Source organism: Hibiscus syriacus, unplaced genomic scaffold (genome assembly GCF_006381635.1).
Source record: "Hibiscus syriacus cultivar Baekdansim isolate YM2019G1 unplaced genomic scaffold, ASM638163v2 tig00110213_pilon, whole genome shotgun sequence".
NCBI lineage: Eukaryota > Viridiplantae > Streptophyta > Magnoliopsida > Malvales > Malvaceae > Hibiscus > Hibiscus syriacus.
In genome coordinates, this window is record NW_024062630.1 from 1008837 (window position 1) to 1068794 (window position 59958).

Here is a 59958-nt window from a genome sequence, read left to right on the forward strand (position 1 = left end):
GGGAGAATGTAGATTTCATTCCCATGAAAATCTCACATTCCTCCAACCAAACACACTCTAAAAGTTTCGATTAACAAGTTCGATGAAAAATCGCTGAAAGAATTGTCTACGAACTGTACAAATCACAAACATTAAAACGTTATTATTTTCATAAATCATGTTTAATACCGGTCAATAATATAGGAGAATCAAACAATTGATTTAACATATGGTAAAATGATACCAAGTTAACTGGATTAATGTATCACATCAATATTTCATCATTTTCAATAATAACGGTTAATATTAATAATTTTAAAATATTCCATTAATTGTAAAATTATTAATAGAAAAATAAAAATTTATTTAAATATTAATGATTTTTAACAAAATTCGAAATTGATTCACCATACAATCTAGATAAGTGTATTCATCACCGAACTTTAAAATAATTTTTTGAATTATTTTTATATAAAATAATAATAAAAATATAAAGTCATATTAAAATAATAATAATATAATTTTAAATTTATATAAATGAAATAGAAAATAAAATAAAATTTTGTGATAAGTGGTGTAGTTTACTCGTAGACAAAAATGAAATAAGTCGAAGCAAAAGCCCTTGCGATCAAACGAAAATTACAGAAGATTAATCAGTCAACCCCGCAGAGATGTCGAACTTCTTCTCCAAGGCGGAGGTGACGAGCAGTGTCCGCCCTGTCTTCCTCCGGAACGAAGTTGAATGCCACCTTCTTTCCGGTGTCGACGTCGAACCTGAAGATTACCAATTCTCCCCTTTAAAATCGGGTATCCTCATCCTCACCACCCACCGCCTCCTTTGGCTCTCTTCTTCTTCCGCCACCACCCCTACTTCCGCCTCATCCATCCCTCTCGCCGCCATTTCACATATCTTCTCCTCCAAAAAATCTCTCAAGTCTGTGTTCCACTCCCCCAGGATCCGCTTCCAAGTCCTCGTCTCATCCGATGGTCGGGTTTTCGATCCGGGTTCTGGGTCTGGTTCCAGTATAGGTTCGGGATCGAGATCGGTTGTTGTGACGGCAGTGGTTAGAGGGAAGGGAGACTGTGATGGGTTTTTGGTGAAGTTTTGGGACAGTTGGCGGGCGAGAGCTTGGGAGAGTAATGAGACTTCAGGTTCAGGATCTGGTACCGGCTCGGGCTTAGCTTCTGGTTCAGGGGCAGGCACAGGAACCGGTGGGGGGTTGTACTCGACTGACGGGTCCGTGAGAATGGTTGGCGTGGCGGGGATTTTAAGGAAGGAGCAAGAAATGTGGGAGAGCACTGATAAGAGTTTGCAGGATGCTTTTCAGGACTTAAATGCTCTCATGGTAATGTGATTCATTTTTTCAATTATAACGAATTGAAGCAAATTATAGGGACTTTGGTTTTGATGTAAAAATTGTATCATTGCACAGAAATATAAGCCAGATGTAGTGGAAAATTGTTTTATTTATTACATTGAAGTGTCCGGTTTTTATACCATAAAGAAGAAATATAATATATTACTGATTTGGTTTCTGTTATGATTGTTTGCGCAAATGTTTGACATCGGTGAATGCAAGTGGAACGTGTCCTTGAGTGTTTGGAACCACTAGGAATTAGCCATAATATCTTTATCATAAGTTAGGACAATATATTTAAACTTTTGTGTCAATGGCATGCATGAAACGACTGATTAGGTTCAATGTAGTTATGTTTTTTTATTGCAAAGATAGGTTCTGAGCTGTAGTTAATGATTTTTTAGTCTCTTTTTTTTGCTTGTTTTCTTACATTTTGATTGTTCAAGATTTAGAACTCTTGGATTTTCAGAGTAAAGCTAAAGAGATGGTGATGCTAGCAGAAAAAATGAGGCAAAAGCTTTTGTCTGGAACCAGTTCTCAAACAAGTGGAACTAATGACGAGGAGATGGGTTCAAAAGAGGAGATGCAAGATTGGCTGTTGAGTGTTGGTATAATATCCCCAGTTACTAAGGAGTCTGCAGGTGCCCTGTACCATCAACAACTGTCCCGTCAGGTTCTCTTCTTCCTCTCTTTCTTTTTTAACTTTTTTGGGGTTAATTTTAATTGTATTTACTTAATAATTCTATGGAGTTTAGCTTATCATTCTATTTATACATTTGATAGAATGTAGGATTTTTATTTGGCTCTAAAGAAATCCTTAGAAATAAGATGGTTTTGTAGGTGGGGATTTGTTGATTACTGTTTTCCCAGATGTTGTAAAAATTAATTGATTCAAGACTTAGATAACAAAATACTCCTGGAAGATATTTTACTTCTAATTCTTCTTTATGTTTGTATATCCCATGGACCCATGGGTTTTCATTGGGAATATAAAATTAATCTTTCAAAAATTTATTATCAGGTTGGTAAAGAACTTTTCATGTCTCGTAGATTGGCTTTTGGCTTTTACTTGATTTTCTTTTGAGAGCTAGTTTTGAATTAATTTCTTGGCACCTCAGCTGGCAGATTTTGTGAAAACGCCACTGGAGAGAGCAGGTGGAATGATCAACCTCATAGATGCCTATTGTCTCTTCAATCGTGCTCGAGGCACAGGTTTGGTTTGACACTAACTTAATCTCTTTTTTTTATGCATAATTTGGTTACTGTTTAAGTTTGTCTAGTTACATTGTGAACTTGAAATTTCTTAACCTATTTTTTGTTGTTGAAAATATTGTGACCTAAAAAACAAGTGTTATTTGCAACTTCTTTGAAGTTTTCTTTACATTCTATAGATGCTAAATTTTTTATATTTGTTCCAAACAAATGAGACTGAGACTTTGGATATTCTGTGACCAACAATGTTTAATTTTTTTCAAAGATGCAATAAAGAGAATGTCTATCTCCTGATTGTGGCGTTTCTCTTTCACTTGGATTGCGTGATATTCTTAATAACTGTGGGCATTTTCAACTTCGCTACATTGAACCTTTTTTTGGTTAATCTAAATGCTTGTCACACGTAAATCACTTGTGAAATTTTGTTTGGCCTCAGTCTTAATTGTAAAACTTCCCTGTCTAGAACTGGGTATAGCATGTTCTTTTGAGTCCTCTAATATTGATGTTTATTTTGTCATGATTTTTGGTGGCTTTTGCAAGCAAAGAGGGCCTTCAAATTAATGAAATTATTCTGGTGGAAATTGATTTAGATGTTTCTGTCCCTGAACATATTTCATTCCACTCAGAACCAGTTCTCTTTTTACTTTTTTTGTTTTTTCTAGTTCAGTTCAGTTTCCAAAATATGCTTTTAGCATTTTGAAAGCAAAATGAAAATAAGTTACTTCTTTCCATCTCTTTCTGTCCTCAGAATTGATCTCTCCAGATGATATGTTGCAAGCATGTTCTTTGTGGGAGAAGTTTGATGTGTATGTATTCATTTTCTTACGTTTATGCAATGATATTAAGAAATCATACTTGAGTATTTGAAATCTTTGATCGGCTATGCTTTGTAGAACAGTCCAGTGATGCTTAGGAAGTTTGATAGTGGAGTCATGGTCATCCAAAACAAGTCCCATAGTGATGAAGAGGTAATCGATTTCTGTTTCTCTGTCTTGATAAGATTCTATTTCAGTTTTATATAACAGAACTTTCTTACCTTTTTCTGTTAGTCTTCTTTGCCCTATTATGTATCTGAATCTGTAAGGTTTTTCCTAGTTCTTAGATTTCAGAGATGATTTATATCATTAATTTTCAAGGAATCCGAAATAGACACTGATACTTCTATTTTCTATTGCCCATATGCTTTTATTTGCTTGAAGCACTGATAATGATGTGAAATTGGCTAAGGTTTATCAACTATTCCAGAAAAGTGAAAACATGGTTGGCAGTGGATGTATGATCCAGAGTTCACAAATAAACTTCATATTTGCTTATATAGTTATCTTTGATTTTTCTTGTGGTTGTTCCAATCCAATCAAGATGTTTGATCATTATGATTATAAGTCCTGTATTATTTACAGTTGGGTTTTGTCATGGCGTTATATTAATGTTCGGCTGTTCTGTCTTTCGGCAATTGATTACAAATTAAACACATATATGGTTAATTTACTTTGCTGGAAAAAGTTTGAAGTGTATTGTATTCGCCACTTTGACATGTATAATTTAGTTGTAATTTGTCAAGAACCTATCACCCGGAAATTTACTTGTCCTTTCATTTGTAGGTTTTTGCTAGAATCAAAAGCCTTGCGACTAAGCCCGAAGCACTTCGAAATGGCATAAGTCCAACTGATGCTGCGATGACATTAGGTATTGCTCCAGCCATGGCAAAGGAGCATCTGCTAACTGCAGAGAGCAAAGGTACAACTCTGCTTCATTTTCTCTTTAAATATTTCTAAATATCCAACATTAATAATTACCGTTGTATATTGGCAGGTTTTCTATGCAGAGATATAAGCCCCGATGGCTTTCGGTTTTATATTAACCTGTTTCCTGAAATCGACCCAAGTAATATCTACTTGTAAGTCATATGCTTCTAGTTAGTTTGATGACTTCCCCTTTTATCATGTGACGTCCATATTTATTTCAGAAATGGTTGTTTTCTACCAAAATTTTTTCTACTTATCATAAACAGTGAAAACTTGATTCATCCATGTTATTTTCATTGCTTAAATTTATGAGTTAAATCTTAAGTGGGAATGCAAATGGTATTTATGTATGCATTGTGGGTGAGGTTAGCACATGGTTAGTGGATCAAACAAGTTATGGCAGCAAGCGCTCTAGTTTCCCGAGAAGGTATACTAGCATAGAGAAATGTGACAGCATTAACAGCTAGAAGCTTTTACTAACATACTCGAGGGATTATTTATAGTGTTAGCGAATAGCTTTCTCACTAATGTAAGGCATGAGGTGTTTCAAGCAGTAAGATATAAAAGATGGTTGCAACTAATAATATGATCGTAAAATTCTGAGTGTACCTCTAATGAGCAGTTAGCCAATGTTTATGCATGAGCATTGAATGAATGCATTAGTGTTTTTCAGGCCTTACAACTGAAATCTGAACAATAATCTTAATTTCAGAATCCTACCATCCCCCCCCCCCCGCGGGGGATAATTAATTTCCTGAGGTTCTGCATTTGGCTGAATGGTATGGTCTATATGCATTTGGTTAAATACTATGGTCTTCAGTATAGTCTAAGTTTTAAAGATAAGAAGCACAAATCTCGTTTTCAGAGGTTTCTCTCTTCTTATTTTAAGAATTATCATTTTTGAAATACAATTATGGTGGTTTGTTTGGTTCTGAGTGAATAATAGCAATTATTAGGTTCTTTAAACTCTCAATTATGGTTCACTTATATTATTGAAATACCCTCAAATATGTTGCCCTTGCAATAATACTTGTATGGATTTTACCCTAGTACAATTTCAAAATTCTAGTCAATTGGAAATATAGCAGTGGTAATTGCAAAGCATGTTAGGGATTTATAATATATTGTCTGTTTAAGGAGTTTCAGATATTGAAGTGGAAAATTCGGAAGTCGAATTAGAATCAAATGATATTTCATTTTTGATTTGGAAGATTCTATTCTTATTATATGCTTTGTGTGCCTGTGTGGGGTTGGGGTCTTGTGCTAATTTAATAGACTGAAGGCCACTGGATGTTTTGCTGATTTCAGGGCTATATTGCTTTGATTCTTTATTTTCCTTGAAGTATCTATGTCTTAACACATCTGGAACCCCAAGGGTTCTTCGAATACATGAAATGACTTGGAAAAAATTGAATATATTGATGTCAGACGAATACTAGTATCCGGTACCAACAGGAGTACAAGAAACATAGATTCGGGGTACTTTGCTTAGTTTGCTATATGGTGACTTACAAAATTTGCAAGGGACAAGCTTTTTATTGCATGACAACTATTATTCTTGATCTTGCAATTATCATGTAGTTTCTCTAGCAGTTTTGTTTGTCATTCCTTTTGTTTGTGTGGTATTCATGGCTATTAAATTTGTAGTGTGAAGGATTATGGGATCTGCAGCACATGGATCAAAGCAGTTTCTACTTCTGGTAAGAATGCCCTTTTAAATGAATTAATACTGACATTCATGGATTGAGTTTTTAGGCAGTCATATTATAGTCAAAACTGCAATTTAGTCCTGTATAGACAACCAAGTAATTTGATCTTTATGCGTTTGATATTTGATGCAAATAAGTAAAACCAATAACAATGGTAGTGGAAAACTGTGTGTAGACATGACTTATGAAATTTGACGAAACATACGATTTGAAATCTGACGAAGCATATGGTTTTTTATTTTATTCTATCTGTGTGTTTGTCTTTTTGTGTTTTAGTAATCGATATTAGCATCTAGACAGTTTCCTGTAACACTGTTATCAATTATATTTGTTTGCACCTATAGCTGCGACAAACAAGGATTAGATGACGCGGTTCTATAGTACAAGATTAAGTTGTACTTTTGACTATAGTACAAGGTCCATCTAGATACATTAGTCGTTCATGGCTTCACGCTGCTCACATTGTTAAAGAGCTTCAGTTGCTACCTTATTTATGAAATGCTTTCTCCATTTTTATTTTTTAGGTTGAGACAAAAGCATTTGTCTTTAGATTTCCAGAACTGTTCTGTCATACTGCTCCCGTGTGCTCGATTATGGTAATGACATGCCGATAACTTATGATCCAGTTTAGTTTTGGTCGTGAATGCGAATAACATACAAACCAACGGCAAGATGAAGGAAAACTGGTAAGAAACTCATAAATCCGAACCTTTTTATTGTTTATCTGTTCAATTGTAACAAAGGGTAAGCAACACTATATATATATATATATATAACAAATCCATGATTTGAGTGTCTATTTATATAAATGAATTTACATATCAAAATTGGTAGATTTGATGCACCAGAAGTAAAACAATTGACTGTCAAATTCTGCCAGGATTGTTGTTTATGTAGCCATTTGGTAACCGCGTTTCAAAGTTGAAGTTCCATAGATATTTAATATGAATCTTATATCCAATTATATTTGATTTCTCTTTTATTTATTTAAATTTGATATGTAATTTATTATTATTATTTTTCAACAACTTTATTTTTCGAAAATAAAATTGAAAGCCAATCTAAGTAGGCCGTCTTAGATTTTTTTTTTATCTACAGCCAATCAATTTAGAAATTTCGAAGGTTTTAATACTTGTAAATAACAATGACTATTAAATATTTAATTGTGTTGATGTGAAGAACTAGTGGAACCTGTTGAAAGTGTTACTTAAAAAATGATAAAATTATAGATCAAAGTAATTATAAAATTATATTTTAATCCTTTATTTTTTTTAAATGCTCAAAAATAAATTTCTAATTTTGTCTCTGTCAACATCGTTGTTGGGAGTGTCTGGTATGGTTTGTAATTTGTAAATTTATAAATTTCAATAAGACTGAATAAAATTCTTAAGGTAATTACACATCAATAAATTTAATTACGCTGAATATATCCTTATTTATTTACACGTGTCACATGGAGGGAAACTAGCGGGTAATAAAATAAATACTAACAGGTAATATAACATCAATCGATACTTGGATATTAGATATCAAATCACATTAGACTAATGGATTTATAAGTTAAATGTTATTTTTAATCTACTTATTGAATTGAATTTGTATTTGATGTAACTTAATGAAAGGATAGTGGAGGTGTTAACACCTAGTTAATTAAAGCCAAATAGAACTATGTTAATAACTAATTAAATAGGGGGCACAACCTAATAAAAAGTTATTAATATTAATAATTAATTGGGCACACAATCGTGGGCTTTGGAAAATAAATAAATAATTCTGAAAGGAAGAGGGAATTTGGGAAGAAAAGGCCGGCAGCTGGCTTCCTACTACTTAGAATTTACCCAACTTAAATGTCAACACGTTGCTTTCAGATTCAACGCGACTTAACAAAAGGGTTCCCTATAATTTTATAGACAATACTTGTTTGTAGAGTTTGGGAAAACAATCAATCAAATTAAATTAAAAACATTTGAACGAGTTATGTAATATAATTTAAATGTTATGATTATTAATTGTCTCTTTTCTTTACCAATAATAATAATTATTATTTTTATCTTGTGATCGACGAAGACATTAATCTTGATATCGGTCACCCACCATCTATATTCATTGTTTCTCCTTTATTTTATTTTAATAAATTTACCTTTATGGCATATTTTTTTTATTTTTATGGTACGTTTTCAGTCGTTTGATCATTATTTTCGATCATCTTTTTTTAGGGTTTGATTTGACATCAACATGATCGATTAAGATTGAGTTTATTTGTTATCATATTGATTATCCCTACTTTGAACCCTTGGATTAGATTGTATACGTGATTTGCGTTCGTTGATAGTTTTTTCATGTTGCTCGACTTTAATTTACGGTTTGTCGACAGTCCCTCAATAGTTTTATCCTCTTTTGTGGTTCATTTGTCGATGCGGTCAGATCTATTCGTATCTACCTTTTGTCCGAGTTTATTTTGTAAAGATTTTAACATTTTTCTTATATGGTCTTTTTGTGATACTAACTGACTAGTTTTCTTTTGTTAATGATTATAAGAAAATGTCATTATTATGTGTTTAGTTTATGGTTATAATGGTAAATCATTGTAATTTATATTTTTTCTATTTTTAATAAAACTAGAGGCTTTTATTCAAAAAAATTATAATTATTAAAATTAAACTGAATTATTTTTTATTTAATTTATAATTAATTTTTAAAAAAATGTATAGTAAAAAATAAATATTTATATTTCAAATAATAAAAATAACTTATAATTTTTTTGAAATATTTATATAAAATTTTATCAAAATATAAAAAATAAAATTAATCTATTTTATCAAAAGAAACTAAAATTAATTGAAACTATAAATTAATATAAAAAATAATCTCAACTAAATTAAAACAAATGATTTAAAAATCTAAAATATCCGTCAAATCAGTTATCGATCCGTGTAATAAGAGAATGGGAGACTATACATGATCATTGACATTTGATTTTTTTTTATTTTCTCCATTGATATTTCAAAAGTAACAATTTCATCATTGATATGGTGATGCTATTGATTTATAATAAATCCATCACTCATTATTAACCGGCGTTATCAGAATAATAGAATATTGATGTGGTGCATTAGGCCAACTAACCTAGTACCGTTTGGCCAAATTTAAATGTATTTCTATTTGTATATGAATCAACTGTTTGTGAAGAAGAATATAAGATAAAGAAAGCAAAATAATAAGAAATGAGAGTTAAATGATCAGTTAAAATGATTGTTCTATATGTCAAACAGTGTCAGATTAGTCTATATAATGCACCACATTGATATTGTATTAACCCGTTAACAATTGTTAATAGCAAATGATTGATAAATTAAAAATATTAATGACTAAATCGTTACTTTTAAAACATGGAGAAAAAACCTTAATTAAACATTAATAATCATTTATGTTGTTTAGCCAAAAGAGAATTTGAAAGGCAAGTCGACAGACCTTAGCTTATGTTTCTTTCTTACACTGATATGAATCTATCGTTGAGGATGAGGTGACAAATGTCACAAACACATCTTACTGTTAATTGTAAATAAGTCAACTGTCTGGGGAGATCATTCATACAAAATTCCACGCCAAAAGTGTATATATTTTACCTTTTGAGAGACGTGGAATACCGGAATATATTATTAATGTGATATAATGAAATGTATAATTAATTAAATTATTTTTGATATACAAATATTAAAAGAATAAAATACATATTTACTGTCTAAATTATTTATTTTATTTTATTTTATTTTAATACATAAATTTTATTTTTAAAATCATATTTAATGTTTAGTTTAAATTTCAATTTGATGTTCCGTCGTTAAAAACTTAACGACAATGTTGATGTGATATGATATGTAAATTTTAAAAAAAATCATATCACTTTTCTTTTCCTCCAATAATTTTTTTATTTAATTTTATTCAACCAATTAATTGGTGATACCTCACCATCTATAATGATAAAATAAAAGAAATTATTTTTGCTCATAGCATAAATTGAACCTAGTACACTTACATGAGAAGCAATACACTCAACAATTGAGTTAAGCTAGTCATTTAAGTTAATTTCACCATATTTTGCATTTAAGTTATATAACAATATCACTCAAAAATAAATATTTTTCGATGATTATAAGATTTGAATATAATACATTTTAATTTTTTTTGTTGTCCTCTTGATTTTTAAGGTTTTGTTTTGATTAATCAGAATCGACCCGAATTACACAGTTGATTTTCTGCATACACAAGTACTTAAATTTAAGAAATACACTTAAACTCATGAACTAGCAAAATGGGCAGTGTTAAATTGTAATGTTCCTTTATGGTTTGTTAGTGACTATCCTCAATGTATCTCGAATGTTGTTATTTTGGACGCAATTGGAATCGAATGAATGCAAATCATTTTTATTCTAAAAAAAAAATATGCTCTTAAACGACATCAAACTGCTTACCACATGAATCAATCGTCATTGGTCAATACACTTTAAATTAATGACGGAAAGCTTAGCCTCTCAATTATAGTTTAAATTTTTTATATTATATTGCACTTAATACTTATATTACAATTAAATTAAAAGACTAATTTATTTAATTATCCAAATCATATTATTTATTATTTATTTAAATTAAACTGTTATCGAAGTCTTTTAACTTAATAATGATATAAGTAAATATTAAGTTTGGTATAATAAAAAATAATTACCTATTTAAAATATTTAAAAAATAAATAATATTATTTCAAATAAAAGAATCATAAATTTTATAAAAACATATAAATTATTTAATTATTTTTTATTTCTAATAAAATGAAAAAATAGTATTTTAATTTTATAATGTTCCTTTATGGTTTGTTAGTGACTATCCTCAATGTATCTCGAATGTTGTTATTTTGGACGCAATTGGAATCGAATGAATGCAAATCATTTTTATTCTAAAAAAAATATGCTCTTAAACGACATCAAACTGCTTACCACATGAATCAATCGTCATTGGTCAATACACTTTAAATTAATGACGGAAAGCTTAGCCTCTCAATTATAGTTTAAATTTTTTATATTATATTGCACTTAATACTTATATTACAATTAAATTAAAAGACTAATTTATTTAATTATCCAAATCATATTATTTATTATTTATTTAAATTAAATTGTTATCGAAGTCTTTTAACTTAATAATGATATAGTAAATATTAAGTTGGTATAATAATACCTATTTAAAATATTTAAAAAATAAATAATATTATTTCAAATAAAAGAATCATAAATTTTATAAAAACATATAAATTATTTAATTATTTTTTATTTCTAATAAAATGAAAAAATAGTATTTTAATTTTATAATGTTCCTTTATGGTTTGTTAGTGACTATCCTCAATGTATCTCGAATGTTGTTATTTTGGACGCAATTGGAATCGAATGAATGCAAATCATTTTTATTCTAAAAAAAAATGCTCTTAAACGACATCAAACTGCTTACCACATGAATCGTCATTGGTCAATACACTTTAAATTAATGACGGAAAGCTTAGCCTCTCAATTATAGTTTAAATTTTTTATATTATATTGCACTTAATACTTATATTACAATTAAATTAAAAGACTAATTTATTTAATTATCCAAATCATATTATTTATTATTTATTTAAATTAAATTGTTATCGAAGTCTTTTAACTTAATAATGATATAAGTAAATATTAAGTTTGGTATAATAAAAAATAATTACCTATTTAAAATATTTAAAAAATAAATAATATTATTTCAAATAAAAGAATCATAAATTTTATAAAAACATATAAATTATTTAATTATTTTTTATTTCTAATAAAATGAAAAAATAGTATTTTAATTTTATAATGGTATAAGTAAGTATTAAGTTCAATATAATAAAAAAATCACACTATAATTAACTAACTAAGCTTTTGGTCATCGATTCATGTTGAGAGTAAGAATAATTTCTTTCATTTTATCCTCATAAGTAGGGGTGCACAAAAAATCCGAATATCCGATTTTACGAAAAAAATATCCGAAACCGGATTTGGGAAAAACCGGTTTTTTTTTAACCGGATCGGATTTTTTTAAACCGGTTATTTTAACCGGTTTTTTTACCGGATAAAAAACCGGTTAAAAACCGTTTTTATCCGAAAAAAAACCCGGTTTGGGTTTAAAAAACTAGTCGTTAATATAGCCGTTGGGGGGGTTTTGTGACCGTTTTTGATCGTTTTTTTCTTTAAAAAATTACCATTTTACCACCCTAAACATGTATAAATAGGCTGGGGATGTATTTGGTTGATTACAACTTTCTCAAATCTTATTACACAACACTTAAACATCTCTCAAATCTTATTTTTGTAATTTTTTGTTCATCATGAGTAACACGGCTGAATCTTCCGTCGGGGGAAACCTTAAAGTCGTGAGAGTGATCGAACACACTCGAAACAAAGATATTTGGGATCACTACGATTTATGTGAGATGTCAAATGGCTCGAGGAGGGCGCGTTGTAAACTTTGTCTAAAGTTTCTTGCATCGGAAGGAAACACAACGTTGAAGAACCATTTGACAAAATCATGCAAGGCACTTCGCTCAAGATCGGATCCTAGTCAATCGAATCTTACACCGCAAGGTGGTGTTTTTGTTTACGACAACGAAAAATTACGAGAAGCGTTTACAAAGTTCGTGATTACAAAAGCATTGCCGTTCGACCACTTTGATGATGAAGATTTCACGACAACAATTCAACAACTAATGCAACCACGTTATACTCAAGTAAGTCGTACTACCCTTAGAAGAGATGCTATAAAAATGTGGCGTACGGCGAGGGAAAAAATGATTTTAGGATTCCAAGAACACCGTTATGGTGTGTCGCTTACATGTGACGTTTGGAGTTCTCCTCATAATACCGGAAATTCTTTTTTAGCCGTTACGTCACATTGGTTAGATCAAGATAATTGGCAAATGATGAAAAGAACAATCGCGTTTGAATTATTCGGTGAGCCGCATACCGGTGCTAATTTATTTACACTTTTAAGAAGGGTAATTTGTCTTTATAAATTAGAAAATAAAGTTTTTTCTATATCCTTTGATAATGCATCGAATAATACAACGCGGTTCCAAGATTGAAAATATTACTTTCACCGATTTTAGACGGTGCGTTTTTTCATACCCGTTGCGTTGCACACATAATTAATTTATCCGTGCAAGCCGGTTTGGAGGTTATTGAGCCGATTAGATTAGAATTTAAAACAATGATAAAATCGGTTTTTTGTAACAACAACAAAAGACTAAATGATTATAAACGATTTTGTAAGTCCGTTAATAAAAAAGCTTTGGGTCCTAATTTGGATTGTCCAACTCGTTGGAACTCAACTTGGATGATGATGCATACTGCCTTAAGGCAAAGGGAAACATTGCAAACATTTCACGATCGGCTTTTCGAGAGGGGTCATGTCCCAAACATTTATCCGGATTCGAGTTGGGAAACTATAGCCAAAATAACCGATTTGCTTGAGGTTTTTAAAAATGCAACAACTTTTTTATCCGGTGTTTATTTCCCTACTAGCCCGTTGGTTCTTAATCAAATATTTTTGTTGGCTACCCGACTAAATGACTTTGAATTTGAAACCGAAATTTTTCAAGAAATTGGCTTTGCAATGAAGGAAAAACTTTTAAAATATTTTAAGGAGATTCCCCCATTTTACTTGTGCCGCCACTTTAAACCCAACGTTAAATGTTGGTGGGGTTGAAACACTAATTGAACAAATTGTGTTTGCTTTTAATCTAACCGATGATGAACCCAACTTTGTCCAAAACCAAATAAATTATTTTAACAAATGTTTTCGAGACATGTTTGCAATTTATTTAACTAAATACGGATCAAGTAGTGTAATACACGATCAAATGAGAATGAATGCGGAATCATCTAGTAGACGTCCAAGTAACATAAATTTGAATCTTTTTAACACTCTTGTAAATTCCCAATCCAAACGATCACGTACTACCACCCCAAGTAGCGAGTTGGAAAATTACATGTCATGCGATTTTCTATCAAAAATGACATTTGAAGAGTTTGAAAGTTTGGATATTTTGGCTTGGTGGAAAGAAAAGGAAGCACAATTTCCGATTCTAGCCGCCATGGCCCGTGATTTACTAACCGTCCAAGCTTCTACGGTAGCTTTTGAATCCGCTTTTTCTGTTAGTGGCAGGGTTATATCGCAACGGAGATCAAGACTAAGTCCCGAGTCGGTGGAAGTATGCATTTGTTTAAAGGATTATTTGGATGGAGCGGCTCGTAAGCAACATATAACCACCCTAGAAGATGCAATTGATGCCGATTTGGAAGCAAACTTACACATTGAAGAAGTCGAACTTGGAATATCCCCTCCAAACGAAGAATGCGAAGATGATGAAGAAGAGATGGCAATGTAGTTTATTTTTAAACTTTATTTCAATTATCGTAAACTTTATTTCAATTATCGAACTTGAAGTTTTTAAGTATTTGAATTTATCGAACTTGGAAGTTTTTAAGTATTTGAATTTATCATACTTGGAAGTATTTAAGTATTTCAATTATGTTGAGTTAATTAAGTATTTCAATTAAGTATTTGAATTTATTGAACTTGAGGTTTGATGCTTTCTCTTTGATTCTCTCTTGATTCTAGTTGCTTGATGTTTCTTGTCTTTGATCAATGGCTTCTAAGCTTGCTTAAATACACATTGAATCACTTCTGAACGTTAGTGATAATTAATGAAGATAATATAGTCGTTTAAGTGTGAAAACATTTAATAAAAATGCTTGGAGCGTGGGGGAATCGGTACCCTCTCATAGGGAATCGGTTCCCTCTCATAGGGAATCGGTTCCCTAAGTGTAAAATTCAAATATTTCGACCGTTGAATAGGGGGGAATCGGTACCCCTATGGGGGAATCGGTTCCCTCTGAGCATTCTGGAAATCTCGGAGCCAAACCATTTAGGGAGGAATCGGTACCCCCTTGGGGGGAATCGGTTCCCTATGAGCAATCTGGAATTTTTGGCTTTGAAATGGTTCGAATACTTTGAAAGATTATTTTGAAATTGTTTTAAGATTAAAACTTAATTTTACACTTAAGTAAGGATTAAAAATGATTTTTGAAATATTTGGAGTAATGTTTTGATATTTGAATAATTATATCGAATATACTTAGAAAATCATTTGGAAAATCTTAAAATTCATTTAACTTAATTTGTTATATCGAAATATCAAAATGTTTTCAACAAATTATCGTAAACTTTGTTGCAATTGATGACGATGTAATTTTAATAATATTAAAATCGGTTTTTTTATAACCGGTTTTTTTTAAAAAAACCGGTTTTTTTAAAATCGAAACCAGTTACACCGGTTAGGATATCCGGCCCTCCAAACCGGTTAGAAACCGAACCGATTATTTTATAAACCGATTTTTTTTCTATGGGAAAAAACCGGATCGGATAAAAACCGATCCGGATCGGATAAAAACCGATCCGGATCGGATTGAAATCCGACAAATGTGCAACCCTACTCATAGGTGATGACATGTGTCACCACTTAATTGGTTGAATGAAATTAATTAAAAATTCCGACGGAAAAAAAAGAAATGTGATATGAAAATAAAAAAAATGACATATCATGCCGCATTAGCATTGTTGCTAAGTATTTAATAGCGGGGTACCAAATCAAAATTTAAACTAAATATTAGATATATTTAAAAAAATAAAGTTTAGATACTAAAGTAAAACAAAAGTGATAATTTATGAATTAAACGTGTAATTTATCCTGTTAATATTTACATAATAAAAATAATTTAATTAGTGGTGTTTTTTTATGCATCATATTAATAGTATATTTTAATATGCGATGCGCACCGTATAATTTTCTTTACTTCCAGTATTTAAATCAAATTTTATTAAACAGCCGTGTCTTAATAAATTTACGTAGTACTCAATTTATATTAATGATTATATAATATTTATAAAAGATAAATTTGAAATCATGGTGGAGAGATATTAAAACTAGACGGAAGAACCAGGATGGTGACGTGTATATTAGAAAGTAATGTTTGGAATCTTGTGAATCTATCTATTTATTACTCAGAGTTTACATTTTCCTTGAAGCAAGCCATACGATTAGGCCTCTATAAAAACACTTCATACTTCTTAGTCTGAATCCTATCCCCCACAATCTTCTTGCTATTCCAATCCTTTGACCGACAAGGATAAAAATGGGTATCGGAGATCGGGATAAAGATGAAGAATCAGTCGCCGAATTGCCCACAAAATCCAGATTCCGATACAATTCTCCACTGGTGCAAGTCGTCCTGATAGGCCTGGTATGTTTCTGCTGTCCCGGGATGTTCAACGCCCTCTCCGGCATGGGAGGAGGTGGCCAAGTCGATCCCACCGCCACCAACAACGCCAACACCGCCCTTTACACCACTTTCGCTGTGTTCGGGGTCTTAGGTGGTGGCATTTACAACATCCTCGGACCTCATCTCACCCTTGCCTGTGGTTGCAGCACTTACGTCCTCTACGCCGGTTCTTTACTTTACTACAACCACCATCAACACCAGGGTTTCGTCATCGCCGCCGGTGCTTTACTCGGCGTCGGAGCTGGACTGCTTTGGGCCGGTGAAGGCGCTATTATGACTGCTTACCCTCCACCGAATCGGAAGGGATCTTATATCTCGCTGTTTTGGAGCATTTTCAACATGGGTGGAGTCATTGGTGGACTTATTCCTTTCATTCTGAATTATCATAGAAACGAGGCCGCCTCCGTGAACGACGCCACGTATATCGGCTTCATGTGTTTCATGACGGCAGGGACTCTGCTTTCCTTTGCCATTTTGCCACCCGACCGCGTTGTTCGGGATGACAGTACACGTTGCTCCAATGTTAAGTACTCCAGTGTCGCCACCGAGGCAATCGAGGTTCTCAAACTGTTTGCTAATTGGAAAATGCTGCTTATTGTCCCTGCTGCTTGGGCCAGCAATTTCTTCTACAGCTATCAGTTCAATAATGTGAATGGTCTTCTTTTCAACCTGAGGACAAGAGGGTTAAACAATGTGTTCTACTGGGGAGCTCAGATGTTAGGCTCTGTTGGGATCGGTTACATATTGGATTTTAGTTTTCAGAGTCGGAGGATGAGGGGTTTTGTCGGGATCGGCGTAGTAGCTTTGGTTGGCAGTGCAATTTGGGGCGGTGGTCTCGCGAACCAGATTCCTTATTCCCATGATGATCTACCTAAGAAGCTGGACTTCAGGGACTCTGCTTTTGCCGGTCCCTTTGTTTTGTACTTCAGCTATGGTTTGTTGGATGCCATGTTTCAAAGCATGGTTTATTGGGTCATAGGAGCTTTGGCAGACGATTCACAAACCCTTAGCAGGTAATGCCATGCCTTCTTCTATATCATCCTCTAATCATTCATTCTTTTGGATAAGTTGACTGATATTTATACATTGATGGCTTCCAGATATAGTGGATTTTATAAGGGAGTGCAAAGTGCCGGAGCGGCAGTCGCCTGGCAAGTTGATTCGCATAAGGTTCCATTGCTGTCACAGTTGATAGTGAATTGGTCACTCACGACTATAAGTTATCCACTGTTGGTACTTCTGGTTATGCTAGCAGTAAAAGATGATAAGTCAGAAGATGAAATTGTCAAGGAAGTTGCTTTTCCATCTTCCAATAAAGATGTCACCACTACTGCCATCTCTACATAGCTTTATTTATCTGTTGTATCTTCTCCTAAATTTTCCTGCCAAGAGTGGCTTCTTTTTCTTTTAAAATTGTTGTAATGTTTATGTGACCACGCCATTGTTTATCTCCATTGAAAAGAAATTTAAGTTGAACTGCTCTTGTGCAAAGCTTCCTTCGCACATGGAATTCAACAATTATCTTGCCATTTATTAATTAAACACAATGAAGTTTAGTTAACATAAATGTATGAAGATTTCAATGAAAAATAAATTCACAATTGATCCTAGATATAGATCGAAGAAAAACCATCTGATTTTCCATTAAGTGCTAGGTATCTGATATTTACAACAAAATATTCCAGCCTCTAAAGGCCTATAAAACTTGAAAGAAAGTCCTGAAATCCTATTATGGCCACACACACAAAAATGCAAGGGGTAGATCATTTAACATGATGATGAAAACTCACAGGGACATGAGAGTGCGGAGATCATCTATTGTGACTTCTTTCCGATTCTTTGGGCCCTTCCTTCCAAAAGCTTCTGTTGCTAGCTTCTTCTTCCTCTCCTGCAAATCCAATACCCTCTCTTCTATGCTGTTTCGAGCAATCAGCCTCACAATCTTTACATCCTCCTTCTGCCCGATCCGATGAACCCTATCCATAGCCTGTTCCTCAACAGCTGGATTCCACCATGGTTCCATCAAGTAAACTCTTGATGCAGCTGTAAGGTTGATACCTGCACCTGAAGCTTTGAGACTTGCAAGCAAGACTGTTGGCCCGTCTGGTCCCGGAAATTGAAATTCTTCAATCACTTGTGCTCTCCTTTTTGCAGTCATTGATCCATCTAACCGCAATATCTTAAAACCAGCATCTGTCAGCGGCTTTTCAAGTAGTAGCAACAGAGTTCGGAACTGAGAGAAGACAACCGACTTTGTAGTTGGCTTTTGAGCTATTGACTCCTGAAGAAGGCTTACTAGAGCAGATACTTTAGAAGATGCGGTATTCCTTGATGATATCTCAGTGTGATCAGCATCAGAAGATTCAGGAGGGGCTGAAAAGAGATCGGACTGAGATAAGGGTTGACGACACAAAGGGCAGCAGGGTTTCGTACGCTGTAGGGTTTTAAGGATGCAGGATTGGCAAAAGATGTGGGCACAACGTGTAATTACTACATCAGTTGGAGGACAGATGCAAATAGGACAGTCGAAATCCTCACCATCTTGTAGCATCACAACCATCTTTTGTAGCAACTCCGGGTTGTTGGATACATCTGTTTGAATTGATACACATGTTATAAGTGCACTATAACAACATCAATTATCATGATAGAAAAATAGCTCCAAGTTGTACCATGAGTCCATGATGCAGAAATATTTCCAGAAACTTGAAAACAACCACCAATTTGGAAGAATGAAACAGTAGTATTCATTGGAAAAGCCAAGAGTGATACTAGCATGCCCCAAAGAAGATGTGTTAACAGAGATATTATCGGTACAAATACAATATCAAGGGGCTATATGTACCTTGGGTGATCTTATAACTTGCAAAAGTCGAGCAAAACCATTGGATTTCAAATCATAAAGTTGCAAAGTTTCAGGACTAGTACTGGATAAATATAACACACTTGTAAACAAGCACTGGATAAATATTAAACCTAAAGAAATACCAAGATAATGAGTAGGATAAATTCTAATAACTTTGCATACCTTCAATATTGCTAGATGGGAACAAGGCTCTGAGATCCGGAGGTAACAGAGCCAGACTAGTACAAATCTGTCGCAATCGTAAAAGTATGCCAAGCACAGTCGAATAGTTGCGTACTAGACTGTCATTGGAAATGTACTCCTCGATGACACTTTTGGCCTTTCCTTCAATCTGGTCATAAAGTTCACGTTCTTCCACGGAAAGCTCAACATAACATGTTTGTAATGTTTTAGGTGGCAATCCAACCAAGTTATTTCCCTTTGTTCTCCGCAGGGAGATGCTGGCCATCAGAACCTGAGAATTTTAGTTCGTAAAAAAATTAATACGCGTATGAGAGAATGGAAACCAAATGAGCCTATCCTACATAGAGATCTAAGTGAACTACATCTGCTCCACTAGCCAACTATCATCAACTGAAGGCTATAAATTAACAGTTTTAGTATTCTCATACATGACGCCAGTACCCCTTATAACTGGTTAATTTCTTAATATCTTTTAACGTACTATATGGATATAATATAAATATAAAAAAATATACATATATTTCAGTTAATAGCTGCCCTAGTTATTTATGGTAACTTATTTGAGTCCATTTCAAGTGTACCAAGTTTCTCTTTCAGGGAAAGTTCCTAACATTTAATTAATTGAGTTATCGAAACTTGATTAATTCTACTAAAAGTAAGTGATGCATTTATAAGCAGTATAAAAATAATTAAGAAATTAAATTTAATGAAACAAGCATCAATTTCAAGCTTAGGAGGTAATCTCATTTTGATCAATCCATGCTTGACTAACAAATTTAATCAGATGCCTTCAATGTATATGCACTATTTTACTTGCAAATGCCTTATACCATTGAAACATTTTAGTGCTGGAAATAGTTCATATTTGAAAGTACAAAAAGTGCAATTGGGTTTAGAAAACCAGCTGCTTTATTTAAAAAAGAAAAGAAAAGACAGAAGCATTATTCAAGTATTAAATGGTGCTTGCAATATAACCAAGGCAATAACGAAATTCATACCATTTATGATCATCCATTTTCTATATATAGAGAAATGAAACAATCAAAGCAGCAATTTCTACCTAACATAGTTATTTTTCCCAACAGAGCATTCTTTCTATAATCCTAAGCATAAATTCCCACCAGGAAAAGAAAATTCATTTCTGAAACATTAAGAATTTAGTTGTGTCAAGGTGATAAAACCAGGAAAAGGGAGAAAACCTCAAATAGCTCCCTCAAACAAGCAATATCAAAGGGTATGAAACTAATAAAAATAAAGTGCTTTAATAAGAGGAAAACAAATTCGTGCAAGGTCATCCATGCTAACCAAGTCAAACAAAATATCTAAACCAAAAGAAAAACAGTGATTGACCAGAAACGCAGAATCTTGTACAAGGTGAAATTGTCATAAACAATCTATTCTTCAAGGACTTGGTAAGACTATCAACTATGTAAGAGAAATTACTAGAAATATGATTACCTGGATACGAGAGAGGCCATTCTTATTACCCTGAGCAAGGGGTCGTTGAACCAAACTTCTCCAATAGCTTTGAATAGAAAATGGTTCAAACCTCAAAAATGCCATTAAAGAAAACAAGTCTAAGGAGCCATTTTGGATGGGTGTTCCTGTAACAACCCATCTACAAGTGGCCTTCAAATTAGTGACAGCTTTACTCTGTTGAGCATTTGCATTCTTAATCACATGTGCCTCATCTAAAATGACTCGCCACCACTCCATCTTCTTCATAGGGGAGTCTAACCAAGATTCTTCAGTGGCCAGGGTACTATAAGTTGTCAACACAATATCATAAGTCTTAAGCTCGTCGACTTCTTTAGTTCTCTCTCTTCCGTAATACATATACACTTTCAATTTTCCCGGACTAGTGTGTTCTTCTAGCTGTGTTATCCATGATGAAAACACAGAGGGGGGACACACAACTAGCGTGGTTCTTCCTCCTGAAACACTGAGACACTCATCAGCTACAGCCACTGATTTCCCCTTTGCTTTTTGCTTTTTCCGTGTCTCAGTACCTTTTTTACTAACTCTACCCCTCTTTCCCTTCTTAACATTCTCCTCAAAGTTCTCTTCTACGACAACATCACCGGACTTTGGAACAATGCTACCAAATTTATCAAATGCAATCAAGGAAAGCAAAGTTAGTGTCTTGCCTAATCCCATATCATCAGGCAAAAATACCTCCTCGCAAAGGCTCGGGACGTTTATCAGTCTGATAATTTGTCAGCACATTTACAAATTCTCCACCTTTTTCCTCCCAGAAGGGAGGCAACTCATTTGAATTCTCCTTATGGAGTAACCATCCTAAACCTTCCTTCTGGTGCAACAAAAGCTGAGATATAATAATCTCATTCGGAGGCTCCACAGGTACCATTGCCGCCTTCTTGCTAACATTCTTTTCGACCAACTTGAAAACCTTATCCAAGCTCCGGGACTCTCCTCCAGCCTTGTTTCCCTTAACCACAGCCGCCTCCGACAACGTGAAAGACACATCAGAGTGGGCAATTAAGTTCAACCCGCCTCCTGAAATAGCGGACTTGACAGAACCGAATGCTTCTAGCCTTGCGAAAATGTGAATTTGACATGGGATTCTAAACCTATTAGAAGCACTACGAGAATTAGGCACGATACCTTCGACGACAATCAAGTGAGAGTCAATCAAAGGCGCCAGTACCGCGGCCACGGAACGCTCGATATGACCGACTTGAAGGGTTCTAGTGTTGAAAACTTTGATGGCGTTGGCGTCGAAAGGGTTGAGAGGCTCTCGCACGAGACCCACCATCTCTCGGCCACTAATTGTGCCTCTGTAGTACTGAAGGCCTACTATGTTGGCGATGACAAAGCCGAGCAAGTAAGTGTCGGAGGAAGGCTGGGAAGAGGAATCTTGATCCTCCCAAAGTTCATCTAAGGATGACGAAGCGGAAACCGGGTCTGTCGATTCTTCCATTTGGGTTTTGAATTTTGAGAGTGATAAGAGAGGGAAGTGGTGTGGGGGGTTTCACTTTTAAATGCTTGCTTTTAAACCCACCCACTACAAAATTCACCAAACTAATCCCGCCATTGGTTACCAAATGAAGAAAAATTGTTTTTGTTATCGACTTTATGACCTAAAAATTAATGTTGGTTTGGATTAAAAAGATTTTATCACTATATTTCCCCTTTTTTTTTCTTTTCTATTATATCAGTCTCAAAGTATATATCTGGGTTACTCTTCAAATTTCCATGATCAAATTTAGAATTTTTTTATAAAATATAGTATATTTTATTATTATAGTTCATCAAAGTATATACCATATTTCCCCTCTTTTGTAGAACATAATACATGAATTTAGAATATATTGAGTGCCCTCTATAATAAAGAAAATATATCTCTTTAAAATATTTGAATTTAAACAGTTATATCTATAAATATATTTAAAATTATACTATCGCTTTCTCATCTTAAATATCAATATAACATATTCATATCCTTAAATATCTTTTAACGATTTAATTTCATAAAAAAAATTATCTTCGTAATCTCCATTCTTTCGTAGACTTATTTTTAGATCTATCCTAATTTAATTCTTAATTTGACCACTCACATATTACTCATTAATTAATATATTTTAACAACGGAGGTGGAAGCCCAAAATCATCGATGGAACACAACAATAAGGGCCAAAATAAAATTTTGGCAGCCTATATTATCTATTAAATTTTTTTTTTCTGTAGGATAATATTTTTCTGAATTCATCGACTATTAAAAGTTACAATATGATCTCCAATTATAGAATGTTACCTTGTTGAGTAATTTGACTATTAAAAGTTATGAAATAGTCACAAGATTATTTAATATGTTCCAAACTCATTTTTTTTCGTTAAAAATTTTACAACAATCTGAGCCGAATGTTAACTCACTAACTGAGAAGTGATAAAATCTGATCCTAGAGTCTCAAAAAACTATCATATTTCAATCAATATATTAACAATCAATTTATCATTTTTTTAACATAAAATGACAAGTTTAAAACATACTAACTAGTCGGGTAACAATTTTATAACTTTTAATAATTAAAAGACTCAACAAAATAACACCTTATAATCAAAAGATTATTTTATAACTTTTAATGTAACTTTTAATAGTAAAGAAATTCAATAAAAATCACTCGATGACTATTTGTGTACTTTACTCTTTTATTTAATAGTTTTAATACAATTGAACTCACAAACCCAGTATTCCCGTGGATAGCGCCTTTATGACGCTTTGATAGGGGTAAATCCCGACTCATGAAGCGGATTCCTTCAATGAAACTCTAAATCCTTTCAAATCTCCCAAAGTAGACGTATTTATCCACATTTATTTTTATTGATTGTAATATGTTAAAATTTGCATATGTTGATTGCCACGCTCACTGCAATTGTTGTTATTTCTTTTGGGCAGCTATTTAACATAAATAAGTGTGGTGGATTCAAATTCTAAATACATGCCATACTCGGAAATTGTTCTTATTAATGGCTCTAGAAGCCATAAAAGGTTCTTCAAGTTCAACTACTAAATATCTCAAGACAAATGATCAATTCTCTATTCTTAACAAACAAAAATCTCTACTCCAAGAAGGGTCCAATCTTTAAGCCCTTGTACAAGAAGATTGCCCTTTGCACAAGCTGGGTACTAAGACTGTCTAAAGATGGGTTGGAAAACTCATGGATTTAAAGTTAGAAATAATCAATATGCTAATTTCTTCTAACATCTTAATCTAAACTACTTTTTTGGGGTTGGGATTCCTAAAATGCACTTCTAACATCATCTTGATATATTTTGTAAGCATGAAGAGCTCATAATAATGAGCGAAGCATTTGATGAAAAGATAACAAAGGAACCTCACCTTGGGCAAGTTACGAAAATCTAAACTACTTTATTGGGGTTCGGATTTTCCTAAAATGCGCTTTTATATGAACTCAATATTTCATGATCATCATCCATTTCATCAGACTGTAAAGTACTGTGGTCGTCAGTAACATCAGCTTCTTGATCTCCGACTGCTACATCCTCATCCTGCTCCGGTTTTGCTATATCCTCATCCTGCTCGGGTTTTGCCACTTCCTCCTGCAAGCACATGAAGATAAAAAATGAAACGACACGATAAGCAGTCCATATAAATTCCCTGATCAAATATTCAAATTTCATAATTGAGTGATTATCTCATCACCGATCAAAGAAAAGGAACATAAACAGAACACGGTTGAGATTAGAAAGAAGGGAAATACGAGCTATGGTGTGAAATACATGAAGAGATCAAGTCATTATCTAGATGTAGTAATTACACTCAATGGCATTGAATAGTTTTTATCAGATAAATTGTTGTACTTTTTTCCTTTTTGAAGTGCATGTACCCATCACTGGTGTCCAATACATATCCGGACATGAATCTAGAGATATGATCCTCCAAGAACCTTCAAAATAAATGTAGATCTTGGGGGGGAAATATTAAACATTCCCAAGTACGAGTAACAAATTTGTATTATCAAACCCTTGCATATGTATACAGCCATTCCGTATCCAACACTCACGTCCAACACATATCTATAGATTAGTATGGGGATATGATCCTCCTAAGGACAATCTAAAATACATGAAAATCTCGGGGGGGGGGGGGAACTAAACATACACAACTGTCCGAGTAAGATATGAATTTATCACTTTCTAAGTTCTCAAAAACTTTGCAATAGCGAAACCTCTAAAATGCATATAGCCATTCCTACACATTGATTCATATTCCTTAGGCGGGACATATCAACTCATCAACATGTTCAGCCAACACTACCAGAGCATCATTGCAAATTATTATCCTAATTTTTAAGACCAAAATAATGAAGAAAAGGAAGCGTACATTAGTTCCGGCAGGAGTGAACTCTTCCTCTTCATGTGTTAAATCAATGGAAATGTCTCCATTAGACTCCAGATCTGCACCAGCAACTTGCCGCAACTGCTCAATCACCTTCTCAAAATAGGAATTATCTGCAAAATAGTTTATAATATTACTACTCTATTTTGTAAGCAAACATTTGATTAAAAGACAACTAAAAAGGAACTTCACCATTGGCACGACTTGCTAAAGCCTCAGAAAGTTTAAATGGAGATCGGCGCTCTTCATTTTTAAATTTTAGCTTGATCTGATGACGATTTCTTCCAGGAAAAAGTTGTTCTATCAATGAAAAATCAGGTCCAAATTGCCGAATCGCCTAAAACACATTTCACCAAACATTGTGTTAAAAATTCAGATCATAGACTCATTCTAGAAAGTAGTCAGGAGTATCTTGTGAACCTAATCTGTGTCTCTTCAAATGCCTAAAATGGGATTCCTAATAACTTAACCAAACCTATCCTGAGACACATCCTCTCAACCAACATGACAACGATGGTCCAATCACAAAATTTTGCAGTACTAAACCGAAACAAAGTTGTAATCACACAGACACTAGCACACGAAGGAAAACATTTTATCTTTTTTTCATTTTTTACTCCGTTGATATAAAGCTTAGTTGGTTTCTAATGGAAGCAACAAAGATAAGAAATTCTTCAAGCACATACCCCATAAAACAACTCTGTGTCCTGTTTAGACCATCTTACTCTGGGAGTTTTGTTCATGTGAGTCTGGTAGTTGAAGTAGGTAGTTGATTTGACACTGCCACCCACTTGATCATCCGTAAAACCTTGGTCTTGTTCTGAAGCAATGGGGCTTTCTTCATCATGAGTATTTACCTCATCAAATTTCTTTTGATTACTGCACAAAAATAGTAGAACCATAAATCAATAGACTACTGCATACAATGTTGAAAAGAATTACAAAAACGAAAAATTCAATTACATTTGACTGGTCAAAGGAACTCCTAAAGCTTTCGCCTCTTTCTTCTGCATAACACATCATATTTAGGTCAGGTAAAGGACAATAGCAATGTATCAAGCAAAGATAATAGAACTGATATTCTAACGCCAAAAGTCTTTGCAGGATTGGAGGAAGTATCATAACTTTTACACAAAAACAGAACTCATACCGCTAACCGCTCCTTATAATCAGCAAGTAGAATGAGATCCTTCAAGGCCACCCTTGCAAAGTCGATTTCGTCCTCTTCCGTGTTGAGTAAAGACTCATCCACTGGAAAAGAAAACATATATTTTAGCAGGTAATAGATAACAGATAAAGTGACATAGCTTTGAAATCTAGAAGTTTTAACAACCAAATCTTCTCTTTCTACGAGTTGAATGAGAAAATTTCTTCCTCTGTTCTTTTTCTGGATTATCTGATGCTTCAGTGACTTTCTTACGCTTTTGAGCTTCATTAGCTATCTTACGTTTTCGAGGAGGTTTTTCACTTTCATTCACGGTTTTCTTTGACCTCTTAGAAGGTTTCCTCTTTGCAGATACATGTTCTACATTATATTCACCATTGTCATTTTCATCACCATTGTCGTCGTCTTTGTCCTCGTTGATAACATAACTAAAGGGCTGTTCGGCAGCAAGGCACACGCTCTACATTATATTCACCATTGTTGTCGTCTTTATCCTCATTGATAGCATGACTAAGGGGGTGTTCGGCAGCGAGGCCATCGTCATTACAAGTCCCATCCTCAAGATCGTCAACTGTATGCAGATTAGTCACTTGAGCTTCATTAGCTATCTTACATTTTCGAGAAGGTTTTTCACTTTCATTCACGGTTTTCTTTGACCTCTTAGAAGGTTTCCTCTTTGCAGATACATGTTCTACATTATATTCACCATTGTCATTTTCATCACCATTGTTGTCGTCTTTATCCTCATTGATAGCATAACTAAGGGGGTGTTTGGCAGTGAGGCCATCGCCATTACAAGTCCCATCCTCAAGATCATCAACAATATGCAGATTAGTCAGCTGCTTTCTTGCTTTGCCTTTTCCATTCACCTCATCTCTAGTGGAAGATTGCTTGGACTTTTGAGAAGCACTGGATACTAGAGAGGTGTTCTTTTCCATGATATTAGATCTCTGAGAACCAATAGAGGAACATAAGCAGGATAGAATCAGATAATGAAACTTCGAAATGAGTTCTATCCACGTCCAAGATTAGATACAGGAGATGCAGTGGAAGAAAAAAATTACCACTTCTCTAGCCAGGACAGGAACATTTCCACGAAGATCAACACCAGAGTTAGAAGCTACTGCAAGGTTTGACAGTTCCTCATTCACCGGACATTCAGATGTGGAAGGATCTGCAGATGAGCAGTTTGGAACATGATCGGTTGGCAAGTCAGGAATTGATCCCTCTCCAAACACTGTTTCAGAAGGACCAAACTGAGCATTTGGAGGATGCATAACCGACTCAACCACAGCAGGTGGTGAGGTGAGTACACTAGTTTGAAGCCTAGGCTTGGGTTTGAATTTTCCAGCACGCCTTCCTGAACATCAAGAATGATATCACAAAGGCACAACAAAACACTAAAGAGGAAGTATGAATAACATAGCAATCAATCCATCACATACCAGAGGCAATCTTCATATCTGATATAGTATCTAGAGTATCAATATCTGGGAAAGCTCCTGCTTCCTGAAACTAAACAAATATTCTTAATCCAAGGAAGTAAATACAAACAAGAAATTCTGAAACTTTTATAGTGGTACCAATCTTCACCTGTGTCCTATTTCCTTCATTATCATTCTGAATATCTCCATCATTATTTGAAGATTGAGTACACAAAGGATCAAAACATTCCAACCCAGAAAATAAGTCTGCATTCTGAAAATAAAACCAATCGTGAACTATTTTTCCTTTTTCCCTTTAGATGAAACCGATGTGCCAAAATCTACCAAATAATTTAATACCCGGTCTTGAAAAAAAGGGGTACTAGTTCGCCAATAATACTATTCTATGTTACTCCAACTCAGCCTTGATTATCAAATAGATATGTGTCCAACAAAGAAGTGTTTAACTTCTTTTTTCTAAGTTTTCTCATGTATTTTAGGATCCATGGAAAATCATATCCCAAACCCATATCCAGATATTAATGAAAGAGTTCAAGCAATATAATTACTAATTAATGAGATAGAAACTATAGTTTTTGTTTACCTCCCCAACTGATCTTTCAAAGCTCGAATTTGTATCGTCGCAAACGGCAGCCTCAGCAAGCATAGAACCTGTGGCAGCTACTTGGGAAGGGTTTATTACTTGAGAGCTCTTACTGTCATCTACAATATTGTCGGGCTCGACAACCTGAGCTGAATCAATGGCGGCGGATGCTACCGTAGCGGCCTCCTTCTTCGTAATTTCAGGGGGTTTTGAAGGGATTGAGCCAGAAGTTTCAACTTTGGCTTTACGTTTAAACTTGGGCTGAAATTTGACACCAGCACGAGCTGCCAAGAGATTCAAAATCTAATTAAAACAACCAAAACAAAACAAACCAGAAATAAACAGGAAAACGAGAAAGAATTGAAGCTTTTTCTAACCTTGGGTTACAAGCGGCTCATCCGAAAATAAATCAGAATCTTCCATTGCAATAACCTGGATTGGAACACTAAGGATATTGCTTTAAAACATTTGCTTCAAATAAACGAAACTGGTTTAGAAAATAAATTAAATACACTGAAATTACATAAAAACAGAACAAGTCTCTAAATTATTTGCAAAATCAACCACAATATTTAAGCAAAAAGGAAATAAACACCAACGTTTTGGAAAAAGAATGAAAAACAACAGGCGTTTCCAATAATTTTGTTTGAGGGGAAAAGAGAAAAGAACGAGAGAAAGTGGAGGGAATTACCCGAGCGAAATATATGCTAAAACCCAAGATTCGGAGCTCATCAAATAACTGAAGAGATAACCAAAACTCTTTTTTTTTAATAATCATTCTTATAAAAATTGACTATTTTGATCCCACTATTAAATGAAGGTTTAACAAACTATTTGTCCTTAAATTATATATATTATCAAGTTATCCCTTTTTAATTTTTTTTTGATGTTATTCGAGTTGTTTTATTTTTAACACTATTTAAAAAAATATTAATCAATAGAATTACAATATGAGGCAATTTTAACCACATTAATATATCTAACTTTAATAAAAATGATAAATAATATGATAAGTCTATGAAGTTTTCTTTTTATTTAGTTTAGTTCATAATCTTTTTATTTAGTTTAGTTCATAATCTTTTTATTTAATCTTAAACTGACTCTCGTTTATTTCTAATTTTTATAATTTAGTCTAATATTAATATTTAAAACTATATTTATAATATTCAAATTTCATTTTATATAATAAATATAGAATATATGGAAGTTAAGTCTCTCAAGTTTTCTTTTTATTCAATTTATACTTTATTTTTAAATTTTATAATTTAATCTAATATCAATATGTATAATATTTTAAAATTTTGATTTGTTATTTAATAAATTGATACCGACTTATTATTTACACTACTAATATAAAGTTGTCCTATATCTAATACAAATTTATAATCGTTAGTATATTCTATGAATTTGATCATAATTTTGATAAAAAAAATTAAGGTATATGTTAACATATGTTACAATCTTGTAATTTTAATAAAAAATATTCAATAATCATCTAATAAGATGGAGACTGTCATCTTATGGAGAAAATTAAGTTTAATAAAAGAAAACGATGAAAGGGGGAGGGTGATGTGTCTCCACTGGCAGGTTCTAAATAAATAAAAGATAAACCTGAGTGCGAAATTAGCTATATTCCGTGTGAAAAAAATTAATTACAGCTTGTACTGCCTGCAGAAGTCGAGTATAAAATGAATTGGTAAAAACTAGAACTCATCCAAGAAAAGTGACCAAATTCGGGTAATCATCAGCATTTTGTCTAATACTACAATGAGGAGATTTGGCTGTAACTAAAGGGAACCTAAATTGTCTATTCAAATCATGCAAATATACAAAACTTGCCAGTAATTTTGGACCGTATGCCCCACATATAACAATCCATGCATGCATGAGGGTAAACAATTTCAAAAACCTTTGTTGCATTGGTGTATGATAACTTAAACTACAAGCTACTAACAGAAATAGAAGGGGGCAACAAAATGGAATGGCACAGAACTCAGGAGGCAAGCAAATTGGTGGCCAAAATGTATATATCTGTATGATGAAAGCATTAAGTCCGATGAAATAACATCTGCGCGTCCACTTTTCGCTGGCAATTCTGTCTCAATTAGTGGGACTGTGCTTCAAGAAGAATGTTCGTGGCAGCATTGATATCATTTCTAGCGTGCACAAGTGCCTGCCTGGCTGAGTTCTGATCAAAGCCCATCGATACCAGGGTAGCAACAGAGTCCTCCAATGGCTCTACAGCTTAAGGTGCAACTGTGGGTCGATAGGTTCTCTGAAAACAAAGAGTTCAAGGCTGTAATTTTGCATATCAGTGGTCAATCTAATACTAAATAATCTTTTGCCAGACGTGTAAATCCAAAAACCATTCAAAAATCTTCTCAGTTAAATACAGGAAAAGGCAGAACCAGCACATGACTAACTGACACTGAATCTAATAGTTCGATGACAGTGGTACCTTTTCATAAAACAAACAACTTTAGGGAAAATTAGTCAAAATCTATAGAAACCAATTGACCACTAAATGTCTATTGAAATTTGAAAATACAACTGTTCGCCAAAGACGGAATAATGGTCAATAAAATACCCAACCTACAGGATCTTATCAAATGCTTTGTATGTAATCAGTCAATCCATGAAGACTATTTTTTCCTTCAAACATAGTTAACAGATTTGATATCTATAAAGCTCAAAATCTCAGAAAACTCCGATATTACTTAACATTGAGTCAGAATTCTGAAGGGATACAAGGAGCTAATCTCAACTTCAGTGCAGATTCTCATGTTTCTGCTTAAATGCCTGAATCTCCTCTCAAAGGAGAGAGAATTTCCTACGTCTCTTCCTTCTATTACAAGTTTTTGCATTTTCTTAATAAATCTTTTTAAAAGATAATTATGGGTCGCAAATCCATAAATCCTCACTAATCATAGTCATGCAGCAAATGGGTCATACGCATTTCACCATTCAGTATCCCGAAGGGCTGGTATAGACGATCTAGTAACTGTATGGACATTTTTGCTCTGCATACATGGAGGATTCAGACTTTGATAAAAAGAAAAGTACATTCATCAATATAGTGGTTTCACACACTAAGGTACACTGCATAGAGTTACATCAATATTACTGCATCAAGTTACATATGATCATAATATCAACCTTCAAAAGAATGTATGAACCTTATAGATGAGAAAAGGATATAGTATTGAAACTAGGGATGGCAAACGGGTACAGTTCCGTGGATTCCGCACCGCATCCGCTCCAATTGGAGCGGGGATGGGTATAATTTTAGCGGGTAGTGGGCGGGTGTGGATTTATAAAGTGGTACCCGTCGTGGGTGGTGGGCGGGTAATGGGTTTGAGACATTACCCGCCCCGCATCCGCCCGCCCCACATCCGCCCACCCAACTAAATATCTATTAAATTTTAGACCATTATGAATTTAGGTGTAATTTTAGAGACTAATTTATAAATTTTAATATTGTATAATATATAACATATAATTTATCCAAATATTAAGGATATTTAGTCTTTAATCTGGTCTTTAATTAGGGAAATATTCGGCTCTTTGATTAAAACCATAATCCCACTAACCAAGTCACTTTCCATATTCTTTATCTCATGCTGCCCATCCAAACACAAATTAGCCGTACTATAAGCATTAACATCAAAAGCAGCAGTTTCTATGTTCTTTAGCCTCTCAAAACCCATATTAGGCGCACTATGAGCATTAACATCGAAAGCAACACAACAATCTAGCTCTGCGACTACATGCTCCCTACAATCTGTCTCCATAACATTCGTAGAGCTACTCCTCTGACAAATTGAAGCATGCGCTGCTACCCCATCACGAACTGTCTGGGAACCAACTCCAGCATCCCATTAGTTTGCTGTCAGGCAGGTCTAGATGGGTATGTCGCTAGTGGGTGTGGGGATGGATTTGAAAATATACCCGCGTGGACGGGTGTGGATTTGAAAATTTGTACCCATCATGGGTGGTGGGCGGGTGGTGGATTGAAAAATATTAGGTTGGTATGGGGATGGGGGAGGGGGTATCCGCACCCGACCCGCCCGTTTTGTCATCCCTAATTGAAACTTATAGAAAACCACCCAACGACGACCACTAAGCAGTAATACTTTAACAAACTAAAATAATAGCAATATTATAAGTTTATGACACTGAAATGTTAAATCATCCGCAGCATACTATAATAAGAGCAGTTGAACACCATAAACATTCATATGCAGCACATAATGCAAGTTTGATGAATCAAATGCATCGGAAACAAATAATCGTATACAATATCTCAGTCAAGCCTCTTGCCTGATGTAACTCCGACTTCGGATTCTGATCACATGCTTCATGATACAAAGTTGCCAGATATGCATGTTTATGCTGGCATGTAAATTACAACTAATACTGTTTCCTAGTAAAAATACGTTGTAAGAAATTTGTTAGACTGAAGCATTTTAAAAAAAATACTTGCCTCCACTTGGCGAGTTGTGTAGGAAGGTACATTTTCTGCAAGATTCCTAGCTGGTGCTGTAGGTGAATTCCCCATAGAGGGAAAAGAAAGCCGTGAAAAGAAGGATGTAATAAACACGGGGAACTGCAAATAAAACAATGACTTTAGCAAATATGAAATTAATGAAAATATATCAGCATATGAATTGAAAAGATGTTTCTAATTGGATGGAGCAACTAAAGAAATAGTTAAAAAGGTGAAATAATGCTATTATAGCAAAATTCAATAACCCTTCTTTAGCAGAGGAACAATAAACTTGAAATTCTTCGGGACAGATCACCTTTAATCACAAAAAATTCAATGGCTTCACTTGCAGTGCTAGATCTTTTGAATTGCAAAACATTTAATTCTTCGATAAAAAGCTGTTAATAGTTTTCAAATTTTATTCTAATTTGCGATGGCATTCTGATTTAAATAATATTTCCTCATCCATGTAAAATCAGTGTTAATAAACAGAAACAAAATGGAAAATAAATTTGTTGGATTAAAACAGTTTCTTTAGCATTATTTAATTTTACTATATATTTAGCAGCTTTACAGTATAGTTAAGACAAAATACCCTCACCCCACCCTGTTTTCCCATTTTTGAGAGAAATTACCATTACTATCCGGCTTTTTCTGACAAGAAATCTTAACACATTAATACCCACCTTTTTTTCCCATTTCTGAGACAAGTAAGCTTTTGAAAATGGGAAGCGTGCTTCCTGAATTAGTTTTATTCGGCACATAAACAGATGCACTTAAAACCTGTAGAAAAAACTAAAAGAAATACCCATTCTTTTTTTTGATAAGAATTTCAGAAAGAAATACCCATTCTGCTTTTGTCATCTAAATTAAAATGAGATAACTTTTCACACTGAACGAATAACAAATTAACAGTATAGCAACACTTGTTTAAATGGCTTTGAGAAAATGTAGCACCAACTAATACAACACTATTATTCCTATAGACGAACAAAAAGATGATTGAAGTAGTACAAAACATTATCATGTATGTTTTGAGACATTCAAAGAAAATAGAGCAGGCTCTGTTAATTGTTTAAGGATTAAACTAAGAAGTTGAATATAAGCTTGTTTTCCTCTTGAGCTCGATACTTCAAAAGCTGTTTATATATCATAATTTTCTACTTAATTATTATTTGTATGCATCCCGATGAGCTTCTAGCGATATGGTCTTAAATAAAGTAATAAGTCTGTATAACTAATATCATCTAGTAGGGAAATGTAATTTGTTGTTGAAGTTGTCTGACTTATGAGGTTAACTACAACATATTGATTAGAAATCTGAGTTGAAAATGTGTTACTATTGTATTGCTGTTCTAGTCCATAGCTCTTCTAGTTCAAAATGGGAAACCAGAAGATAGCAATATCTATTCGGTATCTCAAGTCTCAACCTCAGTCAAATCAGTGACAAAAGAATACTTGATTTTGAGCAAATTTTCTGGACCAAAATAAGAAGATGAATCACTAACTAATAATTGAATATCATTCAAATATGTGTTCTCTTATGAGAAGAATTTCATGTATCTAAACAAATGATATACTCGGAGTAAGATTAGTAGAAACTAATTAAAAACCTACGAAAGATCTAATGATGTGCAAAACAGAAAACTTAGAAATCACTTGCATCTTAACCGCCCAATCACAATTCTTGCTTGAAATGGAGTCTTCTAGATCAGCAGTTGATGGCGAGAAAAGGTAAAAGAAAGTCATCTACTTGATGCATTGATATCCAACACAATTATTCATTCAATTAAAATCCACTTTAAAACCAAAAGAACAATTAAACATTTCTCATTCTTTCCATAAAAACACAGGACAACTTTTGAATTTAATTTTCAGAAAAGCAAAGGCCAATCCTGGTAAATTGGGGAAATAAAAAACAACAGCTTGTGTGGAAATTGAAATGGTAGATCAAAGACGCGTTACAGGAAAACCCTAGAATCTAGTTCACACGATAAACATAAAAAAGGAGCACGTATCCACGAACACTAATTAACATTGGAAGTGAAAAACTGCGGATCATAATTCATATAGAAAATGGTTATATTAAGAAAGGGAACAAAATCTAGAGACGGAAAACTGAATCCAGATTCAAAGCAAAACTACTTAACAAGGGTTTACCTGATAGGACAATCCGAGCTTTAACGAACGGCCTTGGATCCCAAAAAATACGGTGAAGACCGCAGATACAGCTATAAAGCTTCTTGTGACTGGAGCATTATCTGCAGCCAAGAATCACAATAATATAACAACTCGTGAAAAATTCAGGGAAAATAGAAAGAAAAAAAGAATCATGGCAAAAAAAATGAAGAATAAATAGAACGCACTGAAACCAGACGGGCCGCCGTTCATCTTTCAAAATTGATAGGAATGAAGAAACAACGACCTTTGTCTTTCAGGTTTCACTCTTTTTGTCTGTCTTCGGTATGGAACGGAATTACAGAACTGAAAGACTTCTCTTTCTATTCATTTTCTAGTTTTCCTTTCTCATCTTTTATTTTAGTTTTATTGTTTTCAAAATCATTGACGGCTCTCTTTTTCTCTTTTCTTTTTATAAAAAATAAAAAGAGTAATTTATAAAAGTAGTCAATAAACTAAGCAAATATTTTCATATTTTCCACCAAACTATGAATCCTTATAATATGGTCATTTAGTTTTTCTTTTAAAGGTTTTCATTTAATTATTACAAAATTACAAAATGAATCTTCACATTATTGAAAAATTAAAAAATGATTATTATACGATTATAATTATCCTTTGACAAAATGATGACATATCATATTAAATAAAGGATTAATATTTGATTTTAGGACGAGTTTGTTTCAAATAAATTATTTTATGAAAAATATATTTTCATAATTTTTTGATATTTGGTTGAAGAAAAAATATATAATTAAATGTAGTTCAGTTTTTCAATCAATTAAAAAATCTTTATGTTTTGATAAAATAGCTAACGATGTAATTTTTCATAAGTTATTTTCTCAATTTTTTCTATCAAAGCTTAAACATCCAAAATTTGAAGTCAAACATATTTTGATCGAAAATGATAATTAGAGTTAACGATTTTCTATATGGACCAAATTAATATCTTAATCAAAATTCAATGTTTAAATTAAAATATTTTAAAATTTAATGATGAAATTAATAAACTAACTAAAAGTTACAAGAAAGAAATAATCACATCATTACGTCATTACCAGTCTAATAGCTAAATGTCCTAAGAACTCGAAACAAAAGTTGAATTTCTATACCATGATTGTAATTGTTAAAAAATCAATACGTATTGAATGTTTTCACCAGACATGCATTTATCTTCAATTAGACTAACACCAAAATCTATTTTAATTTTCCCATTTGGGTAAATTATATTGTTCCTCATTGTACTTTATTCTCTCTCTTATTTTGTTCACTGTACTTACAATTTTTCTAATTTACTCACTCCCTTATTATCTCTCTAACGTCGTTAACAAAAAAGACTAAGAATGTTGCTAGAGGTGCACAAAAAAATCCGAATATCCAATTTTACGCAAAAAATATCCGAAACCGGATTTGGGAAAAATCAGTTTTTTTAAACCTGATTGGATATTTTAAAACCGGATAGTATAACCGGTTTGGGAAAAAATTGGACGACCGTTTTTTTAACCAGATTAAAAATCGGTTTGAAAAAAACCTTATAAAAACCGGTTTTTTATCCGAAAACAATCTCGTTTGGGGTTTAAAAACTAGCTGTTAATATAACTGGTTTGGGAAAAAATTGGACGGTCGGTTTTTTTACTGGATTAAAAATCGGTTACACCATCCGACCCTCCAAACCGGTTAGGATTCGAATCGACTTTTTTTTAATCCGGTTTTTTGGCTAGGTGAAAAAATGGGATCGGTTTTTATCCGATCCGGATCGGATTTTAATCCGACTTTGTGCATCCCTAAATGTTGTTGCGACCACCGTTGACCACCGCACATAGTGGTCGTTTGGTCTCAAATTTCATGGGTCCCTTCACCTTGACACCATGAGTTCGAATCCGATCTCCATTTTGTCGAAACTTGCTCTGAAGTCCATGATTTTGAGATTGAATGTAACACCCCCAACCCGTATCCGACCCGGATACGAGTCCGAAGTGTCACATTGACTTTTCAAACCTTGACTCTTAAGAAAAATCCCGGGAAATTTAAAACTTTATTTAAATCAAAATCAAGACTTTATCAGAGTGCTCGTACTTAATGACTTATTACATGCCAATACTTTATACATAACCAAATACATACTTTGTCAAATATTTCTGATCTGATCTTTTGGTAAGGAAAACTGACCTGTCTTGCTCCGCAACACTCCTTACTCTTCTCGAAACCTACGTGTGAAACAATCACACGCTAAGTCGAAGACTTAGTGAGGCATAACAACTTATAATGCACTTTAAAACATATATTGATACATGCATATTCTGTTCTATCATGTTATATTCCATGCATTTTTCATATCGTATAAAATCATATCAGATTAATTGCAGTAAATACATACATACCCATAATTCATCATTAACAGTTTATCATATAATCACATACTTTTTCAATCAAACACTATACACACAATCATATCATTTCTATAGCATTATCATACCACTAACTTATATTTGTTCATATCTCTGGATTAGCCCATGTACATATGTGAGAACTATCGATATGTGAGTCTATAGAGGTTGTGCACTATGCTGTCACCACAGCTCGTATAAATGCACCGAAGTGCCCCGTAGAATTGCACCGTAGTGCCATATAATGATGTCCATAAGGACCACGTAGAATTCTTTAAGAATCATATACTATGCTAGGGATCAGTATGTGTCTTTCCAGACTTCACATGTTCCAAAGAATATACATATGTCCCGAAGAACCGCGTAGAAAGTGCCATATAATGATGTCCATAAGGACCACGTAGAATTCTTTAAGAATCATATACATATGCTAGGGATCAAGTATGTGTCTTTCCAGACTTCACATGTTCCAAAGAATATACATGTCCCGAAGAACCGCGTAGAATTGCACCGTAGTGCCATATAATAATGTCCATAAGGACCACATAGAATTCTTTAAGAATCATATACATATGCTAGGGATCAAGTATGTGTCTTTCTAGACTTCACACATATTCCAAAGAATATACATATGTCTCGAAGAACCGCGTAGACCCTCGACTCTTGGCATGCCAACTATACCCTTAGCTCTCATGACACATAACATGGGCGTTATCATTTATTTCATTTCAAATATTCACATAACTTGTAATTCACTTTCACATATCACTTATCTCATAGCTTCTTTTCATATTATCACATAGTCACGTAGTTCACTTATACGTAGATCATCTCCATAATTCACATGTCACATATCTCATGTTCTTGTATTCATATAACATATAATCACATAGATTACTTTCACATCAATAATTCATAGTTATGATTTCCTATAGTTACCTAATTATAAAGCTAATTCACCTATACATGTGTTTATAATTTCTATCATTTCTCACCCAACCACATTTATTCATGTACACATACTCATCATATCTGTTCACATATGATCATACTTCATATAACAGATAGGAACACTTTCACGTAGCTTATAATCATAGGTTTTGTCTCATAATATACTTGTTTTCACATATATATTTCATATCAATTCTTATACCATCACATAATTCCTTTAACATACATAAATATCATGTAACATTATAATAGAAATATCTATAAGTCATATCACTTAGAGCACATATACTTATAGTCACATTGCTTATATCTTAATCTTATGCCTTCTCTTAGACATATATATATATATATATATATATATATATATTCACATGTTCGGTAATCCACCATTTCATCACATAATTGTGTATTCATATAACTCATTTCATTTCATTTCATATCTATCTATATATATATATCCTCAAGATTATCCTAATATAAATCATATAGCACTCTTATATTTCGTATTCATATTCATCTAGGGCAGACTTATAAACATATCTCACTTCTATTATTTCTCTATATATGATCTAATTTGTTTACTTAATTCAATTTCATATAACTCCTATAATCTTCTCATATAACTTCATAATTTTCTATCATACAACCCATGTGTTATAGTTTATTTAAACATATGAATCCTTCCCCTCTAGCTTATCTTATATGTTCATCTTATCATTTATGTTTAAATCTCCTAGTTAGTGTACTATTCTCACTTCATCCTATAGATCAATATTATCCATCTTATTCACTTATTATAATAATAATTATTTTACTATGATCACATAGTTTATATCTATAATTCATAACCTTTCTTATGTAATTACTTATACTTTATCATCTAACACATAAAAGAACAAATCATCCATATACTCAAGCATACATACATGCATATTCAACTCATGCCTTTAATCATGCATTCATGTGTAACACTTCAGGAAATAGACTCGCAAGTCTTATTCCCATGGCACATCATATACTATTGAATATGCACTCACCTGGCCTCACTAGTCAATTCCAATCTCTTATCTTTCCCTTGATCGATCTTACTTGCCAAACGTTCCGGAATTTCTTTATGCGTAGAATCTACATAGATGTACATTTCGAGGTAATCATTAGATACCTACACCTTTTAATTAGATACTAGCAACTTAAACGAACTTATTAAACCAATATTCCCATTTTTCCTTTAGGGGGAATCGGTTCCCTACTATGGGGTATCGATTCCTCAAGACATTCTGGAATTCTGTCGTTTGAAGGGGTATCGGTTCCCCTTGAATGGGTACGATTCCCCTTGCCCAGAAATCATATTTCAGCCCGAAAATTACTTCATTTCTCTCAACCACTTCATATATCATCCCCTTTTTCATTCTTAACTCTAGTACACATACTTAAACCAATTTATATTCATTATTTCATCTTAAACCTCAAAATCCTATATTCCATAGATTCAAAAATCATACCAAATTTTCAATGTGTTCTAATTCCAATTCTAACACTTCATACTTCTTAATTAGATTGATGACAAGTCAAATTCATCCATAAAACTTCAACAACCATACCATATCAAAATTTCATCTTAAAACTCATATTGCAAATTCCTTCATAATTCCTTTATCTTATTGTTTAAATCCCATATAAGCTTTCCTTAAGCTTATTTAATACCCAAAGAATCAAAACTAAGCTTAAAACTCCAGAATTAACCAACTAAAATTAAACTTACCTTTATGAAGTAAACCAACGGGAAGAAGAAGGAAGAAGAATGTAGCTTTCCAGATACTTCCTTACCCATCAGCTTATCTCTTTAAATAAGAGATAATTATCTTTTACATAAAAAGACCATAATACCCTTTCAATTCTTCCATAATTACCATTTAATCCACTATCAAATTATTACACTTTAAATCCCTAAACTTTTCAATTTAATCACTAACCCGGTATTGAGGATGTTACATTGAAAGTGAGGAATCCGAAACGTTTCATTCCAAATTATCAGGGTTTGGGATATTTTCCGGTGAAATAATCACTAGATTTGAACTTAGGGGTCGAGATGAACCGACCCATGAAATTTAGAATCGAACGACCACCGTCAATGAAGGTGGACTGAATGAAAATGACATGGTGGCCGATGGCATTTTTTGTGTCATGTCATAACACCGTTAAATAATTAACAACAAAGTGAACAAAATGATTCAATATGTAAAGTTCAATGAGTAAATTAGAAAAATTGAAAGTACAATGAACAAAATACGAGAGATATTAAAATACAGTGAGGAATAGTGTAAGGTACCCATATCATTTTTATCACACAACATTTACTGCAAACACCATACGAACAGAACATGAACCAGCGGACCATGTTAGAGTCCCAAAATTATATCCGGTCGAAGCCTCCCTGCCATCGAACCTCACTTTGAAAGAAATCTTCTTTACACTCTCAACAAATGTTATCTTTTTGGGTGAAACCTTAACGTCCATTCCCATGGGAGCTTGCACAACGGAAGTGTACGTCGCATTCGGGAGTCCGACATTCGTAATGGTTCTTTTAATGGTTCGGAAGCCTTCACTTCTGGCTAGTCTGCTTATGGAGACTGATGGATAATTAATGCCGGAAATGAGATCGTCCGAGGGTTTCCTCGGACATTTGAAGTTCGTCTTCGACATGGATCGAATTGTTTTCTCCGGATATCCGTAGTAACAAAGGAATCTAAGGTAATCTTCGCTTGTCGTTTCGAAGACTATTCCGGGATTAAGAGCTTTGAGTGGGATGATTTCTCCGGCTCCGGTCTCGTGTGGGATGGCAATTGAACCCGAACTGTTCGTCAATGGTTTCTCCATGTTATCGTACACGGTTGCTGCATTAATAGGTGAAAGGAAGGAACAACACTAGTGTAAATCATGAATTTCATATATTAGTTTGGAGCTTCAAAGTTGGTCACTTTACCGGTTGTCATGAGTGGCGACCTGATCATGGAAGCAGTCCATGTAGGATGCACCGATTTTACGAAAGCCGAAGCCCCTGTTACATGTGGACAGGCCGTCGATGTTCCCGATTTTATGGCATATCCAGACGGCTTCCTACGAAACAAGGTGCTCCATTCTTCAACTTTCGGAACTACCGCAGCTAAAATGGCGACCCCGGGAGCCATTACATCAGGCTATATAGCAAGGGAAAATGAAAGATCAACAAACTTGAATGTATTAGTGTATGCAAATATATATGTTTATTTCAGAGTTCACGAAAATATATACCTTGAGAATGTTTTCTGTTAGTAGACTGGGACCTCTAGATGAAAAATATGCCACCACTGGTGCTGGTTTATGCCTGGGAAATTCAGTTGTAGGAAGGATAGTTGCAGTTGGATTCCTATCATCATCGACCACGGTGTATAAGTTTATGCACTATGTTCACTATCTAGATAGATTTGTGGTACTTCCAATTCTGTGACAATCCCTTGGCTCCAGCATCTTCGGCTACTAATTTCTTGATTCCCCTTGATACCACCGGGAAACTGTCGAAGCAAATGATCATTTTTCCTTTCACCTTTTCCGGATCTAAGGATCCAGGATAGCAGCTCCTGCAAATCAACACACAAAAGGATTCATTGCAACAAATGGATACAAAATGAACAAAATAGAGTCAACAATGTTTTGATCATTTATCTTCATTGAAGTACCTTGCTTCTGATACCGGACTGTATTTAGCAGCTATTGCCTTTCCATATGCAAGAGGAAAGGCCTCCGTCCGAGTGAGGTTTGAGAAGTTGATGGCAGATCCCTTTCACCACAATGTCACAAAAAAATAAATCTCATTATGTACGGACTGAATCAGGTCAGATTCGAGTTAAGTTCATATATGATATCGACATGAGTTACCTGAAAGGTTCTTCCATTTCCTAGAAGCACCGAAGACTTGAAATCTCGATCGATATTAGAAGCCCCAACTGTAAAAATCCATGCCGCTGCATTAATGATAGTATAAGGATCAGGGCCTTCGTTGCCTCCGGAACAGACAACCATGACCCCCATTTGTTCTGCGTGAAATGCTCCGATCGCAATGGGATCTTTCAAGAAATCAGATTGGAGCAGAGAGCGACAGAAATCGATATGATATCGACACCGTCCCTAATGGAATCGTCGATTGCCTTTAACATGTTAGAGCCGGGACAACCGTCTTCAGAACATACCTTGGAGACTTGTCGAGTCTCGTTTGCGTTGCTGTCGTGTTCCCATTAGATGTCTGAACTACGTTGTAGCATCTTGCTCCTATCAGCTTCCTAGAATTACAAAGTTACAAAATAGAATTGAAAATTATTACATATATATGAGATAATAGAAGACATGCATGCGTGTCTGTATGTATGACCTGTTACAATCAGAGTTTTTGAAGTCTGGTCCCTCCATGCAAACTCCTAGCATCTTGCTCCTATCAGCTCCCTCCATGCAAACTCCTTTCCATCTTGTTGGTATTTCTCCCATACCTTCATCTCTGAAACTTGGAGACTCGGGCCAAATTCCTGGAAACAAAATAATTTCAATAATAAACTTAAACCTGTGCAGTCCAATAATTAATTCTTGAACCAGACATATCTTTTATATATGCACTTTTTTACGGATAAGGATCTCTAATAAGGACTGGCCCTCCACTTTTGGTTTGCTCATTTTAGTTTTATTTTTATTACAGTCATATTATAATTTAATTTATATTCATCTTAAAATTTATTTTTAAATTAAAAATAAAAATTACGTGACATTATTATAAATTTATAATATTATTAAAAAATAAATGACTACTCGATATATAGAATAAAGAAGAAGAGAAAAAGGGGACGTACCTCCATCAATCATCCCAATTATGACGTCATAACTTGATTGATGAGGTGGATATGATCCACGCTTCAACTTTGGATTTGGTTTGCCGTCCAAGAAATCCCAAGAACGTGTTGTATGGAGTTGCAGAATTGGATCAGCAAAAACGGAGACAATTCCCTCACGCCCTGCTTTCACGCTAACTTTTTTAAATAACATTTAAATACATAAATTTATATACATTCAATAAATCAGATCAATTTCATTTTATATAAACTTATTTGTATAATCAATTATATTATCTGATGTATTAAATTCAAATTATTATATTTATTAAAATTTTATTTTAACGAAGATCATTTATTATTATGTCACGACCTCGATTGATAATAAAAATAAATTTAATTTTATTTCTTAATAATAATAATTTAATTAATGTTATTTAAATAAAATTAGGGTAAACTACATGTTTAGTATCTAATCTATTAATTTTCTCTCTTTTTTTATACCTAAACTTTTTTTTTTAAAAAATAATACTTAACGTTTAGTTTATATTTTCATTTAGTAAATCACTGTTAAATATTTTTTTATTTTTTCAATGGTAACGTGAAATTATCTTATGATGACACGTCAATATCACCAATAAGATTTTAACGACGGATCCCAAAATGAAACTTAAACTAAATGTTAAGTATAGTATTGAAAAAAATAAAGTCCGGGTACCAAAACGAAATAAAAGTAATAGTTTAGGTATTAAACCTGTAGTTTGCTCATAAAATTATACTGCAAGTGTATAAATCCTCTCTTTTTACTTCATATAGAGTATAACATAAGTGGCGACACAAGTGACAGGTATATATATAAAGAAGGCTCACCAGACAACTCAGAAGCTTCATTATCTGTGAGCATTGCAGAGAATCCTCTCAAGGCATGATTGTAATGATTTGTAAGATAAATTCTTTCCCTCTCATCCCTGTCCAAAACAAGATGATATATTTACAAATATATAAAAACCATATCAACGAATGATTATCATAGATTAATCATTATCGACCTTGGGATCACTGTGGACAGTAATTGCAGATGCTCTGATTCTGCAGTTTCTCCAGCTGAACTTCCCATATATACAACATAATGCTGCCAACTCAAACAAAGCTACCATTGCATGTCATCATCTCTTTGATGTTACACAATCATACATTTGGGATCTGATTCAGAGACATACCTTTGGGGTTTGATCGGCTGAAGCTGATGAACAACAGATGATGAGAAGGGAAACAGACAAGAGTTGCAGCAGGGAAGCCATTGTTAATAGTGATGGTGGTGGATCTGCAATTTATATAGAGAGAGAGAGAGAGGAGTTATTGAGAGCTTTTGTGCACATGGAAACTTGAGCTGTGAGGAAAGCATCTTTGATTATTCTTGGAGGTGTGGGACTGTTTTACATGAAGTGTTTGTTCCTGTTCCAGTTATCGTTTTCGTCTTCAACAGAAAATTAAACATTACACAGATATGAACACAGGTCATGAAAAAGTGGATGAAATAATGAAACATCGCTCTTTTCTATAATGAATCATTTTTTTAATTATTATTAATTCCATCTGAGATTATTATATATTTCTGTTTGGACTTTGGAGTGCATGCATGGCTTATTCTTCATTCCTCATCTCCTTTACATCTAATCAATTCTATAATTTTTCACACTTTTTATTTTATAAATTGATTTATTTGCATTTTCTAATTGAGTTCAATTTTTTTAGTTAAGTGACATTAAATTCAATCAAATACCATAAAGGTATACTCTAAAAATTAATATATACATATATGTATATATATATTGAATAAAATTAAATTAACGAACGGCTTATAGGCAAGGTAGTAAAAATTTTATAAACAAAAGTAATAGTCTTGTTGTTTGATTCTCAAGCAATGAGTTTTTGTTATTTTATTTAAAGATGATATAAAAGTACGAAAAGACAAAAACAGCTTACAATAATACTTATTGTTTTAAAATAAAATTAATTTCTTAATTTTTAAGTGAATTATAAACCGAATTATGATACTTGTTTGTCCATCGCACAACTCAATCCAGTGTGAGGGATGAATCCCTTAATTCTTTTAGGATCAAATATAATTTTATTATTATATTAATTTATAACATCATAATCTTGGAGGGGCTCCACGACAATTTTACCGAAGCTCCTCCTGTTCCCTGGCAGGCGCCCTAGTTTCATTATAGAAATAACAAGAACTCCGATGCCATTTGGGGAACTCTGTTGCTGCTTTTGTAATAACCATAATACATACCCAGGAGAATTTGATGATGATACTATACATAGGATGGGAATATGATCAATTACATTACACCAATTTAAGTGTTTAAACCTTTATACAAGCAGAAGCAAAATGCAAAATCAAAAGGGAATCAGATCAAACACCCAAAAAGAAACTATTTTCATCCTGCTTTTGGTCTACAATTTGAAAGGTTTACCCTATGTTACATATATGACACTATCTTTCCTTAATTCTGCATATCCAAATTACGGGGCTACCGTTTTACAACACATAAACTGCATTTCAGCATATGACTTCTTCCCACATATGTGATTTGTTCATGCAAACCAAATCTACACACAACAGAAGCTGGCCTCAACTGCATCCTGAATGTATGGCCAGCTTGTAAGTAGAAGAAGAAGAAGAGCAGTGTTCTACCCTGCATCAATCATAGCATTTGCATTGCTCCAAGAAAACACTACTATAAAATCGATCGAACTGTGGTCAATTTTCACAGAAACTTTGTATGGAGGGAACTCTTATTCCCGGGGCCGAGCCAGCCAAAGAGAACTCAGAGCTCGAAGCCTAGAAAAATAATCATTTATGGCAAGAAGAGCTCGAGCTGATTGCCTAGTTGTCAAGATTCGATGCATTTGTTGCAGTGTTTGCTGACGTAGATTATCAGCCTGGTATGATAAAAAAGGGAAAAAGAAAACATAATTTTAGCCTAGTGATTAACCTGGAAACATCAATTGACTAGAATATAAAACCTGATATATGGATTTTACAAAACAAAATTGACTCATACACAACAAAGTTCATAACGAAAAAGTCCCAAACTTTTGGAAGTTGTAAAATGTGGAAGCATCACAATATTCAATGATTGAAAACCAAAGAAGATTAAATGCACGTTATTATTCACATTAACTTCCTTTTTACTTTAACTACACTTGAGAGTAAAAGGTCATATACCCAATGCCCAAGGCAACTGCAATAAGCAGGGTCTGGAGAAGGGTCCAGATGTACACAGCCTTCCCCTGTTGAGACTATCATAGTAAAATGACACACAATATAGCCAAACACCTAAATTAATAATATTTCAACAAGCTATCAACAGACGAAAAATGTTTCCTACTGTTTAAAACGAAGACCAAGGGAACATCAAGAAGGTCGAGCCCAAATTGAGAATGCCCTTCTTTTCCCCACCCCGTCCCACTTTTTTCTTCCCAACACACAGACACACATTCAAGTCACATTCCACGTAAAATGAAATAAGAAACACAGAGAAAACATAGCCAATATTGCACACAAAACGGAAGTACCTGAAGAAGGAATCCTTCAAGGGTTCCTAGCTTTCCCATTGCCATGGCCATTTGACCCATATAGTTTGCCACATTTCCAGATGACCCTGAGGGACCAGGAGGTGAGCCGTTGGCCAAAGTCCCAGCCAAAGATTGTTGCAATGCTTCCATTCCTTGTGACAAAGAATCTTCTGCCTGTTGGGATGACTGCTGCAACTTTTGGATATTCATAAACTGCTGCTCAGTTAGAGGCTCCAATTGATTTGAAAGAAGCTGCATCAACATCCATTATGTTTAAGAAATCATCAATAAACTAACAAGGGTTGAAAAGATGAATGCATCAGAATGTACCTTAGAATAAAGAACAGGGAAACAACACAACTTAATATTAATCATTGACAATCATGAACATTGAGACTGCTACATGAAATGGTGTATCTATTCTTAAAACATGGCTTGTTCTATAGGCATTTGTTTTACTTTTATTTTAAGAATCTAAGCATTATATCCCTATTAACTCAAAGCCAAACACAAACATGAAAGGACCAAGTGAATAATGCATGTAAACAAACAAGTGTAGTCCATTAAGAGAAAAAAAAAACAAAGTACACAACACCATGATTATCAGAACCACGCCAGATAATACCAGTTCAAATCATGGGCCACAGATCCATCGATGGATCATTTGAGTCAATTGCCGGATAACATAAACAGTTTTATATATTATGAATACTTCAAGAAAAGTTATTGGCGAGGAAACGATGATGAAAAAATGTTGAGAATATATTTTAGCAACTTATGAAATAAGGGCTAGATTGTTCCATTTAGTCAATACTCTTGCCACTGGTTTTCTACATTCATGCAAAGTGCATTGCTCAGCTTTTGTGAGACAACTGTGTTTGAATTGATAATTCTTCTTAACCTTGTTAATTTTTAAATCAAATATGAAAATTTTAAATTTTACAATTTTCTTTATGTGGGTAGTTATTTCTTTAGTGTAAAGACGTGCATCCTTGATTTTATAATCTTTTTAGTAGTTTGATTTGATTTTTTGTTACAACCCTCTTGAGTGTAAAGAGGTGCAGCCTTGATTTTATAATTTTTATAGTTTGATTTGATTTTTTTGTTACAACCCCTTGACAAAATTGATATCCCTTGGAACTTCATATGTACCATGAAAACAGTCCTTGGTATCAAAAGACTGGAGCTCACCTTGAGAAGCTCAGATGAACGGAAGCCTCCAATCCACAGAAAACACCGCTCTGCTGGTGTTTTCCACATTCCAGATAAGATATGGAACACATCAGCTTTTGCTGCAATGCCTTTCAACCTGAAAATGTCCTCATAATGTGTTGTGACACTGTCAACAATAATGCGTAATTCAGCATCACCAGCATGTGAATTGACAGCATTCCTCAACTCATTTATCTTCCTATTGTGCTCCTCTAGCCACCGTGTATATTCAATATCAAATGCCAGTGCACCTGTACACCAGCCCACGAAGATCAGACTCCAAAAATAATCAAGAGATTAAAAGTGCTTTTAATTTTTACTTATTGTTTAAAAGAAAAAAAGAGAGGAGTCAATACGTAACTTAAATTCACACTACCATATGGCAAAAAGAGAAAAATGCAGGGCAATAAAGTACTAAATTATTGAAGACAATTGTTTTTTCTTGAAAAATATTCCAACAATCAATTCTTGTCTGGGTCAGGCGAAACAATGACACCAAATTTTATCAATGAACAAAATCCAATAACCCAAAAAATCCAGTCAATAATTAGACCTTATATGCCATGATGACCAAAGGAAAAAGCAAAAGCAAAATAATTCCAAAACAAACATCCAAACCAGAAAAACAACGATTCAGTTAAATGCATATAACAAAGCTATATGTATGGACTCACTGACCCTTGAATTAAATACTTTGGTATGGATACCTAATACATATTATCCACTCATGCGATGTAATAGTTACTGTAGTGAAACATGTTTTAACCAACTCACAACATAAGAAACTAGCATTCCAAGACCCTAGTACCAAATAACAAAAATAAATTTTCAAGTTCCAACCATGACCCGAAACAATAGGAAAGCCTAAAAAGGCTTATACCATTTCCACTCATTGAATGAGATTGATCTCCTGAGCTTGAAATAAATATGCCCTATAGTGAAACAAGCAAAAATGAAGATATGTAAGGCGTAATAAACACCATTAGCAGCCTGAAAATTAAAATGCAAATGATATATCACAACACTGATGATATTAACATGTAGCAGACCTGCTGACGAGCTCGCTGCAGCTCTTGCTCAAGTTGAGTCAGTTTTAGTCTGCTACTCTCTAACTGCTGCACATATGCCTAGGTTTTGAAAGCAGAAAAAGGGTTAAGAAATAGGGAATACAATAATGAAACTGGCAAACTGGGCTTAACTGGAACAAAAATGAAAAAGCATACATTGCACTTTTTCCCTCTTTTACTGGTCAGATACTGCTGTTTCTACACTTTTTTTCTCTAAGTGTTCCCATTATTTGGAGGATCAGACGCCCATATCCATGAAAATTGAATATGTGCCACACGGGCACTTCAAAGAAGGTGAAAGGTCAGAGCAAGAAAATTGTTTCATATTTCCAACCAATAACTTTCCCTGGGTCATATAAAAAAAATACTTTCCCTGGGAAAATTATTTGCCCTCATCTGGCCACAACGATATTTTTCTAATTCTTATGATGTCTTAAGAGGGATAATCAATTGGCATCAATGTTGTCAAGGGTGCTAGGCACACAAAAAAAAAGCACTTGCCCAAGTAAAGTAAGCCGCATGCATATAAGGATACATGTATATATAAATATAAAATGTATCTGAATTTTTTTGTAAAACATAATAATTATTCAATCATATTTTAGAGTGAGGGAGAGAAGAAACTTAAAAGTTAAAAAGCACTTTTATGGTTTTACCATGGGAACTAAAGAAGTTAAAAGCACATAAAAACTTATAAGTTGACTTCAGTTCAGTAAAGCCAGCTTTTTTATCGCCTAGTGTTGAAGTGGAAGGCGGCATAAAGCGCGTGAAGGCATGCACCCAATTAAAATGGTCTCGCCTGAGAAAGTTAAAGGCATAATTGCTACAAAATTGATTGGCATTAGAGGTGTGATGTAAAGGTGTAATTGCTACATTACGCTAGAATGGGTTTTTATAAGTTATCCCTAATTTACAATGAGTCACAAAGAAACTGCATCCTTATAGATAGCAACTTATAATTTCATATAAGATTGCATTGATAAAAATTTAAAATTTTGAACCAAGTCGTAAATAAAATACCTTTTTCCTTAAACGGCTTTTTCTTGCAGCCTCACGATTTTGAGCAAGCCTCCGCAATGTCTGAAGAAGGGAAGATGATAAGTTCATAAACATGATGGTATATGGATAAACTGTTTTAACAATCTAATATTCGTGTTACCCAATCTATAAAGAAAGAATAAGGAGAAATCTGACCTTCTGATCTGTTTTATTTTTTGATCTATCGCTAGAATCAGAAGCTGCAATAGCAGTCAGTTGACCTCCTCCAAACTGCACAAAATATTGGTGAATTTACAAGCACTATTAGCCAGTAGGTACATTTTCAAGTACAAATTATGTGTCTACATATGAAATTTTTTTCTTTCTTATTTCTCAGTGAGAGATAAAAGTAAACCTTTGGAATCAAGGTGAAATGAAAACGAAAACAAAAAGAAAAATGTTTAAGCACTAGTATGATACATTACCCTTTGATTCTTCTCATCAGTGTCATCTGTTGAAGTATCTGTCCTGGGACTGCCATCTGCCATATCGAAACCGTCCAATTCTCCTGACCAGATGATGTAGATACAAGATTTGGCTGGAGCTTTTTGAAGTGCTTTGCTTGTGATCCGACAATGATGGCAGAGAGACTGCTATCTGTACATGCAACGTCTTACACACATAAAGAGGGAAAGAGAATTCTTAGTGGCTAAACTTAGTTTGAGAGTTTGAAGTACGGGCACAATTGTTTAAAGGATATAAATACCCACCTTGCTTAAAACACCAAACTTGGATTGCTTGAAAACTTGACTATTTGATTATATAGACAATCTAAATGCAAAAAACATAAAAAATAGAAATTATAGTAAGATCCCTCGTGAACGAGACAAAGAAAAACATGTTAAATCAGCAAATCATTTCAATTACATAACAAGAACGATGAACAATGCAATACGATGGCAACTTCACTGGTGAATAAACAAAAGCAAGAACACACTACTTAGTATACACCTATAATCAACCAATTCTACCTTACCATAGGTAATCTCCAAAAAACCAAATAGATGAAGGGGTAGCCAATACGAAGCTCATACATAAGAAGATAAACATCGATAACTATTAGAAAACAGTTATCTGAAATCTCATAAGCATTATAAAATTGAAAGAACATTAAAATTGTGAATAAAACCAAACCTCCAAACGAGAAAACAAATACATGGGACTGGAAATGGACACTTAAGGAATGTAGCTCCTCGTTTTCTATAGCAGTATTCACCGTTCTACTGCTATCAAGAGTTACGAACTATTACATCGTCCAAGACCGCTTTTTTATCCCTTTCCAAATGAATTCCACCTGAAACCAAAATGCCAAAATAACTCGGATAACCTCACCCGAAGAGAAATCAAGAAGCAATACCAAAATCGAACTTCTCAAAACTAGAAACAGAAAGAACTATCTTAACCTTTTACCCGAACATATAGGAATCACAATAACAAATCTAAACACAAACCAAGTAGCAAAAAAATCGAATTTCAATCATAAAAAAGGGAGGGGTAAACAAAGAATTAAATTGACCTTGCATTCAGCTCTAAGCTGAATTTCAAAGCACACGGATTGAAGTGCGAAGTAACCAGTTCAGCTTAGGGGGAAATAGTAACTTTTGAGGAACTAAGCAATATACGGAAGTGGAGAGGAATAAAAGAACAAAGAACAAAACAAAATCGAATATGATAAAAAGATCGTTGTCTGAACGAGGAAGAGCAGAGGAGCTGAATTAGGGTTTTTTAAAACATGGTATGCAATTATGAGATGATAATATAATAATTAGTGTTAATTACAAAAAGTATCACTAAACTTTCTTCTTATTTCTATTTTGGTTACTACAAATGAAAAAGTTTCAATGTTATTATTAAACTTTTAAATTGCTCCTATTTTGATTACTCCGTTAAATAATAACGACATTATAAGAAGTAGATTACGCCAAAATGATGGCATTTCAAAAAATTCAAATTTACTCTAAAATAATGTTTTAAATCCCTGTAAATTCTATTTTCCTTTCTTTTCTTTTCTTTTCTTTTTCCTTCTTTCTTCTTCATTTCCTTTTGAGAAAATAACCTCAGTGACCAAAAATCCCATATAATATACGATTTTAACCAACTTTTTCCGGATTTGCCAAAATGACCAACAAAATCGCAATGCGATCGCTAATTCGCAACGCGATCTCCATTATCACAAATACGCGTTGCATTTTCGCAATGCGATAGTTGAAAATCGCGTTGCGATGGTCTACAGTATCGTTGCGATTTTCCCAATTCGCAATGCGAATAAGTAAATCGCAACGCGAATTGGGAAATTCGCAATGCGAATAAGTAAATCGCAACGCGAATTGAGAAAATCGCAATGCGATACTGACTATCGCAATGCGATAATAAAAAATCGCAACGAGATACTTACTTTCGCAACACGATACTGACTTTCGCAACGCGATAATACATAATCGCAATGCGATTTTCAAAGCGCCATTAGTATCCTGGCCAAGTATTTTATTTTTAAATTCCAAACATGAATATAAATATATTGGAACACTGAACTGTCCACAGTATATCCCGTAATCGCAACTCATAACCTAAAACCTAAAATCACAACTCAGTCCCATCTCCATCTCTCACTCTCTCACCCATCTCCGACGAAATCCGTCCCCATCTCCGGCGAAATCCGTCTATCTAAATCTCTCAGAGCCACCTTAACAATCAGAAATGGAAAATCAACCAAATCAACCAACGAGGGTTAGTTTTTTTAATTATTTTCTTTTTGAAATTTTTGCATTATTATTAGGTTTTTCATATTGAATTTGATGATAGGTTTACTGGTAATTTCAATAATAGATTAACCATTTCACTTAGATTGCTTATTAAATCAACCAAGAATCGCAACGCGAAATGCAAATCGCAACGCGATTTTAGTTTCGCGTTGCGGTTCTCTCGTTGCGATAGTCATTTTCGTGTTGCGATTTTCATTTTCAGAAACTATTCTTCTTCTGCAAATTGAAACTTGAATGAATTGCATTACTTCAACCAAAAAACAAAGACAAATACGAAATTCACAGTGTTGCATATTTAAGTTTGAAGAATAAACTACTACTATTTATGTTTATTATTGTTTTTGGTATATCTTCACAGTGTAGTTTTTGGTATATCTAATTTAGTATGTTTATTGTTTTTGTAGAACTTTTATTCGGCTCAATTGACCTTGAGAAATAAAGTCAGCCTGGCCAAAACAATTGCGTCGAAGCTTTCACCTGCACAAAGAAAAATGTTTGAGGATACATGCTTCGGGCCATGGCTGAAAGTACAACATCCCGGTGGAGATGCGATGTTGACACACCTGTTTCTTCAAACCATGACTAGAGATCTACCAGAGACTATACAACGTCGAGATGAAGAGATATGGTTTGATTTTCCACCGGCGTATACGTGTTTTGGGCGGGAGGAGTTTTGCTTAATCACCGGTCTACGCTTCGGACACGATGATGTAGGTCGGTACACTAGACACATTACCCGCCCATCATGGCTATCCCGGGTTTTTCCTGAGCTGGAGAGGCCGAGTCTACACGTAGAAGACCTGACAAGATTTTGAATAATAAAGATGGTTTTACTCGGATGGATGACGTCGACGTTGTCCGAGTATGCCTTCTAATTCTTTTGCATGCCGGCTTTTTAGGCAGAGAGGCCAGACAACCTATTCCAAATGATCTAATCAAATTGGTAGAAGACCTAAATGCGTGGAACCTGTTTCCGTGGGGCTCGTATTTATGGAAAGCTACATGGAATAAGTTATCGTCTGCCTTGGATGATCGAAAAAGTTTGCATGGCGATGGTTCCAAATACACTTTGACAGGCTTTATTTGGGCCTTTAAGGTAAGAATTTTTATATAATGTTTCCAAAATTATAAGTAATTATTTAACAATTACTAATGTTTGTTATTATATTGTTTGTAGATTTGGATATTTGAGGCCTTTCCCGCCATGAAGACATATGCAATAAAAACTTCAAATAATATTCCCAGGGCTATTTCCTGGAAGAGGAAACGAACCTTGCAATGGGAAGATTTACTACGGTATACGACAATAAATAATGTAAGTTAACATAAATACTACCATATGTTTATAAACAAGTTATTACTAGTACACATTTAACTTTGTTTAAGCTTTTATATTGTTAGGAGGCCAACACTCCTCTACAGAGGCTGACACCCACGGAAGCTGAGCTTGCCACTGATTGGTGGCAAGCTAGTAAGCGTTTTTTTGATGGAACGGTTGATGAGCAGCCTCCACTTCGGGAGCCATCACCTCGCCCAGAGCTATCACCTCACCTAGAGCCATCATCTGATCGACCCGGCTATACACCTCCACAACGACAGCCATCACCTATTCTTTCACATCATCGAGCCTCTTCTCCACCATCACCGCAAGATAGGCGACCGGCAAAGATGTCACGACGTTTATCTCCCTGTTCTCCACCTCAACGGGATGAGTTAGGGGAGTTACGTGATGAGGTCAATGCCTTGCGTAAGGAGGTCGGTACTTTACGCAAAGACGATGGTGCATGGCGTGTTGAGGTGTCTACATTACGCGGTGAGGTAGCCGCTCTACGTGAGATGGTAGCATCGTTGCAGAATGAGGTTCATACTCTACGCAACGAGGTAAGTTTAAGATTTTTCATACTCGTAATTCATTCGGTTGCTGCCAATCTGTTTTTGTTAGTATTTGTTTTTGGTTTTGTTTTTGTCTTTTGGTTGAAGTAATGCAATCCATTCAAGTTTCAATTTGCAGAAGAATAGTTTACTTTCGCAACACGAAAATGACTATCGCAACGCGGAAATGGCTATCGCAATGCGAAATGAAAATCACAACGACAAAATCGCAACGCGAAATGAAATCGCAACGACAAAATCGCAACGCGAAATGAAAATCGCAATGTGATTTGTGTTTCGCGTTGCGATTTTGTCGTTGCGATTTCATTTCGCGTTGCGATTTTGTCGTTGCGATTTCATTTCGCGTTGCGATTTTGTCGTTGCGATTTCATTTCGCATTGCGATAGCCATTTCCGCGTTGCGATAGTCATTTCGCGTTGCGATTTTAAGTTTCGTGTTGCGAAAGTAAACTATTCTTCTTCTGGAATGTTTATATGTTGTCCTTTTAAATGTTTATATAAGTGCTTACTTCTGGAATGTTATCTGAGCATTTTGTGAACTATGATAGAATAATGATTTAGGTGAATACAATGCTAGTTTGAAACATATTTGTCTTTGTTTAATATCATGTCTGTTTATTTACTGATTTATGTATTAATTTTTTTTAGCGGCCCGATAAGGTGGATGCTTTACGTCGGGTTTTCCTTGCACGACGGAGTTCACGCATCAGACGGCGTGGACGTGCTATTACGTCTCCGTTCACCCCAATGGTGCGAAGACTCCGCAAGAAGAAGCCCGACTCACCGGTCATCCCTCAAGAGTCCCCTCCAATCGTTCAAGAGGCCCCTATTCTCCCTCAAGATTCCCCCCCACCGTTCAAGAGGCCACTGTCATCGTTGAAGAGGTCCCTCCCACCATTCCAGAGCCCGATTCACATGGGGTAATATATCGAAGTATTGAGAAACCCCCACCGGTTCCGGACATGATGGATGAGAGTTGGCTCTCGTATGAGTTACCGGCTAGTACCCTTCCGGTATCTGAAGTGGAGAGGAGACAACTACCGGAAACAATTGTGGATAATACCCTTTGGGCTAAGACCGCAGTTGATTTTTATCTACATGAGCGGAGCCAAGGGTGTTACACTGACATCAATAAACTCAACGATGAAATGTTTTTGTTGCTTGATCGGTCTTGGTGGGGTGTGCTATTAGGGGTTGAAGACAGTGGCTATTTGGATGGGGAGGTAAGACTATATTTGTCTTATATATGATTTTGATTAATTTGTTTAAAAATTAATGTAATTCACTAATATATGTATTTTTTTGTAAAACAACATATCGATGCATGGGTGTTACGTCTACTAATAATAAGGAAGCTTAGGAAAAATAAAAAAAAATTCGCTATATACAATAATGCCGACGGCTTTTCACGCAGTTCACTTGAAGAATCAACGAGATGAATCATTTTTGTTGGGCAATGGACAAGCTAAACTTTATCCTGCATGGTGGGAGGTCGATACAGTTAGTGTTTATTTTTTAAATTTTTTAAAGGTGTTAATAAATAATAAGTGCGCAAATAAATGAATTATTACTTATGATCGCAGGTGTTTATCCCTGTTTTGGAACGTCGTCACTGACTTCTCGTCCAACTTCAGCTCCCATCCCTGAAGATAATAGTGTATGACAGCATGATCAATTACATATCACTGTCTGATTTGAGAGATATTTTCAAGGGATGGAGCTCTCATTTGGCTAAATTCTTGGATGGGATTAAGTATTGGAGTCATTCTGGACACAAGAAGCCAAAGAAGTTCAATGTCACAGTTGTCAGAGACGAGACCGCGCCACAGCAATCGCCGGGAGCCAGAGGGGATTGTGGTCCTCTCGTATGCCTTTGCTTGGCGCGTTTGACGACGGGAAGCACATAGTTTTTACCTCCCACCGATAGAGATAGAGCTGCAGTAGGCTTGTGGTTTCGGCATTATATGGCTAGAGCAATATATTCGAGACGCTGCCTACCTGCATCCGCGTTATGAAAGTGTCCATTGTTAATTGGTAAGTCAAATGCAAGTTTTGTTAACATATATACTCCTTTTGGTTTGAAAATGTTTGGTTAAGTACCTAGAATTCAATAATTTGTTGTTTGTAGGTTTTAGATGTGTAGGAAGTCTTGTTTGAGCAAATGTTTGGTTTCTGCAGGTTAATCCTTAAGTGAGCTGCGTGAAATGGATGTACAGGGTCACAAAGTTGTTGATTCTTGATTCAATAATTGATGAAGAAATAAGAATTATTATTATTTTTTGATTGTTTAATTGATTTGTAAAAGATGATTTGTAAATGTTGATTTGTTTAATTGATGTGTACATAATTTGTTTTGAAATGTAATAGTTGATTTGTTGATTTTCAATCTGCTTTATGTTGAAGGCAAAACAGACTATCGCAACGCGAAATGGCTATCGCAACGAGAAAATCGCAATGCGAAATGAAAATCGCAACGAGAAAATCGCAATGCGATTTTCATTTCGCATTGCGATTTTCTCGTTGCGATAACCATTTTCGCGTTGCGATAACCATTTTCGCATTGCGATAGTCAAATGAATGTCTAATAAGTGATGACAACTGAACAGATAATAGCAATGTTCAAACTCAAGTTATTAATACATGCCTAACTGAAAAAGTTAAAAGTGCACACATAAAATACACATAATGCAAGTTTTGTTAACATATATACTCCTTTTGGTTTGAAAATGTTTGGTTAAGTACCTAGAATTCAATAATTTGCTGTTTGTAGGTTTTAGATGTGTAGGAAGTCTTGTTTGAGCAAATGTTTGGTTTCTGCAGGTTAATCCTTAAGTGAGCTGTGTGAAATGGATGTACGGGGTCACAAAGTTGTTGATTCATTGATTCAATAATTGATGAAGAAATAAGAATTATTATTATTTTTTGATTGTTTAATTGATTTGTAAAAGATGATTTGTAAATGCTGATTTGTTTAATTGATGTGTACATAATTTGTGTTGAAATGTAATAGTTGATTTGTTGATTTTCAATCTGCTTTATGTTGAAGGCAAAACAGACTATCGCAACGCGAAATGGCTATCGCAACGAGAAAATCGCAATGCGATTTTCGTTTCGCATTGCAATTTTCTCGTTGCGATAACCATTTTCGCATTGCGATAGTCAAATGAATGTCTAATAAGTGATGACAACTGAACAGATCATAGCAATGTTCAAACTCAAGTTACTAATACATGCCTAACTGAAAATGTTAAAAGTGCACACATAAAATACACATAATGCAAGTTTTGTTAACATATATACTCCTTTTGGTTTGAAAATGTTTGGTTAAGTACCTAGAATTCAATAATTTGCTGTTTGTAGGTTTTAGATGTGTAGGAAGTCTTGTTTGAGCAAATGTTTGGTTTCTGCAGGTTAATCCTTAAGTGAGCTGTGTGAAATGGATGTACGGGGTCACAAAGTTGTTGATTCATTGATTCAATAATTGATGAAGAAATAAGAATTATTATTATTTTTTGATTGTTTAATTGATTTGTAAAAGATGATTTGTAAATGTTGATTTGTTTAATTGATGTGTACTAATTTGTGTTGAAATGTAATAGTTGATTTGTTGATTTTCAATCTGCTTTATGTTGAAGGCAAAACAGACTATCGCAACGCGAAATGGCTATCGCAACGAGAAAATCGCAATGCGATTTTCGTTTCGCATTGCGATTTTCTCGTTGCGATAACCATTTTCGCATTGCGATAGTCAAATGAATGTCTAATAAGTGATGACAACTGAACAGATCATAGCAATGTTCAAACTCAAGTTACTAATACATGCCTAACTGAAAATGTTAAAAGTGCATACATAAAATACACATAATGCAAGTTTTGTTAACATATATACTCCTTTTGGTTTGAAAATATTTGGTTAAGTACCTAGAATTCAATAATAATTGTTAAAAGTTTATGCATGTTAATCCTCGTTGCCTTTTTCATTTCGCATTGCGATTCTATCGTTGCGATTTGCAGTTCACATTGCGATGGTCAAATGATGGCCTTTCGCAACGCGATTCTGACTTTCGCAACGAGATAATACAGAATCGCAATGCGAGTTTCAAAGTTCGCAACAGGTTTTAGTTTCGCAAGCCAAATTTTTTTGTATGTATATATACGCAGCAGCAACAACTCATAACCTAAATCCCTAAATCGCAACTCATTCCATCTCCATCTATCACTCTCTCCGGCGACATCCGTTCCAATATCCAACGACATCCTTCCCCATCCGGCAACAGGTCTTAGTTTCGCATCTCGTTTGTTTAGTTACAACCATGAAATCATCTAATGTTGATCATGTTTGGATAGATTTGTGTTTTGGAGGGTCATGGGAGAATGTTCATGGTGTTTTACAATATATGCCTTTACCCATGAATCTTCAACTAAAACTGTCATTAAAGAAGTTAACTTATGAAACCCTAATGTTACGTGTTTCAAAAAAATTGAATTTAGAGCCCCTAAGTGTATTTAGGCTATCTTATCAGAGAAATGGTAAAGTTTATTTGTTAACCGACAATGAAGATGTTGAACGATTCATTGCTTACATTAATGTTTCAAGTGATGATGTTACATTGTATGTTGTTGAACCTAGAAGTAGTATTGTTGGGTCAGTAGCGGGTAGTAATCAACTAAGTGGGTCTCAAAACCCACAGCCTTTCTCTAATCCAAATCCAAATCAACTTTCAGCACCAAATTCCGGTTTTCGTATTGACCAATTAGACGATGATGAGCCAAGAGAAAAAAATTGTGAGTACTAGTCAGTATTCGAAATTTGATCTTAGTCAATACCCGGACTTTGATATTGGTCAATACACGAATTTTGATGATGTTTCAGAAGAAGAAACAGACCCTGCGTGTAATGATTTTGATATTGGTCAATACCCGAATTTTGATGATGAAACACCCGTTGTCGAGGAAGATGTTGTTGATGATAATGAGGAGGAAGTTACGACTGTGAATGAACATGTTGAACATC

At 34.2% G+C, this 59958-nt stretch overlaps 6 protein-coding genes and 1 pseudogene across 12 annotated transcripts; 2 read left to right on the top strand and 5 right to left on the bottom strand.

Annotated features, from left to right (window-relative positions):
• The first annotated feature begins 584 nt into the window (after positions 1 to 584).
• Positions 585 to 6974, top strand: LOC120113831 (vacuolar protein sorting-associated protein 36-like). Of its 2 annotated transcripts, XM_039134878.1 has the most exons (9): positions 585 to 1325; positions 1807 to 2010; positions 2456 to 2549; positions 3298 to 3355; positions 3448 to 3517; positions 4151 to 4286; positions 4362 to 4446; positions 5942 to 5994; positions 6528 to 6974. In XM_039134878.1, the coding sequence occupies exons 1-9, from the start codon at positions 651 to 653 to the stop codon at positions 6530 to 6532; spliced, it is 1380 nt and encodes a 459-aa protein (XP_038990809.1). In that variant the 5' UTR covers positions 585 to 650; the 3' UTR covers positions 6533 to 6974. The 2 variants fall into 2 exon arrangements, with proteins under 2 accessions (XP_038990809.1, XP_038990810.1); XM_039134879.1 differs by lacking the exons at positions 4151 to 4286; positions 4362 to 4446; positions 5942 to 5994; positions 6528 to 6974 and adding an exon at positions 3634 to 3666 and having other exon boundaries at positions 587 to 1325.
• A 9233-nt stretch (positions 6975 to 16207) lies between these two features.
• Positions 16208 to 17894, top strand: LOC120113834 (UNC93-like protein 1). Its single transcript, XM_039134883.1, has 2 exons — positions 16208 to 17416; positions 17504 to 17894. Exons 1-2 carry the CDS (start codon positions 16257 to 16259, stop codon positions 17748 to 17750), a joined length of 1407 nt encoding a protein of 468 aa, XP_038990814.1. The 5' UTR covers positions 16208 to 16256; the 3' UTR covers positions 17751 to 17894.
• Positions 17895 to 17974: 80 nt separating this feature from the next.
• Positions 17975 to 22418, bottom strand: LOC120113832 (putative SWI/SNF-related matrix-associated actin-dependent regulator of chromatin subfamily A member 3-like 1). The gene is given in 4 exon segments (XM_039134880.1): positions 17975 to 18995; positions 19432 to 19723; positions 20911 to 21615; positions 21617 to 22418. Coding segments are annotated over 4 exon segments (2580 nt in total). The 5' UTR covers positions 22394 to 22418; the 3' UTR covers positions 17975 to 18189.
• A 1628-nt stretch (positions 22419 to 24046) lies between these two features.
• LOC120113833 (transcription factor TFIIIB component B''-like) lies at positions 24047 to 29267 on the bottom strand. The gene is made up of 14 exons (XM_039134882.1): positions 29219 to 29267; positions 28905 to 28959; positions 28528 to 28811; positions 28093 to 28197; positions 27945 to 28014; positions 27564 to 27859; positions 27129 to 27449; positions 26668 to 26809; positions 26485 to 26585; positions 26298 to 26341; positions 26021 to 26213; positions 25527 to 25671; positions 25320 to 25447; positions 24047 to 24535 (listed from the first exon to the last, which is right to left on the bottom strand). The coding sequence occupies exons 2-14, from the start codon at positions 28948 to 28950 to the stop codon at positions 24365 to 24367; spliced, it is 2046 nt and encodes a 681-aa protein (XP_038990813.1). The 5' UTR covers positions 28951 to 28959; positions 29219 to 29267; the 3' UTR covers positions 24047 to 24364.
• Positions 29268 to 29530: 263 nt separating this feature from the next.
• Positions 29531 to 35562, bottom strand: LOC120113835 (rhomboid-like protein 20). 2 transcript variants are annotated; one of them, XR_005515345.1, is made up of 5 exons: positions 35380 to 35562; positions 35174 to 35274; positions 33602 to 33609; positions 30608 to 30613; positions 29531 to 29542 (listed from the first exon to the last, which is right to left on the bottom strand). XR_005515345.1 is itself a non-coding variant. In XM_039134884.1 (4 exons), exons 1-4 carry the CDS (start codon positions 35402 to 35404, stop codon positions 30773 to 30775), a joined length of 279 nt encoding a protein of 92 aa, XP_038990815.1. In that variant the 5' UTR covers positions 35405 to 35562; the 3' UTR covers positions 30350 to 30772. The 2 variants fall into 2 exon arrangements, 1 of the variants encoding a protein (XP_038990815.1); XM_039134884.1 differs by lacking the exons at positions 29531 to 29542; positions 33602 to 33609 and adding an exon at positions 33011 to 33133 and having other exon boundaries at positions 30350 to 30802.
• Positions 35563 to 40862: 5300 nt separating this feature from the next.
• LOC120113836 lies at positions 40863 to 44683 on the bottom strand (annotated as a pseudogene).
• A 1119-nt stretch (positions 44684 to 45802) lies between these two features.
• On the bottom strand, positions 45803 to 52008 carry LOC120113837 (transcription factor TGAL1-like). Of its 5 annotated transcripts, XM_039134889.1 has the most exons (12): positions 51807 to 52008; positions 51425 to 51584; positions 51001 to 51061; positions 50716 to 50902; positions 50485 to 50521; positions 50447 to 50454; positions 50273 to 50332; positions 49235 to 49312; positions 49066 to 49117; positions 48165 to 48436; positions 46974 to 47225; positions 45803 to 46337 (listed from the first exon to the last, which is right to left on the bottom strand). In XM_039134889.1, the coding sequence occupies exons 4-12, from the start codon at positions 50776 to 50778 to the stop codon at positions 46191 to 46193; spliced, it is 969 nt and encodes a 322-aa protein (XP_038990820.1). In that variant the 5' UTR covers positions 50779 to 50902; positions 51001 to 51061; positions 51425 to 51584; positions 51807 to 52008; the 3' UTR covers positions 45803 to 46190. The 5 variants fall into 5 exon arrangements, with proteins under 5 accessions (XP_038990820.1, XP_038990818.1, XP_038990816.1 ...); XM_039134887.1 differs by having other exon boundaries at positions 50447 to 50521; positions 50716 to 50880; XM_039134885.1 differs by having other exon boundaries at positions 50447 to 50521.
• Between the last annotated feature and the right edge of the window lie 7950 nt (positions 52009 to 59958).

What these genes read in the sequence shown, in the direction of transcription:
- LOC120113831 (XM_039134878.1), top strand. Translation starts at nt 651, where the DNA reads ATGTCGAACTTCTTCTCCAAGGCGGAGGTGACGAGCAGTGTCCGCCCT. An exon ending in AGGACTTAAATGCTCTCATG is followed by an intron (nt 1,326 to 1,806) that starts GTAATGTGATTC and finishes TTGGATTTTCAG; the next exon opens with AGTAAAGCTAAAGAGATGGT. An exon ending in ATCAACAACTGTCCCGTCAG is followed by an intron (nt 2,011 to 2,455) that starts GTTCTCTTCTTC and finishes TTGGCACCTCAG; the next exon opens with CTGGCAGATTTTGTGAAAAC.
- LOC120113834 (XM_039134883.1), top strand. Translation starts at nt 16,257, where the DNA reads ATGGGTATCGGAGATCGGGATAAAGATGAAGAATCAGTCGCCGAATTG. An exon ending in GATTCACAAACCCTTAGCAG is followed by an intron (nt 17,417 to 17,503) that starts GTAATGCCATGC and finishes GATGGCTTCCAG; the next exon opens with ATATAGTGGATTTTATAAGG.
- LOC120113833 (XM_039134882.1), bottom strand. Translation starts at nt 28,950, where the DNA reads ATGGAAGATTCTGATTTATTTTCGGATGAGCCGCTTGTAACCCAAG. An exon ending in AGATATGAAGATTGCCTCTG is followed by an intron (nt 27,860 to 27,944) that starts GTATGTGATGGA and finishes CTTGATGTTCAG; the next exon opens with GAAGGCGTGCTGGAAAATTC. An exon ending in ATTATAAGGAGCGGTTAGCG is followed by an intron (nt 26,342 to 26,484) that starts GTATGAGTTCTG and finishes TGTGTTATGCAG; the next exon opens with AAGAAAGAGGCGAAAGCTTT.
- LOC120113835 (XM_039134884.1), bottom strand. Translation starts at nt 35,404, where the DNA reads ATGAACGGCGGCCCGTCTGGTTTCA. An exon ending in CGGCGGCCCGTCTGGTTTCA is followed by an intron (nt 35,275 to 35,379) that starts GTGCGTTCTATT and finishes TCTTGGCTGCAG; the next exon opens with ATAATGCTCCAGTCACAAGA. An exon ending in ACACAACTCGCCAAGTGGAG is followed by an intron (nt 30,803 to 33,010) that starts GCAAGTATTTTT and finishes CTTTGTTTTCAG; the next exon opens with AGAACCTATCGACCCACAGT.
- LOC120113837 (XM_039134887.1), bottom strand. Translation starts at nt 50,778, where the DNA reads ATGGCAGATGGCAGTCCCAGGACAGATACTTCAACAGATGACACTGAT. An exon ending in AAAATAAAACAGATCAGAAG is followed by an intron (nt 50,333 to 50,446) that starts GTCAGATTTCTC and finishes TCCCTTCTTCAG; the next exon opens with ACATTGCGGAGGCTTGCTCA. An exon ending in TGCAGCGAGCTCGTCAGCAG is followed by an intron (nt 49,118 to 49,234) that starts GTCTGCTACATG and finishes GTTTCACTATAG; the next exon opens with GGCATATTTATTTCAAGCTC.